The 71,745-nt window shown below is 47.0% G+C and overlaps 1 protein-coding gene across 2 annotated transcripts; it reads left to right on the forward strand.

Annotated features, from left to right (window-relative positions):
* The first annotated feature begins 7,513 nt into the window (after window positions 1–7,513).
* On the forward strand, window positions 7,514–39,500 carry THBS2 (thrombospondin 2). 2 transcript variants are annotated; one of them, XM_014797436.2, is made up of 22 exons: window positions 7,514–7,735; window positions 10,614–10,688; window positions 12,216–12,772; window positions 14,230–14,314; window positions 17,049–17,245; window positions 19,080–19,220; window positions 19,995–20,091; window positions 22,395–22,565; window positions 22,829–23,005; window positions 23,818–23,991; window positions 24,549–24,676; window positions 24,756–24,908; window positions 25,551–25,769; window positions 28,396–28,503; window positions 29,289–29,448; window positions 30,893–31,011; window positions 31,648–31,882; window positions 33,537–33,764; window positions 34,251–34,522; window positions 35,007–35,104; window positions 36,428–36,567; window positions 37,407–39,500. In XM_014797436.2, the coding sequence occupies exons 2-22, from the start codon at window positions 10,637–10,639 to the stop codon at window positions 37,412–37,414; spliced, it is 3,519 nt and encodes a 1,172-aa protein (XP_014652922.1). In that variant the 5' UTR covers window positions 7,514–7,735; window positions 10,614–10,636; the 3' UTR covers window positions 37,415–39,500. The 2 variants fall into 2 exon arrangements, with proteins under 2 accessions (XP_014652922.1, XP_014652923.1); XM_014797437.2 differs by having other exon boundaries at window positions 22,398–22,565.
* Window positions 39,501–71,745: the final 32,245 nt, after the last annotated feature.

Below are 71,745 nucleotides of genomic sequence, written 5' to 3' on the forward strand. Positions count from 1 at the left end.
CTGACGGGGAAGTGTCTCAGGAGGAGGGAATAGCAGGTTCAAGGTCCCAGAATATAGTGTTTGAAGCACAGAAAGGTGATGGGGCTGGGTGGGGGGAGAGAAAGCCCAGAGGAGATGGCACGTAGTCAGGGGCCGACCATGGAGACTTTGGGAGGGAGTTTATTCTCAGGATGATGGACTCCACCGGGGGCAGTCAGCAGGGCACTCCCACAGTGTCATTCATGCAGGGTCCCTCTGGTCACTCGGGGAACGGCTGCAGGGCGAGAGGGTGGGAAGACAGTGCCCTTGCAGCAGGAGGAAGCTAACATTTATGATATGTGCCATCAGCCGGCTTTTCCAGAGCACCTGTAAGAAGGTGTCTGCATCTCCCTGTGTTGCTGTCACCTCAAGGAGGGGAGCTGCATTCCAGTGACTCTCCCACTGCAGCACGCAGAGGGAGAAGGTGGCCACAGCCAGGGTCATAGCGGTGGGACAGACAGACAGAACGACGGCTGAGCCTCAAAGTGGACTTGCCTCACAGCCTTGCAGATGGGTTGGATCAGGATTTCCAGGAGAGATCAGACTTGAATGACCCAGGGGCCTTGGCTTCAGAAGCTGGATCCTCAGTGACACTTGCTCATCTGTGAAAGGCCGGAGGGGGGACAGTTTTCTGTACGTGGGTGTGGGGAAGGCAAGGGTTTCAGGGCTTCTTTTGTTTTGTTTGTTTGTTTTTTGTTTTGTTTTTTTTTTGGTGAAGAAGAGTAGCCCTGAGCTAACATCCGTGCTAATCCTGCTCCTTTTGCTGAGGAAGACCGGCTCTGAGCTAACATCTATTGCCAATCCTCCTCCATTTGTTTTTCCTCCAAAGCCCCCGTAGATAGTTATATGTCATAGTTGCACATCCAGGGCTTCTTTTGTGGACACGGGGTTTCCATCCGATGGTGCATGTGAACGGAAGGTGGATAGATGAGTCTAGAGCTGACAGGGGGTGGCTGGCTAGGGTGAGGTTTAAGCCTGGACAGGATGAGGTCACGCAGGCAGAATGAGCCCGGAGGCGGGGAGGCTAGGAGCTGACATCAGGTGGGGGAGTGCCACACGCAGCAGAGGGAAGGAGTCCAGCGTCCTGGAGGGGCCACCTGACCATGAGCAGTGGCTTCCCCCTCGTCCCCTGGGCAGCCTGCTGCCGGCTCACAGTCTCCGCGACTCCAATTGTCATTGAGTAAATCAGAGAGCCAGCAATCCCTGATGAGGGGCTTTGTCTTTTTATAGCATCTCAGAGGGTTTAAAAAGAAGCAAATGCAGAGCACATGGAGGTCTGGTGCTCCTACATTTCCCAACCCGGAATGGCCCATCTGGAGGACGGAGCGCTGCGCCGGGAGACCCGCGACCCTGCTCTGCTCCCTCAGTGCCTCGGACCAGGGTTTCTATAGGTCACGCCTGCCTGCTCTGCTCTCGGGCCTAAGGTGTAAAGCCCTGTCACCTGCTTCCTAAGCACCTCTGAGATGTGCTGGGGACGCTTGAGAGGTTGATAGTGTCTTGAGACCTTCAGAGCAGGGCTTCCAACCACAGCACACAGACCCCCTGGGCCTGACTCCGAAGCAGGTTCTGACTCCACAGGTTGTATTATTATGCCCATTTTATTGGAGAGAAACCCACACCCCAGAGAAGGATTGTCAGCATCACACAGCCGGGCTGGGGCTGGAACCTGGGCCTTCTGCTCTCCCACCACATTATATCTCCTCTGGGAATGGGGTCCCCCAACATCTGCCTGCCTCACGCTGGCCAGCGGGGGCCTGGCTGTCTGCCCTCCAGGGGCCAGCTCTAGCATTGTTGAGTGAGTGCTCAGTTCACACCAAGGATGGAAATAACCCGTGACCTCATCCTGCCAGGCCTTCAACCTCATGAGCTTTTTTTCAGGAATTTTCTGCTGCTGCTACCAGCCCTGGGCACACTCACACAGGAATCCGCACGCTGCTGTTTCTCCTCTGTTGTTGGTTATGGCCGAGCGAGTTCCCGTAACCCTCCTGCCCAGAGGAGGGGCGAGAAGGCCCTGCTGACTCACAGCCAAGGAGGGACTAAGAGGAAACAGATGAGGCAGCTGTGACACCACGCACCCCAGCAGCTCCTCCGCTCGCTGCTGCTCCCGGCTCCGGCTCGGCTGTCACAGAGACCTGGCTGGTGTGTCAGCCTGTCAGCCTGTTGCTCTCTGCTGCTCCTCCCCTGGCCCCCGGAGGCACAGAACAGTGAAGGCCAGATGGTCCCCATGCCCGGCCCTCCCCTCTAGACCTCCCAGTTCCCACCAGGACGGGGACCCTTCCCGGGGGCTGGCCTGGAGCTCCCCAATGGCGCCAGCGCCGGACTGACCCCTCTCTTCCTTCCATTCCCCCACACTCCACCTTTTCAGAGTTTTCTCATGGAGAGGAACACAGAGGTCATTTTGTTTACTCATCCATGAATCCCTGTGTTCGTTCTCCCACTTGGTGATGTTTACTGAGTATCTACTGCTCCTGACACTCGACAGCCGTGAGTGCCCCGTCCCTGGTTTTCCGTGTTCATGTCTCGTCCTGCCCACCTGCCGTGTGCATCCGCTGCGTGCCTCTGAGTGGTGGTCATCAGTTGATGTCCGAGTGCTTCTTGTGACTGGAAGCTGCCCTGCAGGCAGCTGCCAGGAGTGAGCAGGAACCTTAACCCTGTTTCCTCTGTAAGTTCTAAATTTGCCCCAGAAGCCACAGACTCCTGTTCCTAACTGTTCTTCAAGCGTTTGAAGTCAGTGGCCACGGCTAAGCCCTTTCATGTCTGCTCCGGTCCCCTCTCCATCCTGCCCGACCTTCCTCCTCCGGCACCAGGGCCACATCTGTCCGGTCCTGGAACCAGCACGGAGCCAGGGGCACTTCGGCGGGTGTACAGCCACATCCCACATACCTGGGGTGGGATCTGCACCCCTCACCTCTCCTTCTGCATGGGATACTCTAAAAGAGTTGAATTTTGAGCCCAAGGAAAGAGTTTTCATTTTATCTTGTTGTAAAGAGCTGCCTGGACCCCCTGTTTGTCCTCCCCATCGCAAGACCTCGTGGCCCCCGATCTTCAGATTCAGAGGAGTCTCCAAGCTGACCCTGCCCCCAGTCAGGGTGTTAATCAGCCCCGTCAGAAGCGCAGAAGCCCCACTCCTCAGCAATCTTGAGGCTGGCCAACTCTGGCCTGGGTCCCGACTCCAGCTCACTCCCTACCTGGACTCGGAGCTGTTCCAGGCTCTGTCTCAAGCTCCCTTTCTCTCTACTTCTCCTCTCCTCTTCTCGTTGCCACTCTCGATGAGAATCTGCTCCATTCCCACGACCTGAGGACCATCCATATTCAGACGGTTCCCAAGTCAGACACTCACGGTTCAGATGGTGAAAATTCTAGCTCTGCCCATATAGCAGCTTCTGGTCACAAGAAACCCTTGAGCATCAGCCAAGGGACCACTTGTCAGAGGTCTGGCAGGGGATCCCCCACCCTCCCTCCTTGGTGTGGCTCCTGCCTGCCCTCTGCCTGGCCCCTCACTCATTCCCTTGGCCCTCAGCCCTGGTCGGTTTGGGTTTTTCACCTCCTCCATCTGGGCTCTGCCCGTGCTCTCCTTCCACCCAGGATGCACTGCGATCCTGGCTCCTGACTCACTTGCAGGGCGGATGAGGGCTTGTCCACTGCACCAGGTGGGGGCCGGGCTCTGGGCTCCTCCTGTGGTGCCAGGTGCCCTCCACTTCTCTGTGAGCCCCTGAGGTGGAACCAACTCTGCCTGCATTGTGCATGTCCTCAGGTCCTAGCCAGCCCCCTCTCTTAGTGAGCTCAGTCCACAGTTCTGAACCGAATCCAGCTACTTTCTAGGCAAGGTCACTTCCTTGGGGCCTCTCCTCTTGATACTTTTCTGTGCTCCCAGCTCTGAGGACCTGCCTGGGCTCCTCGTCTAGGTACTCAGCCCCCACCTGCTCCTCATGGCTCCTTCCATGCCATCTGCTTCTCCAGGCCTCTCGCTGTGGTCCCCGACACTGAGCCTGCCTTGCTTCACTTCCCCTGCTTCTCCTGCTTCGTACAGCTCAATTTCCCACCAAGTTTGGGTGTTTGATTTCCAGGGTCTAGAAACTTTGGCCTGGCCCAGGACGGTGTCTGCAGAGAGCAAGGCTTCTTATTCTGTCAAGATTCCAAACTGATGATTAGATTAGACCCATTTCTTAGCCTGTCAAGTTCTTGGCTCCAGTGCTGGATGTATTAACTGTCCCTCCCAGCTTCACCGCAGTCGGAGTCAGCTTGCCGTCCCTCTGGGTGTGGGTCGGTCACTGATGAAAAGGCTCACAGGCTAGGGCCGCATAGAGAGCTGTTCTCAGCTCACTTTCCTTGCTGTGTCCTCGACATCAGACATCAGCCTGCTCGCCTCCTCAGAGCTCGTCTCTGATCACACAGGTCAGAGGCGTTATCTGTTACAGGAATGTCCGCTGGACGGGGACCCAGGGGACTGCACTGAGCACTTCAAAAATAATGACTGCAATAACGGAAGTTTCTGGAACCTGGCGACATATCCCCATTAGTTTTGCAGGGCCGCTATAATGAACCGCAAAGTGAAGGATGGATTAATAAAACAGAAATGCACTGTCTCACAGTCTGGAGGCCAGAAGTCTGAGACCCAGGTGTGGGCAGGGCCGTGCTCCCTCCAAAGGTTCTGGGGGAGGATCTTCCTGCCTCTTCCAGCTCCTGGTGTTGCAGCAAATCCTTCTGTTCCTTGGCCCGTGGCTGCATCACTCCCATCTCTGCCTCTGCTGTCGCATGGTGTCCTCATCTTAAAGGACACCAGTCATTGGATTGAAGACCACCCTCCTCTAGGATGACCTTGTCTTAGCTTGACCACATCTACAAAGACCCTGTTTTCCAAATAAGGTCACGCTCACAGGTTCAGGTGGACATGACTTTGAAGGGATGTGGTTCAACCTCCAGCATCTCGGCCTCACGTGGCTCTGCTCTGTCCTTCTCCCCATCCTCCTTTAGACATACACTTTCCCCATCCCCACAAACTGATAATTTACTGAAGTCTCTATGGACTTCCCAAGAATTCCCCAGACTGTCCTGCTGTGCCCTTGACTTTGCTCTGTGGTTTATCATCACACGTCCCCTTTGTCTTGAGGAAGCTGGCCAGGACCCTCCCTCCCACGCCTCCTCCCTCAGTCCCTCTGTATGGCGGGCCCGTGGAGTTCCTCACACCTGAGCATCTCTCTGACTTCCATCACCTATGAACACATTCTCCACCCTGCCAGCAGCCTCTGCTCTGGCTGCACCCACTCATTTTCTCTTGCACATCAGCAATCCCCATGCTGGTTTCTGTCCTGGGACATCTCCTCCACCTACGATGCTCTCCCCAGTGGTGTGATCCAGTCAGCTCATATTCTGTCTCCTCAAGAAGCCCTCCCTGATTCTCCCCTTTGGAAGAAATCTCTTCTCATGAACTTGTGGCCACATGCTCCTCAGAACATATGTCATTACTTAATGATTCTCTTCTCCTAAACAACTAAGAAGGTGGAATCACTGTCTTCTTCATCCCATGTATTCCTGAAATGTGTTGTAAAGCTTTGATAGTAAATATGTGATAAATGGATGAACAGAGGAAGAAATGCTTTCAAATCACCTTTCCTGACACGTGGAGGGAAAAGTCCACACCTCCACTTTCTGACCACAGGAACAACCAAGCAGTAAGCAAAGTAAGATGAACTGGAAATTGACAATTATCCACTAAAATGTCTTGAAGGGAAGCTGGGTTATACATTCTCTTTTGGAATTTGAGATAACATCAATTTACTTATATAGAGCCCAGATTATTTTATGCAACTTTTTTAAATTCAAATGATGACTTTTACACCAATTAGCTGACCAAAAGCAAAGTATCTTACCTTAAAAAAGACATATGCATTTTTTGAGTCGAGTTTCTTTTCTCTCTGTACATCAGAAATTGATACTGTCTACGAGGTGATAAATGAAGAGCTGCCATAAAGAAAGGCCTTCAAAAGTGTAAACAGTGAGGGGCCGGCCCAGTGACATAGTGGTTAAGTTCACATGCTCGGCTTCAGGGGCCTGGGGTTTGCGGGTTCGGATTCCTGGTGTGGACCTATACACTGCTTATGGAGCCATGCTGTGACAGTGTCCCACATACAAAATAGAGGAAGATTGGCACAGATGTTAGCTCAGGGCCAATCTTCCTCAGCAAACAAAAAGTGTAAACAGTGGATCCAAGATCATCGCTCTTCCCGCTTATAATCCCCTCCCCCACCCCATCCTTGCAGACCCCTGCAGAAGGCCTTGGAACTGGGCAGCAGCATGGTTTGCTCTGTATGGGGCCTGATGTCCTTCTGCCCCTCAGTGGCCTCAAGCTGACGGGGACCAGGTGTAGAATGCCAGTCCCTCAGTGATGTTCCCCTGCCAGGTTCCAAGGTGGCTTAGAGCTAACTCCACGCAACTCTCTTACCATTCTTTAGTGAACACCCACCTGTCTACTGCTGTGCACGTCAAAGCTCAAGTGTCCCGGGTGCCGTCTGCCCAGAACCAGCCTGTGCAGCTGACCCCACACCTCCTCTTCTGTCCACTGTCCACCCTGGCCTCGGGCAATGTCTCACCTCCTCCTCCCTCAGTGCACGTCCACCTTGCCTCTCTATCCACCTCCTCCCCAAATCCATTTCCTCCTCTGTCCACTTCCTCCCTTCGTCCACCCCTCATCCACCTCCTCCTCCCTCTGTCTACCTCCTCCTTCTGTCCACCTCTCCCTCCTTCTGGCCACAGTCCACCCTGGCCTTGAGTGATGTGTGAGCTCTGGGGAGTGGCAGGGAGTCTGACTGTTGCCACTATTTTTACTTCTCGAGTCTTTATTCTGCACAACCCACACATCAGGCTGCCCCACTAATTGAGCCTATGGAGCTGATTATGGGTTGTTCATGCCATTGGGAAAAGATGTGCCAAAGGGACTTGGCCTCGTACTGGATGTCCACAGGGAGAGGCCATCCTGTGAGGCCCAGACTGAGCAAATGAGGTAGGATTTGGATGAAAATAAAATCTCTCCATCCTATTTCTCCACATCCAACTGCATGAAATAAACGTATTGGCTTCCTTTACATTAAATATCACATTTTTTTGCACATGGTAAGTTAATTCATCCATATAATAACTCCATCAACATATAGACTAATTATTTCCACCTCCTTATTCTTTTGTGTCTTATTGGTTGTTACTTATTTGGTTTAGAAAGATCACTCTCACTTCGGATAATGTGAAACATATTTAAAGCATATAACTCACATTCTTTCTCTTAAGCAAAAAGAGGAGTTCCAGCCAATCTTGCTGGTTTTATTTATAGCGTTTTCTTTCCTGAGACAGGACAGGAAAAGCGAGTCCCTGCCTCCCTCTTTTCTGACTCCTCCTCTGTGGGTCCCCGGCTGAGAGGCAGAAGGAGCGGGGCGGGGTCAGCACAAGGGGCTGGACGTGGACCCCTGTGCCGGGTGCTCAGAGCAAATGCGCGATCAGAGGAGGCATTGTGTCATTGCTTCGAGGGAATGAATTAAACGTGCTTCCTCCTGTGTCTGATTGACAGCACCGCACGGCCCAGCAGTATAAAGGAGCAGCCTCTGCCTGGAGGCCAGTGCTCCACTGCAGAGCGGGGCAGCGTCTCCCCCGCACCAGAGACCTCGTCCTCCCGGGACTCCATTCCCAGCTTGAAATCAGCCATCGCTACAGCTTTTCCACATACCAGGCAAGAACTTTTTTAAAAATTTACTATCATTTCATTGTACTTTAATTTTCAGAAAAGGCTGCTTAGATTGCTAAGAGCGGAGAAGGAAAAAGTGCAAAATAGATTTATAATTTAAGGTGGGGGGTATGTGCTGAACACCAAAACAGCAGCAGGTCTTCACACTGCATTTGTCCTACTTGACTGCAGAAGCGAGGCAAGGAAACCCGTTCTCAGCGTGTTAATTGCGGTCTTGTACTGGGACCTCCCTAGCATTCACACCACTCAGGGTCCTGGTTATTTTCATGAATGTACCTGCCTGGGAACTGGGGCAAAGGCTTGTGTTCTAAGCTGCAGAATAAGAAGTTTCCACATTAAAGTTTGCTATTGAGCAGGGTCTATGAGAAAGGAATTGGAAAAAAATGTTCTCGAGAATGTGAAAAAATAATCAGAGAGATTATAGAGACTCCAATTCCAAACATGATTTAGAGCTAAAAGAGTTTTGAACATTATTAATGAATAATATATAATAAATCTATGAAAAATGTTGTGACTACCATAGAATACAGCTGTCCTTAAAGGTTTGGGGATAATTTGCATATGAAAAGAGAGCCGGTAATTAGCATGACTTCTGCTAACGGGAAGTTGGGTTTGTAGCCGCAGGATGGGAGGCTGTGGGCGGTTTGAGGTGCTCAGAACTTAATCATGTCACTCTTGATGAGGTAAGGAGATATCTCTCAGTGAAGTCATTTTCTGCTTTGATTGCTGAAATAAAAAGAGTTTGCAAGTTCTAATGACATTCTGTTGGAGAAAGGCTTTGGAAATTTTTCCTGTGGGAAAAATATATGACCGTAAAATACACCATAAACGTGTGAAAGTAGAGCACATGTTAATGGGAGCGTGTGTGTCTGTGTATCTGTAGTATTTACTATATGAAGTGACATGTAATAAGTATTTCAGTCTAATAACATTGTATCTTTAGTGTATATTGTATGATGAGATATGTAATAAGTATTGCAGTCTAATAATATTGGATGACATAAGGCTGTACCACCATAACAGCGATTCTTGATCCTGCTGTTTCCTTTTTTGTTGTCACGATCCTGTGAGATAAGATGGGACCCTCACGTTCACGTGACAAGTGGCAGAGCACTGATACTCTGTGACATTCTACTGTTTTAGGAATCAGAGGAGTTGATTTTGTTAGCAACAGCATTCAATTTATTCTGTTTAAGTTGATACTTAGGAAGTTGAGCAACCAGAACTTGAACATTAATATTTTGGGCAGAGTGCACCTTTGCCAGAGCCAGCCGTCACCCGCAGTCTGTGGGGGACAGATGGGCCACATCTGGGGGCTAGTGAAAAGACACAGGGAAAGCACTCCAGATGTGCTGGCCCACCATTTAATCTAAGGCCACTTACAGAGTGCTTACTAGTGCCAGGTACTGTTCTAAACATGTCACAAGAGTTTACTCATGGAATGTAGTCCTCTTAAGAACCCTATTAACAGCATCCTTACTATCACTGCTGCACAGGAGAGTCATGGAGCAAACATTCCTGATGCACAGCCGTGTGCAGTGTGTTTAATAAATACCGTGTGCTCGCTAAGTAAGCCCTTAAGAATCTTCACCTGCTTAATTTATTTCTCATAATAACCCTATGAGGTACATATTTTAAATGACTATTTTTTATCCTACAGATGAAGAAATTGAGACACAGAGAGGTTAGATAAACTGCCCTAGGTTGCACAGCTGGTGACAGAGTGCAGCTTTGGGTCCGGCCGGTCTGGGGCTTGTCTGCTGTGCCCGGCTGCCTCTGCAATGAGTGCTGCTTGAAAACAACTGAGCTCCTGGGCCTGTTTGTGGGTAGATTGTTGGAGCAGGAGTCTGGACTTTGGAGGAAACCTGAGGGTCCTGCAAGGCACTGCCTTCCTCTGGGGAAAGTGTCTGCCCCCCAGGAAGATGACGATTCCCAGTTACCAAATATTTCTGCAGAGAGACTTCTTGGATTTCTTTCATACCAAGAAGCTAGCGATCGCTGATAGCCTAAATAGGGGAGGGATTAGGGTCTCGGTTTTGTTTTTGATTCAGAGCAGAATGTGGCGTGGTGCTGGCAGGGGCCTTGGTGCCCCACACACTCTTCTGGAGGACGAGGAAGCTGAGACCCGAGGGGACTCACCGAGGTCGAGCAGGGGTTAAAAGTGGAGTGGGCACGCAGCCAGGTCTCCTGACTTCTGGTCCAGCGTCTGCTGAGCTGTGCCAATTGAAAATCCCCGAGAATGGAAAAATAGGCCTGCGGGAAAATAGAAAAGCAGAGTAAAAATGATTACTAAGTGAAATGCTTTGATTTTGTAGTCATGATACACCAAATTAAATTTATTTCTAAGCCTCATATATAGTTAATATTTATTCTGTTTAAGTTATGCACAGCTATTTTTTCTTGGCTATTTACGTAAAAGGCCTCCACGGATTATTTTTACTATGCTGGTATGTTTCTAAATTCACACTTCCTGGGTTAAGTTCTGGCTACACCTCTCCTTAGTAACATCGCTCTGGGCGAGCAGTCAACTTTTCCGATCCTCTATTTACCCATCTGTAAAATGGAGGTGATAATAATAGTATTTACTTCCTAGGTCATTATGAAAATTAAATAATATGAATATTTACAATGTGATTAGCACAGTGCTTGTCAACAAATAGTAGTCCAATAAATATTAGCCATAGTTAGAAGAATCCCATTGGAAAAGCAAATTTCATATCTAGCTTTTACTTCCTATAAATCCATTTGTTTCTGATTTTTAAATACAAACTGTTTTTAAATGGTCATGTGAGTAAAATTTCCAATCTACACTGAAAGTTGCAGCTGTGTATTCATAACTAACAAGGGTCTGATTTACCCACAGGGGATCGACGGCAGAAAGGCAGGATGCTCTGGACGCTGGTCCTGCTGGCCCTGTGGGCCTCTGCCAGCACTCATGGTGAGTGTGGGCAACGCCTCCAGTTATCTGAGCTTCTACGATGTGGGTAAAGGATGAGGGGCAGACAAAATAAAGCTTGTGGTTGGCATGTCTAACCTGTTAGAACCTTCTTAACCTCATTTTAAATAAATAGTTATTTACTCTTGAGTCCATAGAATATGAAATGATTTATTTATGGAAAATCCAGGTATTAGAGAAAAGTGCCTTTCCACCTAGAGATCCACCATTTTGCTGGGCACATTCCAGCCCTTTTTCTGTGTGCTATGTTTATAGCACTGGAAGTATTTGGTGTTTTATAACTTCTTTTCTTCCTACTTTTTTCCTACTTAAAAATATATCATAAATATTTTCCCACATGTTTATTTTCTTACAGCATGATTTTTAATAACTGTATAATATTCCATCAGAAGACAAACACTAATTTTTTCAGATCAATTCCCATTTACATTTTTACTTTATTTCTGCTGGTATACACGATCCCCCAAGGAACATTGTTGTGAATAAATATTTACTAGTATTAGTAATTACATCCTTAGGATAAGTTCTAAAAGTAAAATTGCTCAGTCAAATGTTTTAATTATTTTAAGGATTTTTGATATATTGCCAAACAGCTCTATTGTGAGTGGTACAATTCATACTTCCATTGCCAACATTGTGTATTATAATGTTTTAATTTGTCACTATTAGATGAAAAGTTATACTTAGTTTAAACTTTCTGTTCAGTGAATTGTTTTGAATTATTTAAACTGTTGTAATTTGGTGAGGTCTGATAACTTTTCTTTCCAGTAGTTTAGATGGTGACTCAAAACCATTCATGTATAAACTTGAGACCCACCATTGTCTCAGATCCTTGTCTGCAGTGAGCATTACAAGTGGGAGAATGTATTTCTATACAATACAGAGATACCAAAGTCATTTGTTTAAATCAGTTGATCTCAATAAAAAAGCAACAAATAATTCAGCTGCTTCCTGAAAATGCATTAACAGCAAGGCTAAAGATCTGTTTCTTTTGTAGGATTTTTTTTTCTGGGCAATCGAATGGTAGAGAGAGGGTTGCACTTAAGCCTCAGGTCTGGATGGAAGAACAGGAGAAAGCAGGGAGACTCAGAGTCCTGGTCTGGGACAAGATGTGGAGTGTGTGCCAGAGCGTAATTCTGGGCACGCTTCCTTCCTTGAGAACGTCTTGCTGTGAAAAGTGTCAGCTGGGCTGAATAAAGTGCTCGGTGACGTGGTTGGTCTACCTTCTGGCGCACGCTCCCTGACCCGTCAAGGATGGAAGCTAGCCTACGGATCAGCAGCTATTTCGGGGACTACACTTTGAGTAGCAGCATGGGAAGAGAGGGTAGTGGTTTTACATAAAATACAGCATTAGCCCCCTGTGAAAGAGGAAGGAAATAATGGAATATTGGGCGGCCACACTGATTTGCTTGCACATAAAATCAGTTTGCCTCCCAGAGTATAAGATTGTCTCCCCTGGTTTGTGTGCCCTGCTTGCTGGTAACCTTCGTGCTCTGTTGCCTTGGGCAGCTGGTGACCAGGACGAGGACTCTGACTTCGACCTTTTCAGCGTCAGCAACATAAACCGGAAGACCATTGGGGCCAAGCAGTTCCGGGGACCTGACCCCAGTGTGCCAGCTTATCGTTTTGTGCGGTTTGACTACATCCCACCAGTGAACGCAGATTATCTCAGCAAGATAGCCAAGATCATGCGGCAAAACGAGGGGTTCTTCCTCACGGCCACCCTAAAGCAGGACCGCAAGTCCAGGGGCACCCTCCTGGCTCTGGAGGGCCCTGGCATCTCTCAGAGGCAATTTGAGATTGTCTCCAATGGCCCTGCAGACACCCTGGACCTCACCTACTGGATAGACGGTGCCCAGCACGTCATCTCCCTGGAGGATGTGGGCCTGGCTGACTCTCAGTGGAAGAACATCACCGTGCAGGTTACAGGTGAGACCTACAGCTTGTACGTAGGCTGCGACCTGATCGATAGCTTCACTCTGGACGAGCCCTTCTATGAGCAGCTGAAGACGGAGAAGAGCAGGATGTACGTCGCCAAAGGCTCTGTTCGAGAGAGTCACTTCAGGGTACGTACAGCAGCATCCTGGCTGAGTGCAAGAGGCTTTGCTGAGAAGTGACCTACCCGGGCATCTCTTAATGCAGTGCCTGCGTTGGAGTAGGTCAGGTCGGCCTTGGAAAAGAGCACCACACAGGCACATACAGATATGCACACACGTGAACACACACACCACACGTGCACATTCATACCTGTGTGGGCGCACACACAATGCACTCACACATATGCACACAACACCCACACACAAATGCCACGCGTGCACATGCATACATGCATGTGCACATACACCCGCAGGTAAATGCCACCCACATGTGTGCACACATTTACACAATGCATGCAGATGCACAGTCATGCTCACATGCTTGCACACACAATCACACTCACACATATGCATGCACAAACACTACACACATGTGTGCACACACTCAAATACACAACACCACACATGCACATGCACATGGGATGCACACAACACACACACCTTTCTAAACCAGGAATAAGCAGAGTAAGTTGTGGCAGGTGAGTTTCTTACCTGCACAAATGGTCATTGATTTCCAGACTGAAGATTGATTTACCGATCAAAGAATCAACCACATTTAAATGTTTCTGGTAACCCCAGACTCACTTTAGTTTGCCAAACCCATGCCCAAATTCCAGTTTTAGTACTGAAATGGTAGGAGAACAAATTAGCAACTATGTTTTCTAAGGAAAGGGTATTGATTTATGAGGGAATAGTTCCATATTCATCTCAGTTAAAATATTTTTTGGAAGAGGATTTTTCTAAAACTGCAGCATTTAGAACCTACAGTGGCAGGTTAGTACATAGCTATCTTCCATATGTGTGTGTATTCTTTGGAAATAAATGTATGTTTAAACTCAGTTATTTGAGTACACGGCCTAGAGATCCTTTACTAGTTACTGAATTAATCTCTTGGGGTCACCAGGAAGCTTCTGTGGCCCTATGTGGTTGACCTGGCCCCCAGTGTAAGGAGTCATTCACAACGCATGGTGTGGAAGGCAGTCTTATCTTACAGATTTATTGCCTACATCTGGGATTGGACCAGTAGACATTTCTGAGACTTTTAGGCAAATGCAAGCAAGAATACTGGTAATCATCAGAGTCCCCTGCAAAGAGAGAATAGCCTAGAATATCCATTTGAGCATGTGCAGAAGACAAAATTTACCATCTGTGTCTTGGGCCCACTGTCATTCTTCTCTATGGAACACTTTCTTCTTCTTACCTTAACTCCCGTTGTCTATGTGATGCCTAAGAACGAAGTTTCAAAAGTAACATAGTCAGGATTTCCCACTATAAAGAGATTTCAAACCTGCTGAGTAAAAAAGCATCGAAGAAAATATTCTCACTATTTTAAGATTACATCTTGTATTTTTAATATGTCATTTAGCTTGGCATTAAATGTTTGATGTTCATCCATTGCTCTATTTCTCTCTTGTGTATATTTACAGGGTTTGCTGCAGAATGTCCATTTAGTTTTTGAAAATTCCGTGGAAGATATTCTAAGCAAGAAAGGTTGTCAGCAAAATCAGGGAGGTAGGTGTGTTTTGAAAGATGTATTTCATATTTTATTTCCTATCTCGAATGAATTTCTGCTATGATGTGAGTGTGTGTGTGTGTGTGAATGTGGGCTAGTGGGGATTTAAGTCAAAATATTTGAGTAAAATTTTATGATTGCCTTTGAGTGAGATGGCTGGTCAACATAAACATGTTGACATCTGAAAACGATAAATTGCTTGAAGGATTAATTTTTTTTTAATTTTATTTTATTGCAGTCACATTGGTTTGTAACATTGTATAAATTTCAGGTGTACATCATTATACTTCTATTTCTGGATAGATTATGTCATGTTCACCACTCAAGTACTAATTACAATCCATCACCACACACATATGCCTAATCATGATTTTAAATATATGCAGATTTCCAGTCTATTAATGTGTGCAGGTGATCTTAATAAGTTAACACTACAGATGTTTGTCAAACTTGGTTTATGGAAATCTTCTTCTACTATTCATAGCGGTTGACACAGCCCTATTATGAGCGTCTACACTGTTTGAATAATTAACAGACAATCCTACATTGTCTGTTAATTGCATTTTGAATTTGTGTCCAACCATAATGTGCCAACGTTTCCTTGAGTATTTAATTTATGAAGGTCATTATGCCCGGCTTTTTAAATGCAATCTGTCATTAAATCATCGAAACACCTTTGGGATGAGCACGTTCACCTTCCTTATTTCACAAATGAAGCTGAGGCATGAGGAGGTCCCATTAACTGTCAGGTGTAACGACCTGTGAGCGAGCGGGGAAGCTGGCTGCCCACCTGGTCTGAGGGTCTCCAAAAAAAGGCTCTCATCTGTCACATGAATCCGTTTTGTGGTTTGCTTTCATTCAGACCACTTCTTCACGTCAGCCGTAAATTACGACTCATACAATTGTCCTTTTATGGATCCGCGTGTTAAGAATACGTAGGGTTTGGTGTCTGTAATGCAATCCAGCACTCGAGCCCAGAGCCAGGAGCTGCGGTCTGACTGCTCGGATGCGCTGGGACCCTGACTTGTGGCGTCCCGGGCACCGGCAACTGCTCTGCCTCAACTTCCACTCTGCCTGGAGCTATTGACAGCCCGAATCTTGCACACTAAGGCCGTCCACCTTTCAATCTGTAGGTCTTTCGACTGTTGGTCAGTGGAAGTACAAGGTAGGAACAGGCATTAAGACAGTGATTTCTAGCCAGCCTGTGGCGCGAGGAGAGATGTTTTGTGCCTCCTGTCACCGTACTCTCAATTCCAAACCCCCTGTTTGCTGTAGCTACTGTAGCTCAGGGTGGCATCTCGTCCCGCATCTCCAGCTCTGGCTGAAATGCCAGCTGTAGGTCCCTTTGAATTGTCGTGGTCTTTGGTGGTCGCTCCACCGGGCGGGCCCATAGCTATGACAGAGAAAAGGAAGGGGAGACACTTTACCCTCAACAGAAGGAGACTGGAAGTTCCTTAAGTCCAGTCCCAGTCCTGCCCTAACTCGAATCCCACGGTGCCCCACTGTGCCTTTCATCAGAAGCAGGACCAATGCCGTGAATGAGGGCACTTGTCCCCAGTGAGTGCTTAACTCAGGTGGCCGTGGACCTCTGGGCACCTTCTGTTGTCGCAGACTTATTCTCAATCTGATATCTACCTAGAGTGAGTAATATGTTTATTAATCACTTTGTATGGCTACATCTGGCTACAGGCCTAGAGTGTGTGAGGGAAGCTCCAAAGAGCAATGTGAATTACAACACGGATTTATGACTAAGTAATAAACACTCAATAACAGAATGCCTGACAGAATTATAACATTTACAGGTCATAACTCAATAATGGAATGTCTGAGAGAAACAAGGCATTTTAACCATGTGACAGTCCCCACACAGGAAGCTGGGCTGGGCTGTGGGTGAATGAGACGCGTCCTGCCCGGAGCCCTGGGCACCGCCAGTCAGAGCCGCCCAGCTCCGTCCAGGGGTGGCGCCTGTTTCTGGACTTCCCAGATCAGCTTGGTAGTGTGTCATAGCCATGAATGTCCCATGGACGAGGACTGCAGAGGGCTTGTATGGTTCCTGGGGCAGGGAGAGGAGAATTCCCAGGTCAGGATTCCGTGAGAGGCTGCCGTTTCCCAGAGGAGCTCCCGCGAGACCGGCAGAGAAATGATGCCAAGTATAGGGAAAAGGAAGGTGAAGCCTCTAAGTAATTGCTGATTTAGCGTGACGACAACTGAATTCACCTTAATGTAGAACAAGTAGCCTAAAGGAAGGGGTTTGGGATAGAAAAATGGGATAAATGGAGAGGTGAGAGGAGTCGTCCAGATTTACGGACAATACAGGGTTGAAAAACAGATTTAGGGCAGGGGATAAAAATAAGGAATTGTCAGAAAAAGGAAACTGTTACATCTAATCAGTTTGAATAAACTGCAAGATGCAAAACTCCAGCATGTGCACTGAGGAACATGTAGGTCTCTAATGCTTTTGCATTTTCTATTCCTAAGCTACCCTTCTGTTCTGGCAGTTTGTAAGTACTAAGTTAGTACGGCATGCATATGAAGTGGTGCAGAGTCCTTTTTGAAAAGCGTGGCGGTAATTGGGAACAGCCGCCATGGCCTCTTCTTGTTGTTCTTGCGCGCGATCTGGTATCCAGCCACTGCAGGAACAAACAAGACAGCCTTACCCTGGTGCGACTGACGATGCCGGCCGCGCTCTGTCGGCACCAGCCCTGCTCACTGTTCTCTGTGTCCCCGCCTTAGCTGAAGCCAACGCCATCAGCGAAAACACAGACACGCTGCGCCTGAGCCCCCAGGTCACCACCGAATATGTGGGCCAGAGCATGGAAAAGAGGCCCGAGGTATGCGAGCGCTCCTGCGAGGAGCTGGGCAGCATGATCAACGAGCTGTCGGGGCTGCACGTGGTCGTGAACCAGCTCCACGAGAACCTGCGGAAAGTGGTGGGTGCCTGCCTGGACGCCGGGTCCACAGCACTGGCTAAGTACAGTGTAGTTAGAGGGCGGTTGGGTGGACGTGAGGATTCCAAATGAAAATATGGTCACGGGCTGCACGTTCTCCAAAAGGAATTCTTAGTTTGGGGGAAATCATCTCCCCTGTGAGTGAAACACACAGGACAGAGGGAGACACTCATTTAAAGGATGGAGAGTGGTGAACAGCTGCAGAGTTTCAAGAAGTGTGTCCCTAGAGAGGTGATGTAATCACAGCTGTATTTGTTTTCATCTTCACATCATGTCAAGGGAGAGGAAGAGGTGTCCCGGGGCCATAGAATGTGTGACTTAAAGCTTAGAAAAGGCTGCCGACCGTGACCAGGTTCTCTCGGCCACGTTATCCTGTGATGTCCCCGTGCTGAGCACACGCCCAGTCAGAAGTGGCCGTTGCTTGTGCCCCAGGGATGTAAAGGAAGCGATGCCGCAGAGGCAGGGGGACAGGACAGTAGAGGGAAGGAGGTCTGTAGTCGGGGGGCTCCTCCTGTCCTCAAGGTGCTGCAGAGAGATGCTTGGGGTGGGGAGCTCCTGGCACCTGTCACTGAGCCCCCACCCTCGCTCCACAGCAACGGGGCCCTGAGCCTTGTTCTGATTCTGGTCCAGGATGGGGTGGGGAGGTAGAAGGAGTGGGTGCAGCAAAGGCAGCTCCTGGCAAAGGCCAGGGCACTGGCTCAGGAAGCACCCAAGATGGAGGGCCCCTTCTGGAATCTTCCACCACGTAATGGCATTGGGGCAGAAATGGGGAGCAGGTGTTACAATAGACCCCCACCCAGTGCTCGCTGACTTCCCATAGAATCCCCACCATGTGCAGGGGAGAAATTACGAATACTAAGACGTGTTAGCAGCATGTTCTGCTCTGCGGGCAATCTTAACAAACGATGGGAGTTTCTTCCTGAGAGTTGCATTAGGCGGCATTGCCTTTAGGTCTGCCATGCGTCAGGACACTGTGCTTCAGCCTGGCTGAAATGCTGATGGCAGCTCACAGGGTCATCCTGGTCATCCTGGAGGGAGCCAGAAAGGAGAGGATGGGGCATGAGAGGATGAGCCTGCGCCTGGCAGCTTCTCACTCTCAGAGTGAGAGTTTTGGGCAAGTTTACTTAACTTGGAATCAGGGATTAAGGAAATTTTTGAACTCCCAGAAATTGCACAAAAAAAATCAGGAAGGGTGTGCTTCTGTGTGTTTTGTGCAAGAGAGAATTCACATCTTTCATCTGATTCTCAAAAGGCCTATTACCCCCAAATTAGAAGTCTCCACTTAGGCAAAATGTGCCCACATCATCATATCTGTTTTCCCTGCCATCGTATTATCAGAGCATGTCTGTCATATTTGGAAGAATGGGCAAATTCAAGAACTGAACACTAGTTTTCAGCTGTGGTTGGCAGAGAGGGGCCTCCTTCTCCTGTCCAGCACCAGCAGGCTGCTTCATCCGTGGAGGTGGGACGACCTCAGTGATGGAACTCGCTGAAGACGTGAAGGGAAGTGAGCGTTTAGAATATGTGTCAACTCGGTGCTTACAGGTGAGGGGGCAGCAGTAGAAAAGCAATGTAAACCACACAGACGGGGGCTGTTTGGCTGAGACCTCTGTAATGAGAGTCTACTTAGGTTTGAATATCGTCTCCCTTTACGGGGCTGTGCCGTCTCGGCAGAGTTGCACCACACACCTGGCGGTTTCCACTCTTGGATGTGTGATCTCTCTAATTAGGGAGGAGCGATCATTCTCATCCACAAGCATGATGACTGCATACGGTGTTTTCTTGTCTATACTTATATCTTCCCCTCATTTTCCAGTCGAATGATAACCAGTTTCTCTGGGAGCTCATCGGGGGCCCTCCTAAGATGAGGAACATGTCGGCTTGCTGGCAGGATGGCCGGTTCTTTGCAGAAAATGAAACCTGGGTAGTGGACAGCTGCACCAAGTGCACCTGCAAGGTGAGACCCAGGACCACTATTCTCCTCTCGGGGGGCAGGAGGGCAACGTGCAGGCGGCAGTTACACCTCAGCCGCCACTTAACTCTCAGCCTGTCACGATGGCCTGGAGACCAGCTGTGTTCCCTGGCTGACTGTAAGGCATGTAAGGAAGGTGGGAAAGCTGAGAAGAACAGCCATGGAAGTGGAGCGGAGGGAACATAAGGCTTGAACAAACTGCATTGTTTTGCACATAAAGAAACCAAAACCCAAAGAGGTGAAGTGACTTGGCCATTGTCTCCAGGTGGTCAGAGATGCTGGGACGGAGCTGGCCAGATATCCCTCTAGTCCGTGCTTAATTCCATTCTGTTCTGCGAGGGCCTTGAGGCTCCACAGAAACATCTGGGGAAATGCAGTCTCCACCAATGGAGGAAAGACAGGTCACTTCCTTCCCTCTCCTTGTTTCACGTCACTCAGTGTCCACTGGTGATGGCCTTGGACGTCAGACGATACACGCTGTCCTTGCCCATCCTTTCTCCCTTCCTGCCCGCAGTGCAAGGGGGTCTCTGTTGTGTTCTTCTTGCTCAGTGATTGTAGGAAGAGGAAAGCGGACGTGAAGAGCCGGCTCTGGGCACTAACAGAGAGAGATGACTACATTTTCGAGGCTCTGTTTGCAATGTGTAGGATCCATGGGGTAGAAAACATTACAGCCATTCTATGGACCTTTTTCAATCCAGCTCTTGTACCAGTGTTTATTTTTTAAATGAGTGTTACAGGAATATGTTTTTTTTCTTGCAGAAATTTAAAACCGTTTGCCACCAAATCACCTGCCCCCCGGCGACCTGCGCCAACCCATCCTTCGTGGAAGGTGAATGCTGTCCATCCTGCTTCCACTGTAAGTGCGGCCAGGAGGGGACATGCCTCTGCTTTCAGGGAGGCTGTTGATTTAACTGCTTGTTTGTTTGTGTCTGTTGCTTCAGCAGAGAAGGGTGAGCTAAGGCTTAGACTAGAGTCCAAACAGTGAGAAGGCAGCCGAGGACGCTTCACTCTGAGGCTGTTCACTCTCCTTACTCACAGTGACCAGAAAGGGTCTGAGAGTCCTCGGAATTCAGGGACCCGTGGGCCTCTGTCTTGGCCTGTCACCTCTCCACGAGGAAGCCGAGCCCCAGTGACCACACCTGCAAAGAGAACCCTGACTTTCAGCCCTAAGTAAATACCCACGAGCGAGTCAGACACCACAACTCGGCGCTCTGGGGTGTTAGGACAATGCGTAGTGCTTGTAAATACACCAGGTGGAGAAAGGATGCCAGAGACCATGACCCAAGGGATAAATCCTAAATCATAAAAACGCATTCCAAGGACCAGACTCCCAGGGGGAGGGAAGGGAGGACGCGTCCGTCCTTAGGTCTCCACGCCCTGTGGAAACTCCACGCGTCTGAAAGCCTTCCTCGGGGTCTCCCCAATGGATCCCACGCCCGCCGCTGCCTCCGTCTTCCAAGGTCAGCTCCCCTGAGGTGGTGTCAGTGCACCTGGTCTGTCAGTAGCTCCCTGTTGCCACGTCATTTGATTGATGCCCCAGGTCCACACCCGAGACCCTGCTGCGCTAAACCCTGCGATGCTCGTCTCATGCAAAACCGGCCATGGTTCCTCAGACACGTTCAGCAGTCTCCTATCTCTGAGCCTTCGCTCAAGCTTTCCGTCTTTCCTTCTGCACTTGTCCAAAACCACAGCCATCCATCCACACCAGTTGCACAGCCACCAGCTCTGCTGTGAGCCCCGGTCCCCACCTCCCTTTGCTGGACTGTGTGGTGCCTGTACTTCTTTCACGGCACATGTCTCACTCACCTTCCCTTTCCTTCTGCGTCTGGCAGTGTTCATTGAACTGTTCGTTCCTAGGAGATTTGCTCTAAAATGCCCGGTTCGTGTTTCGCTATTTTCCATCCTACATTCCTGGTGTGGGGGCCTCAAGGTTGAGGACACACTGCCTCCCTGGGCCATTGGGAGCCTTCTCATAGCCTCTCCCCCCTCCAGGCCCCGTCTGCTTCCCATATGCCCTCATTTCCAGGGTGAGCCCTGCCTCCAGATTCACCTTGGCTGGGGGGCTGGCTTGGCGGGGCACAGGACTGGATAAAGACCTTCCTTCTGCTGGTGGCCCAGAACTTGTGTGTCATCCTCTGGATGTGGATGCAGAATGGATTTGGAGACAGGCTCAGGCTCTGCCAGTCCATGATTTTGAGCAAATCATGTAACTCTTCTGGGTTTCAGGTTCATTATCTTTAAAATGTAGAAGGGTTATGCCCACTACACAGGGTTGGTTTATGATTAAAATGAACAATACAATATGTGTGAATGTGCCTGACATGTATTACATGCTAAATAGACGTTCACCAAATCAGATGGTACTGGAGAGCATAAAAATATAACTATGAAAACCTAAGATCCACATTAGATTAGACGGAGATATTTGTGTTATTGAGAGAATAATAGCACAGAAAAAGGCCTCCTGACCATTCTTCTCTTTTTTCCTGCTTTCTGGGACATTTAATCATTGCACATTCATAGAGTTCTTTACCACCTGAATATGACGGTAGGATAAATAGTATCTTTTACTATTTACCAGAAAGATCTCTGTTATAAGTTACTGTCTTTTCTCTTATTTAAGGATTGTAATTTCCTGTGAAGAATGTCTTTGCAGGAAATTACCTTTTTAATTTTCCCCAATTTAAATTATTTGGAACTAAATTTAGTGACCTGTAATTTCAACCAAAAAATGAAAAGTTTTGTTACCATATATAACCATATATAATCAGCAAATGGAAGTAAATTAAATCTTAATAACTCCAATAAAACTTTGTGTGGATGAGATTCAACACCCTCTTTTGTAAGCCATTTAAGAAACCCATAGACACCTGCCTGGACACACATGGTTAAGGTCCCTCAGATGGTAGACACTCTCCTGGTGCATCCACCAAACTGCCCTTCCGCCCTTCTGGGGAGGCCTCCATGATCTCCGGCCCAGGGATGGACATTGGGTGACTCGGGGTGTTTGCCCCGGGGCAGCGCCCCTCCCTCCGTAGGAAGTCGCACAACCACTCTCCCCGGCACGTGGTTCTGCCACGTGGCCCAGTGTGTATGCCTGTCCGTCCTGCAGCCAGTCACTGGGCAGAGGCTTGACCGGCCCTTGTGCTTCCCACCCAGCAGCAGACGGCGAGGAGGGCTGGTCCCCGTGGGCGGAGTGGACTGAGTGCTCCACCACCTGTGGGTCTGGCACCCAGCAGAGGGGGCGGTCGTGTGATGTCACCAGCAACACCTGCCTGGGGCCCTCCATCCAGACTCGGGCGTGCAGCCTGGGCAAGTGCGACAACCGCAGTGAGTGTCAGGGGACCCCAGCCGCCGGGGGGGTGGAGTCAGCATGGCCCAGATCTTTGGGTTTTGGGGTTTGTGAGGATGGGCTGCCCACTGCCACTTCTGGGAGGCGCTGGGCCTTGTTGGAGGACCCCTGCCAGCTGAGGTCTGTCCCGGCTGTGTCTCCTCCTCTCCAGCCGGTTGATAAACTCCTGGGACGAGCAACCCCCTGGCCGTTTGCTAAATGGCCTCAACCGCTGATGTCTTTGTGCTTCTCCATGTGCTAGTCCGGCAGGATGGTGGCTGGAGCCACTGGTCACCTTGGTCCTCCTGCTCTGTGACCTGTGGGGTCGGCAACATCACGCGCATCCGTCTCTGCAACTCGCCAGTCCCCCAGATGGGGGGCAAGAACTGCAAAGGGGGTGGCCGAGAGACGAAGGGCTGCCAGGGCCCCCCGTGCCCAAGTAAGTGGGGAGAAGGTCGGGGCCGGGAGTGGGCACATGCAGACCTCTGGGACCAGGGCTCCAGGGCCAGGCCCGCCAGCCCAGCTTCAATCCCACAGAGGCCCAGTGCAGGGCCTGAGCAACACAAGGGGCAAGCTGGCCCTTGGGATTAATGCTGATTGCCTGTGCTCGGCTCTGACCTTGTCTGAGCTAGCTCAATTAAATTACAATTCAACTACAATTAAGGGAAAAAGAAGCCAGAACCGTGGGAACTGTTACTGAGTGCACTTGGACTGGGGAAGACGGATGGCACAGAATGATGTGTCTCGGGAGACGGCCTTGCCTGCAGTCTGGGGCGAGCCAGTCTGAGTTTACAGGAAACACGTGGGTCTAGAACAAGGCCCTTCTTTGGGAAGCCCGGTTCATGCAGTGTGTTGAAACTCAGAGAAAAGGAGAGTGCAGGGCGATTCCTTTCACTACAAAGTTGCCCACTGGTACCCATGATGAACGACGACCGTTTCACGTGAACTTCAACGTCACACGACTTTTCAGATGCGAGCACCTCTGGGGTGATCGAGGTGCACCTGCACCCAGCAGCCCCGGTGGCAGCTTCTGGACACAGAGCTTGTGTGATTTCTCTTCTCAGAGGTAAAAACAAAACCAACTGGAATTTCAGATCTACATCACCCCCTGATCTGAGGGTCATGAAAGGACTTTCTTACCAATATTTCCTGCCGCGTGTGGAGCCGCCGCATCACCAGGCTCGTCCCCCTCGAGCCTGCAGCTCAGGTGGCATTCCCCCCTCTTGACCCTTCTGTGCTCTCTCACTTCAGTCGACGGTCGGTGGAGCCCCTGGTCTCCATGGTCAGCCTGCACGGTCACCTGTGCCGGAGGGATCCGGGAGCGGACACGCGTCTGTAACAGCCCCGAACCCCAGCACGGAGGGAAGGCCTGCGTGGGGGACGTCAAGGAGCAGCAGATGTGCAATAAGAGGAGCTGCCCCGTGGGTGGGTGTGCGCACGCGGCCTGCCTGGGCCGCCCCCCCCGCCCACGCGCTTCTGTCCCTGGGGTCTGCGTGCTTCAGCCAGAGGGGTCTTTGAGGAAATCACTGGGTTTCTATTCTGATTAAAAGTATAAACGTTTTTGGCAAATCTCTAGAAACAGAAAGAAAGATTAATTCTATGCACATAAAGATCACTGCTGTTAACATCTGTGTTATGTTCCTCCAGCATTTTTAGATAAAAACAGAAAATACGCAATGCAGCACGGAACCTTGTACATGATAATGGTCCTAGTGTACACGTGCTCCTGGAACCCACCCTGTTTTTACCATTTAAGGATATATTCCTGGAGGTGATAACTTTGGGTGGCTGTCTCGTGTTATGCACCAGCATATTCCTAATTAGCTCCATTACACTACACCTAGACTACAGAGAGGTTGACAGGGCAGCCCTGCGTCTCTCGGGCACAGTGTCTCTGTCCCTCTGTGAGTGACTCTGGTGCTGAGTTAATCACGGCGCTGCCGGGACCCGGCGCTAACCCTGCTCTGCTTCCTCCCACTCAGATGGCTGTTTGTCCAACCCCTGCTTCCCGGGAGCCGAGTGCAGCAGCTTCCCCGACGGGTCCTGGTCCTGTGGCTCCTGCCCAGTGGGCTTCCTGGGCAACGGCACCCACTGCGAGGACCTGGACGAGGTGGGTGCTCCCGCCCCGGGGAGAGGGGCACCCCTTGGAGATGAGGGAGCGGTGGGCTCACGTCTGCTTGTCCCCACAGTGTGCTGTGGTCACAGATGTCTGCTTCTCCATGAGCAAGGTGCACCGCTGCGTCAACACCAACCCTGGCTTCCACTGCCTGCCATGCCCCCCTCGCTACAAAGGCAGCCAGCCCTTCGGCGTCGGGCTGGAGGCGGCCAGGACCGAAAAGCAAGTGAGCAACGCCGGCTTTGTGTTATTGTTAAAGGCTTTAAAAAGTCAGGCAAGAGTCCCAAAAAACGGAGGGTGGGATAGGGAAGAAAAAGGGTGGCGTTGTCGGAAAGATACAGATGGTACTTACTCTCAGGGCAGCCGGGGGCCGCCTGAGCCTCTGCCTGCTGTCGACCGACCAGCATGGGATGCAGAGCTGGGTTTTCATGCACCGGCGTTTAGAATGCAGGGCTCAGAGAGGAGTTTTCATGCAATCGGGGATTTACAATGTAAAATCCAGAGCTGGGTTTTCATGCACTGGGGTTTAGACTGCAGAGCTCAGAGAGGAGTTTTCATGCAAAGAATCCATGAGGGCCCGGGTGACCACTTTTCGTGTATCGTACCACCACATGGTCATCTGTGGGCTCAGACATGACCTTAGCGTGGCTCAGTGGAACTCTTGAAGAGTGCCTCAAGGCCCCTTCTGGAAAGAATAAAGTTCCGAGTTTCTGGACTCTTTCGAAGCAGCTGCCGTCTCTGCAGCGTCCCCTGGGAAGGGACCTGCACCCCTGCACTTGGCCCTGAGTGTGCCCTCAGACCCCTTGCATCAGGGTTGGGGTCTTGGGGTTGGGGTCTTGGCGTGTGTTCTAAGCCCTTTGTCCCACAGATGTGTGAGCCAGAAAACCCGTGCAAGGACAAGACACACAGCTGCCACAGGCATGCGGAGTGCGTCTACCTGGGCCACTTCAGCGACCCCATGTACAAATGCGAGTGCCAGACGGGCTACGCGGGCGACGGGCTCATCTGTGGGGAGGACTCGGACCTGGACGGCTGGCCCAACAAGAATCTGGTCTGTGCCACCAACGCCACCTACCACTGCATCAAGGTGAGGCTGGGCGCTTCAGCCTCCCTCCTGCTCCAGGAATTCCAGTTTGGGGGGTTGTGGCCCATTAGGAGGTAATTTATTGGTTTAAACAATCGGAGACGCCAAATCTCCCAGTCGCCTCCTACACTCCCTGTGGGTTTCTTTTCTTGAGACAATGACATACTAGAGAGAGTGTGCATTTTGTGGGGCTGAGGGGAGCCTGGGTGTCACGTCACCAGGGCCATCAGCCAGTGTCTCCAAGGCATCTGCCTAATGGGTTTCCATCATCGGGTTGAGCCCTTTCTGCACTAATTTCGTTCCGGTACATTCCAGGGATCACTATGAAAAAGGAGCCATATGGTCACATTGCTCGTTGTTGAGAGCTGGGAGCGGACACTGTGTCTAATACACGTTTGTTGACTGAATACAAAGCGAGGCTTGAAGTCAGGGCGGAGTAGGGGGTCCCCCTTGTGTGGTGACGTAAGCAGACCCCACACTGTTCCAAGGCTGTGGAGAGCCCGAGGAGTCTGTAGACAGTCACACAGTCAGATCTAGTAAATGTTTTTCTTGGCGAAGACCCCACTGTGCTGCAGTAGAGGAAGAGATCAGGCCACCTGGAAAAATGGAACTTCCTGAGGATCTAACAGGTGCATTGCTTTCCTGAGGCTGCTGTAGCAAATGACCACAAACCGGGTGGCTGAAAACAGTAGAAATTTATCATCTCACAGTCTGCAGCCAGGAGTCTGAAATCACAGTGTCGCCACGGTCACTCTGGAGCTTCCAGGGAGGATCCTTCCTGCCTCTTCCAGCTTCTGGTGGCTCCAGGTGTCCCTTGGCTTGTGGCCACATCACTCCAATCTCTGCTTCTGTCTTCATCTCACTTTCTCCTCTGTGTCTGTCCCAAAACTCCCTCTGCGTCGCTCTTAGAAGGACACGTTTGGTTGTACGTAGGGCCCACATGCAGACTCCAGGATAAATGCAACCTTTGTAGACCCTTAACTCAGTCACATCTTTTACCATATAAGGTTATATTCACCCTTTCACCATGTAAGGTCATATTCACTTTTACCATATAAAATTATATTCTCCCTTTCGTCATACAAGGTAATATTCACAGGTTCCAGCAATTAGGGCATGCCGTATATTTTGGGAACCATCGTTCAGTCTACTATACAAGGTGTCCCAAAACGTTTCAGAGCAGTTTTATGCCTCAATAGCTTCAGAAATGTAAACGCTACAGATTTGCAAAGAACATCATTTGAAAGTATAAATATATTCATCTTTTCAATATTTATTTGTTCTTGTGAATTTTGAGTAACAAAGTTTTAATTGAAATTTTCTTTCCGTCTCTCTTGATTAAAGATGGCAGATGTTGACTGGAACAAAAAATGAGTCTGCTTTGAACTAACCGAGGCCATGTTCTCCCCGACCACAGCCCACCCTACCCCACCATCCCTGACATGGGGAGCTCGGGTGTCAAGCCTGGGAGTCCCTAGGGGCAGTGGGTGCTTATTGGATATGATTATTGATAAAGATTTCCATTAGGAATCAACAGTACCCAAGGCACCAGGGCAGACACAATGGAAGGTGTCCATGAAGCTAAGACTGTGCTGCTGTAAGGACATCCTACATGTTTTTTCATCTTTGTGGAATTTCAGACAGGAATTTAATAACTTTAAAAATGGCACATCACAATTCCCAAATATAACTATAATTTACGAGGACAAATAGATGCTGGTGTCAGACTGTTAAGAAACGCATGCCTCCTCTGAGAGGCTCCTGTATTTATCTGCTGCACAGGTGCTGAATCTTGCTCTGCGGGGGGCCCCCTGACCTGTGTCTCCCCACAAGAAGAGTGAGCTCTCTCTCTCTTCACTGGCTGGTGTCGAAACTCGGCTCTGGACGTGGCCTCGAGAATTGAGCTTCTGTGCAGACCAGGGTCCATGTTGAACCATTCAGGGGCCCCCCTGGGGCTTCTGTGATGTGTGCATTAATGTTACTGGAACACACACTTTCTGCCCTTTTCTGGGGTTTCCATTTCCCTCAAGTTAGTGTCTGCATGGCTCAGGTTTCAGTTATAATATAGTTGGACTGAAACAAAATGATTTTTTTCTAATTATGTGAGTTGTCCACTTACTGTGAAGAGCTGAATGAGGGGAGATAATTTGGGATCCTGGGCCTTGGTTTCTGAACAGCTCACTGCACCTTCAGAGACCCTGGGCACCTATAGGCTAATGAGGGTTAAAGATGCATGAGCTCAGCTTTTTGATGGATGCGTTGGAGTTTGTGAGGAGCACAGGGAGCGCTGGAGGCTCTGTCCTCCTCCACATTCTCATGGAGCAGTGGTCCCTCACTCTCATCTGCTTCTGCAGTTTTTGGCAGCTGTGCAGGGATCCTGGGCTTAGGACACAGCTCCTTTCATCTCGACTCACGAGTGGTGATGACATAATTTCCAGGGCAGCACTTGAAAAGAAATGCGTGTGCCTCTGGCCTCGCTGGATGGTCTCTAATCTCCTGCTCTTGAATGAGGACAGATGCCTGGCTGGGCATCATCAGATGTATCCTCACGGTTTTACTTGGCCTGCCTTCCTGAGAGCGGGGGCTCTTCAGAATGTGGTTGTAACTAGTGTACTCCCTCTTGATGCAGGACAACTGTCCCCTTCTGCCTAATTCTGGGCAAGAAGATTTTGACAAGGACGGCATTGGCGATGCCTGCGATGATGATGATGACAATGATGGCGTCGACGATGAGAAGGTCAGATGGGGCTGTGTTGTTTCTCCATTTCAGGAGTAGAGGGATCAGAGGAGAGGAGTGTTTATACTAAATAGTTCTGTGGATGCCATCGTCTTGACTGGTATTCCTGCATAAGTCATTCCCAAAAGTTACTAAGAGAGAATATTGGTTGTCTACAAACAAATCAACCAATCAGAGCATGGAGCCATCTGGGGTGTTCTGCTAGAAATGTTTTTAACAGTTTAATTTACTTTTAATTGCAAACAGAAGGAGTTATCTCCCCTCTTTCTGGTGGGGTGCCAGTGATGAGCCAGGCTGTCACTGCAATAAGTGATAGACTTACCTAATTATGGCAATACTTGGATATTACCATTTTCTGAGAAAATTGTTGCAAAACATAAATGATTTAACATTTATATGTAGTACATAATGGGCACTAGCAGGGGTAGATTACCTAAATTTTTATTTGCAGCTTTACTATGTCTGACTTTCATTGATTCATTGACTTCATTCATTCATTCATTTGACATTTAAGTACATATTCTCACCATGAAGTATATGGTATATCATTTTTGCTATATAAAATCTTAAAATTTTTAACAGGAGACAGATGCGTAAATAATTATAAGATGATTTGATATCAAGAACGTGTTGGCTCAGGCTCCCTGGCTCCGTTTTCTTCATCTCTACATGGATTATTTGGGTCTGCTCTGAGAACATGACTTATAGGAGCTAAGCCATTTGATAAGCAATCCAACAAACATTCCTGTGCTATTTCTTAAACTCTTCCTTTGTTCTTTTTCTAGGACAACTGCCAGCTTCTCTTCAATCCCCGTCAATCTGACTATGACAAAGACGAGGTTGGGGATCGCTGTGACAACTGCCCTTATGTGCACAACCCCGCCCAGATCGACACCGACAACAACGGCGAGGGAGACGCCTGTTCCGTGGACATTGATGGAGATGGTGAGTTCTGCTTATGCACTTCACGGTGAGAAGTGTTTGCAAACTCATGGTTCATTCTGTATTTATTGGACTGGCTCAACTTCATCCATATCCTAATACAAGATTAATTCATTAAGCTGTTCTCATAGGAGCCTCTCTTTTTCCCCATGGGTCAGCGGAAGGGGCTGCCAGCCTCAGGACCACCCTTTGGAAAACCAAAACTTTGGCATCTTCCTTTTTCTGACCCCAGGCTCCTAGTCCTGTGTGCTTGTGCCCTTCACAGTGTCTTCTGTAATGCACACCCCTGCTCAGAGCTCCAGGAGCCCAGTCCTCTCCCCTCGCCAAACTGTGCTTCTGGGAGGGGTCTGATGATGGGGTCTGCCCCTCCTGTGTTCCCTCTCCTGGGACATTTCCCTCCTCACCCTGATATCTTGCCATCATTGAATCATTCACTGCAAAGCTCCGCCAGGGGTTCCAGGTACCCACAGACGTTGGTGACCTCCTACACCACCAGGTCCCAGTGCCCTGGGGAAGGAGCCCTGTACCCTGCAGCACAGCCTCGCCCCTGGGTGTCTGCACGCCTGCAGCAGATCAGGGGACTCACACCCACGCTCCTTCTGCTCCATTCCACAGGCCGGCACCAGCCTCAGCCCTCAGTCAGCTCCCAGCCCCACCGGCTTGCCCTCCCCGCCCTTCCCTGCATTTGGACTCCTAGCGTATTTTCTCAGAGTAATTTGGTAAAACGCTGACTTGGCCCTCCACCTGTGCCAGGACAGCCTCCGGGCCGTGCTGCTCTCTAGTGCTCTCTGGCAACTGGGACTTCAGGGTGACTCCCTCCTCCTGCCAGGGCAAGATAGACGCCTGGGCCTTGACCCTGCGTTTTTCCTTTTGACCCACAGATTTGAGGCTTTGCTGCCGTTGTGCCTCGTTACTGACAGTATCATTGCAGTCCCCTGCTAATTCGTATTTTTCCGTAACTTTAATATTTATGGAATTCATTATCTATTTTCAGATTTCTTGAGATAAGGTATTACACCTAAAAACCCATCAATCCCTGCCAATATTTTCCTACTAATGTAGGAAATGGATGAGAAGGCAACATAACCCAGGGAGCTGATCAGTTCCTAGGATCTCAATGCGTATTTCCCGAATGGATGATCAATGTAGCGAGCTCAGAGATTTACATCCTGACAACACACTTAGCAATGCCTCACTGTGTGGCATTATCCAGAAACCTCCAAGAGTTGGTTCTATTTTAAACTAAGGAAATTCGAATTTTAATGGGAAATCTGACATATGTTCTTGCATGATTCTAATAATCTTTACATTTTACCATATCCTTAGATCATTTTTTTTATTAAATAAAGCTTTGGCTATAAATTATTTAATGCGATAGGAAAAGCAACATGCCCTTTCTAAACTCATCAGGCTTCTGTTTTCTTTTTATTCCTGTGGATACCTGCAGATGTGTTCAATGAGCGAGACAACTGTCCCTACGTCTACAACACTGACCAGAGAGACACTGATGGTGATGGCGTGGGTGACCACTGTGACAACTGCCCCCTGGTGCACAACCCCGACCAGGTAATTGATTAGGTGATTGCTCAAGTGTGTCTGTGAGCAGAAGGAGGGGTCGAGGACCTGATCAATCAGAGATACATATGCCTTTGTGGTTTTCCATCAGCTCTGCCAAGACATGACAACATAGACTCTTCAATAATTTTAATTGAAAACATTTACGGAACTTGAATCTAAGCACAATTCTCGTATCTCGGTGGCCAGAGGCCAAATGAATAGATGGCTTAGTCTCACTGTCTGAAGGGAGAGTGTGCCTCCATTTACTTATCTCTGTACTTCCCTGATGCAAACATGGGAATTGGCTTCTCTTCCAGATTTGTCTTTGGAAGACACAGTGAGAACATAAATATATGTACAGTTCATGGGATATGTTGTAGCAGATGATGTCAAAGATGGACGCGATTCTGGGGCTATTAACTCTTCCCAGTCTCCCTAAGTAAAGTGAACCCCTGTAGAGAGGTAGCAAAGGATGGAGAGATTCCCAGATTTTGGTCCTGGATCTGATGTAGATAGCGGTGTGACCTCTCCACGGGCTCAGCTGCTCACGTGGTGGATGCTGTGGTCCAGCCTAAACATCCCCGGGTGACTTTCAGTCTGGCATCTGTGTCACTGGATGCATGTTCCCCGTGCTCTGTCTCCCAGACTGATGTGGACAATGACCTCGTGGGAGACCAGTGTGACAACAATGAAGACATTGATGAGGACGGCCACCAGAACAACCAGGACAACTGCCCCTACATCTCGAACGCCAACCAGGCCGACCACGACCACGATGGCCAGGGAGATGCCTGTGACTCAGATGATGACAACGACGGGATTCCCGATGACAGGGACAACTGCCGGCTCGTATTCAACCCTGAGCAGGAGGACTCAGATGGTAGGTGCCACCCAGGTCGTGCGTGAGCGACCCTGCAAGGCCACGAGGTCATCTGAAACTCCTGGTGGGAAAACCCACGCGCCTCGTGGTCTGAAGGTGCTGGGCCCATTAGATAGTGGTTTCCTCTGCCTGACTTGGTCTGCATGCTCTCGGCTTCTGGCCGTGTGATTATCCAACAGATGAAACAAGTAAATGTGTGTTTGTGCATGTCGGTATGGGCAAAAGTCTCAGTGTCCACGTAATTTTCAACTTTTGACCATCTCTGTGAAGAAATGCTAGTTACAAGCAGGATGAAGCAGTGCTTCGGTATGATATGACAGTGAGGGGACGGGGAGAGTTTATTTTTTAAGAGCAAAGCAAACAAAAATGACGACTGTGAAATATCAGGAAAAAGACCTATTTTTGCCTGGCAGTGCATACGAATACGTGGTCTCTAGCAGGGTAGGATCTTGAGGAAGTAAAACCGCCCGGATGGGCTGTGGTCTTACCCATGGGAGTCTCAAGTCACAGACGAGGAGCACAGCTGTGCTCAGCAGCCTCTGATAAAGGCTGTGAGAAGGCAGCTTCTCGGGCAGGACCCTGGCCGACTCCAGGTGCTGCGTGGAGGACATACATCCTTCGTAAACCAAGATAAAGGATATTTGGGCATTGAGCCAGCATGACTAAGAAGCACGTGAAGAGACCCATTGGTCTGCAGGGCAGCTCCCAGGATCCCCCTTGAGGGCAGCATGAAGGGATTTCAGCAGAGAACCCAAAGCTCATTCTTGACATGAGAAAGGACATGTTCAGTTCCCACAGTCACTCTGCTTGGGGAGGGGGCTGACCCCCCAGGGGAGAGACTCTGGGCCTTTTTCCCAGGAAGGAAGCTGTGATGGAGGAGAGCTTCCTATGAGTATGTGCCTGCCACACCATAGGTGGAGCATGTATGATTGAACAGAACTGAAAGATAGTTTGAAGAATGCAACAGGAAACACAGTTGACCTTGATACCCTTTTCTCCCTCTAAAGCAATAAGCACTTAGATGGGCTAGGTTAGTAAACTGAGATCTGCCTGTGGGACTGTCATCATTCCCATGGACCCCAGAGCGGGGAGGACTGCCGCGTTCATCCCTCTACATACACCAGGGCCCATGGCCCACCCAACCCCACCACCCCTCCCACCACCTCACTGGAAAATTTGACAAGATGCTTCCATACGAGGGAAGCCCACATCTCTCAAGGGAAAATCGTTCTCAGAGTAAGAGTTCTGCTCCAAATGCCAAGCAGATTCCAGGAAGGGATGATTAAGAGAGGCGATAACAGAAGTTCTGAAAATGATCAGAACAATAAAAAGCTGAAAGTTCAGCTTGATGTGACTTGACAGCCATTTAGGTTTCGTACCCACAGTTTTGAGTTCAGAACAAAGTGAGAAATGACTCACGTGAGAATATGATTATGGCATGCTCTGCTGCAGTATTTATCACATATTTTTTGAAAAGAACATCAAGACTCCTCATAGAATTCACTCTAAGTGTCTTAGAGATTATGGGCATGAATCCATGAGACACTATATAAGAGCTGAAGCTTGAATTTTGCTAGGTTTTCTCAGACACAGAAAGGCATGTGGCAGATGATTGACTTTCTTTTCTGGTTTTTCTGCTTGTCCTTGGTGACAGGTGATGGGCGGGGCGATGCTTGCAAAGACGACTTTGACAATGACAGCGTCCCGGATATTGATGATGTGTGTCCTGAAAACAACGCCATCAGTGAGACTGACTTCAGGAACTTCCAGATGGTCCACTTGGACCCCAAGGGCACCACTCAGATCGATCCCAATTGGGTCATTCGCCATCAAGGCAAGGAGCTGGTGCAGACAGCTAACTCCGACCCTGGCATCGCAGTCGGTGAGCCTTCAAAACTACGTCATCATTCGTAGTTTCTGGGTGCAAGGTGTCCTCGGAGATTGTGGGCTGCTCTTTAGAACAAAATGGAGGGATTAGTGGGTCTTTATGGTAGCCACCATCCTTCCATCATTTGTAAAACTCTCTGCCTAAATATTCTTGGCAGAACAACTTGGGGAAGCAGGAATTTTCCTCTCCGGAGTCTCTGAAATTTCAAGTTCAGTAGTCTACTGCATTTCATGGACTTGATCTATAAAATATTACGTAACACAGTAAATCTCTGCCGTAACTCTATAAGTGGGACCTAAAAGAATAAAATCCCATAGACTTCATTAATCTCGCAGTAACAGAACCTGAGTGGGATAGAAGAGGAGAGCCAATCCCAAACTCCTTCTATCTGCATTCGGTGGTCCCGGGGCTAATCCAGGCATTTCCTCAAGGGCTGAGTCCAACTCAGTCTCACTACTGAGTGTTCCCTCTGGCACCCAGGTTTTGACGAGTTTGGGTCTGTGGACTTCAGCGGCACGTTTTACGTCAACACGGACCGGGACGACGACTACGCTGGCTTTGTCTTCGGCTACCAGTCCAGCAGCCGCTTCTACGTGGTGATGTGGAAGCAGGTCACTCAGACCTACTGGGAAGACCAGCCTACCCGGGCCTACGGCTACTCAGGCGTGTCCCTCAAGGTGGTCAACTCCACCACGGGGACAGGCGAGCACCTGAGGAATGCCTTGTGGCACACGGGGAACACGGAAGGACAGGTGAGAAAGAGAGGCTCCCAACCCTACCTTCGTTTTTTGTCCATTTTAACTCGTCACAATAATTTAAATAATCTTTTATTGAGTTCCTACCTTATTAAAGGCGCCATGCCTGGTATTTTTATAAACGCGATTGGTAATCCTCTTGCAAATTAAACATGTTTCTCCCCTCATCTAGCGATAGGAGAACTGGGTTCAAAGGTTTAAGTATTTTGCCCAAGGTCCCACGGTGAGGAAGTGGAGGACGCAGAATTTGAATCCGGGACTCTGGCTGGAGTGCCCGTGCTCCTAGCACTGAGCTACGTGGTTGCCAGTCAGTGGATTTTGATCCACATGAGAGATTTACACCAGGAAGTATATCAGAGGGAGGTGGGGCAGCATTAGGGATTAATTTACAGAGTGACATTTTTGTTTCCATTTGGTGTTGTACAACTGTGGTTAAGACTCAGGGTGCCAGTTGTACTCAAGAGTAATATTTTTCCCTCAGGTTCGTACTTTATGGCATGACCCCAAAAATATTGGCTGGAAAGACTACACCGCCTACAGGTGGCATCTGACCCACAGACCTAAGACTGGTTATATAAGGTGAGGGTTGCTCGGCGCCAGCCACGTTTCTCCCAAGTGATTTCCCGTTTCGCTGAATGGCAAGTTTGAATGTTGACAGACAAGCCAAAGTGAATTCTAACTTGTATGTTGTTCCTGGATTTATCCACTTTAAACACCTTCTTTTTTCTACCCTGCATCCTCTACTACACATCACTTACTTTTAAAAAAACAAAAACAAAACTTTTGAAGAGGAGAAAAATCACATTTGTCTTGTTAAAATAACTTAGAGGATGATGAGCATCTCTCTTCCTGATGAATACTCTAGGCATGGGAGGGAAAGTGCAATTAAAATGTCTGCATCTTTGCAAAGTTAGGCGGTGCTTCATCTGGAGAACAGATTCATATTTATTCCTGGTATTGTGAATGGTTGAATTTAAACCACATCTTCCAATAAAACTTTCACAAATATCTGTCCAACAGAATTTTGTTATCTCGGCATCACAGCATTTGTAATTGAGAGATATATATATATATTTTGCTGAGGAAGATTTGCTCTGAGTTAACATCTATTGCCAGTCTTCCTTTTTTTTTCTTTTTTACCTGGGGAAGTTGTCCCTGAGCTAACATTCGTGTCAGTGTTCCTCTACTTTGCATGTGGGTCACTGCCACAGCATGGCTGGTGAGTGGTGTAGGTCTGTGCCCAGGACCTGAACCTGCAAACCTAGGCCCTGAAGTTGAGCACACTGAACTTAACCACTACGCTACAGGGTCAGCCCCCTGTAATCGATTTTGATTAAAACAAATCATGGATGATTTAAGTTTTTTTGCAAAGTTAAACTTAGCTAATAATAGCACGATCTGGTTGGATTCTTCACAGATGTCAGGAGTGTATGTGTCCCTGGTAATGATGAGCAGATCTGAGTAGGGGATGTGCGGCTGGCTGCACTGGAGTGATTTTCATGGAGAGCCTCTGGAGGTTCACTCATGTGCTCCCCCTCCTGGTGGGGAAGCGTCAGTGCATCCAGCCCTGCTCTAGGCATGTAGAATAGAGCCCTGCGCTTGCTCTCACATGGCTCACGGGTAGTAGGAAGGAAGCAAGTGAGCAGCGGTTTTAACTCAGTATGAAGGCCATGCGATCCACAACACAAAGGGGAGAACCCGGTGCCCAGGCAGGGGGAAGAGCCGCCTGACCCCCCGGAGACTGGGACATGCCCCTCACTCTACAGGACTGCTCTTTGGCTCTCAAGGGCAAGGCTCTTGTGAACCCCTGCATTGTGACGAGAAAGATGACCCCTCGCCCCCTGTGAATGTGCTTCACAGAGTTCACATTCTCTTTCTTTCTCCTTTTTCCCCTGTTTTCAGAGTCCTAGTGCATGAAGGAAAACAGGTCATGGCGGACTCAGGACCCATCTATGACCAAACCTATGCTGGCGGGCGGCTGGGTCTGTTTGTCTTCTCTCAAGAAATGGTCTATTTCTCGGACCTGAAATACGAATGCAGAGGTGGGTGTGGGAGCACCGTCCAGGGGGCAGCTTGCGGCACAGAGAGTGGGGAGGACATGCATCTGACTTTGGTTTTACGGGAGTTGCACCTGAGCGTGATGAGCGGGTGGCCCGTTCCCTGCAGATGTTTTGTTTGGTCACTTGGGTTGTTTTTTGTTTGTTTATTTGTTTGTTTTAAATTGAATATGAATGCCTTTAGTAAGACAAACACTTTCCAGTTCTTCACAGGCTCCATTCATCCCCACTGTCCTCTCTCCTATAGCTTTCTGCATTTTCTACACCTTCTGGGCCCCTAAAGCCATTTTAGGTTTCTACCCTAGCTAAAAATGAAAGAAAGAAAGAGAGAGAGAAAGGAAGGAAGGAAGGAAGGTGGGAAGTAAGGGTTGGTTCTCTTTAGTCATCTCTCTAGGAGTAAATTTAAATCAAAATATTACAGACCTGGAGGGAACTTAGCTCCCTTGTAAGGGAAAATGAAAATATCCCCCTTCTACAGATGAGGTAAGATGGTTCTCAAAAATCACTCATTGAAAATCACACATAAAGTAAAGAGATGAAGGGAATGCAAGAATGTTGCTTTATTTTCTTGCTTCTAGTGATGATTTCTTTTCTCTGTGTCAGGTTGCCTTTCGAGATCGCTCATGCTTCCTTCCTTCCTGCCATCCATCCTTCCATGCGTGCATGCATCCATCCATTCTTCCAACCATTCGTACATCCATCTATTTTGTGGATGCCTTTTTTAAAATTAAGATAATGATACTTTAGGGTGTAGGTAAAACAAAATAAAGCAAAACTAAACTCATGGTCCAATCTTCCTAATTCTGTGTCCCGTTTTCTTGTAGATGTCTAAACAATTTGCTGCGATTCCAGCAACGTACTGTAGATGCTGTTACCTAGACACCTCAGTCCATCCTGGTACTTCCAGCTTCTCTCTCTTTAGCAGCACCTCCTATCCCTGACTTTAACCTTGAGTGGTTCTTCACCTCCTATCATCAATCCCAAGCCCAAGTGCCTTCAGAGGATAAACATCAACGGAACCTGAAGATGAACATTCAACCCTCTACGCTACGGGAAAAACAGTTTGATGATCTGCAAGACTTTATGTGGAGTGGAAATTGAACATGACGTGACATTGTTTTTTCTTGTTTGTTTAAAAAGAATGACGTTTACATATAAAATGTAATTACTTATTGTATTTATGTGTATATGGAGTGGAAGGGAATGTTGTGCGTAAGCCATTTTCATAAATTAAGCAGGAAAAATATTGCTACACTACTTTCAGTGCTTAAAGTTGTTCCAGTTTTTGGGTTAGAGCTGTTCTACAGTATCACACAAATTGGGTCAATTATAAAGAAGGGCCGACTCAAGTCTGAAGTAAGGCCACAGTAAAGAAGAGGTCTGGAGATAGTCACATGATGCAGGATGTCAATTAACTAATTGGAACATTAAAAATAATTACAAGAATAAATGAATACCCCTTCTCCCATTCTCTTGTCCTGCAATGAAAGCCCTCATACCCGGCAGAGACATCGTTTTATCCAAGAAAGAATATTCCTGCAAAGTGGCTCTAGCGTGAGTCCAGATGTGGGGCTGGCAAAGTCTCCTCTGTGTGAAAGGTTAACGGAGCAATTTGCTGTCATTGGAGTTTGCCTCTTGTGCCGTTGTGGACTTGAGGGAACTCCTGGCCAGTCGTCACTTAACTATGCATTCTGATTGCCAGAATTTTCGCCTGAGCGTCTTTCCCAGTCTGAGCTCCTGGAGAACAGACAAGCAGACAGATACATCAGCCAATGCACTTTGCCATCAAATTCCTATTCTAGGCTTTGAAACTATGGAAAAGTTGCTTGTATCTAATTTGGTAACACATTGCATTAAGGTTCCATTTATAAATGTTTTGTTAATATTTATTAAATGGATATAGACTGCAGTTCCATTCACCAATAACTTATTTTAAATATGCCGAGTAACACATATGTAGCATAATTTCTAGAAATAAACATATAACAAATATATAATAATATAAAGATACAGTTGCAGCAAAATATCTTCCCGTCAAAATACAAGGCTTTATAATATTATGTTGTCATGATAAAGCATGCTATAAAATGTAATAGAATAAATAAATAATAATGAAGAGTTTATAATGGAACCTTAATATATACTGTTGCCAGTGACTTTAATTCAATATTTTTTACTGTTATCTATCTGCTGTATATAGAATTTTAAAAACTTTTAATGCTAGGGAAAAATCAGCTTTAAGTATTGCCAGACACACCCATTAACCAGTCATAGTGATATACACAAGTTTGATTTATTTTTGCTTAAGTTGCATGCTTTTTGTGCAGGAAATATTAGTCTCACTCCACATAAGGGGTTTAATAAGAGAAGTTTCTCTTGTCTGTCTGACTCGGGGCCAATCTCCCTCCTCTTTCTATTAATAGCGATCTCATTTCTATGTTAAATAGAGGGGGTCCATCACTTTTGTCTTAACTTACACATTTCATTTTGATAAAGTTATGTTTCTTACTTCTTTTGAGGTTGATTTTCTTTTTGTTTTGCTGCACTTTTTACTTTTTTTGTGGAACTGTATTCCCAAGACAGCAAAGGTTGAGAGCCTTCATTAAATGTTGCGATCGTGAAGAGCTTGTAGGTCTTCTGTGTTGGTGGTGTTTGGCCAAACGATACAGTGGTGTGGGATGATGATGTGAATATTTAGAATGTACCATATTTTTTTGTAAATTATTTATGTTTTTTTAAAAAGCAAACTTCTCGTACAGATGGATGGAAGTTCATTTGTTTTGCCAAAGACTGTAAATATTTATTTATTTGTTCACATGGTCAAAATTTCACCACTGAAACCCTGCATTTAGATAGAGCCTAATTTTTATACTTTCAAGATTAATAACAGGAAATAAATTGTAAAAAGGTTTTCTATACATGAATCTCTCTCCCTTTTTTAAAAAGAATTAGCAAGGTTTCTCTTGGGGGGAAGGGAGAAAAACCCCAACAGGGTAGAGTTGACATTTTGCTTTCTGTAACAGGAACAAGCCCGCTGGGTTACAAGTTTTCCTCTTTACCAGCTACAGGTGAGGATGTAGGTCGGGTCCTCCTGGAGAAAGCAGCTCTATTAAGGCAGGTCTCACTCGATCCTAAGCTGCCCAGAGTTACCCATGACACAATCATAGCAATCCACTCTGCTGCTGCTTCTCATTGTCAAACAAGAGAGCAGAACTGTGCCGTGAATTTAGGCAAGCATCATCAAAATGATGCAGAAAAAATGTAACGACCCAAGGGACCCCGCTCATTAATACAAGCTGTAGTTCTCTTGACCCATTCTCATCCCAAACCAGAGACAAAGGAGCAGAGGACTAGTGAGTGTGCATTTCATTTATTCTTTTATTTTTTTTATTTTTTATTTTTTGTGTGTGAGGAAGATCAGCCCTGAGCTAACATACGTGCTAATCCTCCTCTTTTTGCTGAGGAAGACTGGCTCTGAGCTAACATCTATTGCCAGTCCTCCTCCTTTTTTTTTTTTTCCTCCAAAGCCCCGGTAGATAGTTGTATGTCATAGTTGCACATCCTTCTAGTTGCTGTATGTGGGACGTGGCCTCAGCATGGGAGGAGAAGCTGTGCGTCGGTGCGCGCCCGGATCCGAACCCGGGCCGCCAGTAGCGGAGCTGAGTGCACATTTCAAATCACAGCGTCGCAGGAGGAGGAGGACAGAGCACAACACAGTAGCTTCGGGGTTTCTCCAGCCCTTCCTAAAAGTTTTGTGGGATTCTGAGTATTATAGTGGAGTCGAATATAGGGAAAAAATATGAGGGAGAGGAATGCAGCAGGAGACAGGGAGAGGGAGAGAAGGAGATTGAGAAAAAAAAACAAGCATATTTGGCTGAAATCAGCTGGAGTGAGTCAGGCAGTGAAGTAATAAGATATAGGAAAGGCCGTCTGAGGTGACAGGATGGGAACAGAAGGCCTTGGCTCAGATTTGGGCTGTAGAATGGTGGATTTTGTGACATGAACGTGGAGGAAAAGACTAGCTCTCCATATGTGGATCAAGAAGCCTTTGAGAAGTTTAGAAACAACAAGGAAAGTGATTTTTTTTGTGTGTGTGAGGAAGATCAGCCCTGAGCTAACATCCATGCTAATCCTCCTCTTTTTGTTGAGGAAGACTGGCTCTAAGCTAACATCTATTGCCAATCCTCCTCCTTTTTTTCCCCAAAGCCCCAGCAGATAGTTGCACAACCATCTAATTGCTGTATGTGGGACGCGGCCTCGGCTTGGCCGGAGAAGCGGTGCGTCAGTGTGCGCCCAGGGTTCCGAACCCGGGCCGCCAGTATCTGAGCACTCACACTTAACCGCTAAGCCACGGGGCCAGCCCCAAGGAAAGTGATTTTGACTGAACTGCAGGTAACTAGTGGAGGAAGCTTCATGTCCATTTTACTCACAAAACAAAAAATATATAATATGTTTAATAACGATGCTAAGAAGTCAGGCATCAAAACAAGATCATTTCTCCTACATTCAGACTCTTTTTGTAACCTACTGAAAAACGTAAGTTTTCTGACAGACTGCTCTGTGCCCTTTCCAGGCGCTCAGAGTCTCAGAACCATTGTCTTTCAGGATTAACTGTGGTATCTTGTGACCCAACACAGGAATGAGACGTCCCTGGACTTCGAGGCTTTATGTGAGGGAAACTGCTCTGTGGTTCTCGCTCTGTCTTCTGATAAAGGTTCTAACACGCATTGTAAACCATACACCTTTTGTCAGTGGTTTGTTCTAGAAGAAGCTGGAGATTGTACTAATGCAGGGGGTGAATTCAGCCAGAGGATGCATGAGAACTAGACTATGAAAGAATCAGGGATCAATAAGCCAACTCATCCTCACGCGGTGCACGCACCTGTGTCAGGTGGCATGAGTCAGTTGATGAAATAATAGAACATCCTCATTCACAGGTGTGCAGAATGGAGGTCTGAAACAGTCAGGAGGGAGAAGGGTTCCAGAATGGAGTCACGTCCCCTCCTCACTGCTGGCTGCCTGCATCTCCCACTGGAGGTTAAATGGGGGTCTCTCTCTCACTGTGTCTGTCAGTTTCAACATCTCAGGCAGGTTTTGCTCAGTTAGACTGTTTCACAAAGTGGTGTTTTTGGCCATGGGAGCAGAGTGGTGTGTGGGCTGGGAGGAAAATCTAGGTGCTGCCACCTAACACCTCCGTGGCCTGGTCAAGTGACCTACCAGCACATTAGGAACAGGAATACCCGCAGCAGAAGGTTCTGCTAGAGACTGAAAGATCCTTGTACAGATCTGACTGAACCACTGCCCTGGAATCCCAGTGGAGGAGGAGGGAACAAGCTGGGGACTTCTCGGGGACAGTCCCAAGCCTGGCGAAGCCTGGGCTTCTGCTCCCCGGGGAGCGACCCCGCGGAGGGCGCCAGGTGCAGAGAAGCGAGCAGCTTACCGCCAGCGCAGCGCAGCGCCGTCAGCTCGGGGAAGCCCGGGGGCCCTCCTGCCAAGAAGGCCGGCCTGACAGCCAACCGCCAGCCCCACAGCCGCCGGCCGACCCTCGCTGTCCTTGCGCGACGTGGGGCGGCCCTGCCCTCCGAGGAGCCCTCCCCCCGGGGGCCCGCCTGAGGGTGGGGGCCCTGAGTCTTGGGCGGTCACGAGGTCCTGGCGGCTGAAGCGGGGGACCTCGTTATTTCTGGGCTTGCCTCGGAGAAGCGGCTTTCAGTTCAGGTCTCTTAGCCGTAACGACGCCTGAAAACTGTTACCCCTTTTCAGACGTCGCTCTTTCCATAGAATGGCTTTTTCATCCCCAAACACGCCAAATGCATTCTAAGAAGTGGTGTTTTGACGTCAGAGCTTCCAGCACAGACGCTCGCCACACACCTTGACACACAGCGTGCGTCAGAGGGCACCCCTGGAACAGCACATTTAAATCGAGTGCCTGCATGCGGGCCGACGCAGGACTGTGGGGTGGGAGCCGCGCTCGGACGGCGGCGCCTCCTCACCCCCTGGTCACCATCCCTCGCACGTGGGGGGCCAGCCTTCATTTTGCTGGAAGGGGTTTTTTCTGTGCTATAATTTTACGGTAGAGGGACAGTCTGACTGCAAGGTAGCTGTGAGCATCCAAGGGTTGATTTTGAAGAAAATAGTGTAGAGAGAGGGAAAAAATGTTAGTGCAATGAAACTGGCTTGCGCTTCGTTTTATGTGCCATTTATTTACTTTCAAATTGTTGTTTATGATTTATGTAAATGTGGTTTGTTGTCCAGTGGATTTATTTTTCTATCTGTGAAAATTGTTTAGTTAACCTGGGTTGGGACAGACTGCATATGATTTTTCCCATTTAAAAAAAATGGAAATATTTTTCTTTTTAATACAGTTTCAGAAACAAATTACATTGTTAAACAAGACACATATATTAGATATATTCATATATATTTACTATGGGATATTTAATGATATATATTTAAGATTACACACACACACACACACACACACAATGTGTGCCTCATGAAGATACAACCTCTCCATAAGGAGTAATTTCTCTAGAAATTAGTATCTTGCAGATAAGAATCATCGCAATTCAGGTAAAGATTTTTAGCTACTCTAGAAGGATGAGGAAGATTAGCATCAGGAGGAGTCTATCAGATTTTTGAGTTTCTTGCTGTGTTTGGGGAGGATTAACCTTCCCCATGCCTTGGTGAACCCACCACCAGTTCCAGAATAAGACTGACAACCCCAGACTTATTTAGACTTATTTAGACTCAGGTCCTAAATAAATGTACAAGAAGACACACCCAAATGGTCCAGCCTGGCAATTCTTTAGAGCACGTTCAAATGGCTGATTATCTTTTTCTGCTATTGCATGTTGCTTGACAAAGAATATAATATCTGACTATTCTAAGATCCATTGCTAGAGTGCCAAAATATCTCATTCAAAGGGCTTTATAGGTAATTTCTTTTTTTAATTTCCAAGCCCTTTCTTTTCTAATGCCCTATCTTTCTAGGCAATTCCAAGAAAACAATTCCATTTGTAATAACATCCAAAACAGCAAAATACCTAGAAACAAATTCAACCAAAGAGGTGCAGGACTTATAAAATAAAAAATGCAAAACATTGTTGAAATACATGAATAAAAACCTAAATAAATGGACAGACATCTCATGTTTATAAATTGGAAGATTTAATATAGTTAGGATAATGATACTACTCGACGCAATCTACAGGTTCAGTGTGATTCTTATCAAAATTCCAACAGGCTTTGTGGCAGAAATGGAAAAGATGATCCTCAAATTCATATGGGATTACAACTGCTCTGAATAGCCAAACAATATTGAAAAATAAGAACACAGTTGGAGGACGCACACTTGCTGATTTCAAAACTCACTACAAAGCTACAGTATTCAAAACAGTGTGGTGCTGGCATAAGGACAGACCTACAGACCAATGGACTAGGACAGAGGGTCCAGAAATAAACCCACACTCTTATGGCTGATCGATTTTCCACAAGGGTCCCAAGACCGTTCCATGAGGAAGGAACAATTTCTTCAACAAATGATGAAGGATAACTGGATTTCCACATGCAAAAGAATACTGTTGACCCCTGCCTCACACTATACACAAAAATTAACATAAAATGAATCAGCAACCTAAATGTAAGAGCTGAAACTACAAAACTCTCAGATAAAAACACAGGTAAACCTTCATGACATTGGATCTGGCAATGGATTCTTAAATATGACACAAAAAGTACGAGCAACAAAATAAATGTAGTACATAAATTGGACAAAATGAAAAACATTTGTGTATCAAAGGACATTATCAAACCCATGGTCATGGTGCACACTCAGGAAATGGGGCAGTCAGGCTAATAACTTAAACGGACCTTAGGATGTGTTGTTTAGTAGCGAAGGCTTAAGGTGAACATGTAGAACATGACGAGCAGACCCATAAAGTCGTCTCTGGGCCTCCTTCTGTTCTTCCCTGGTTTTGCTCTGTCTCTGGTCTCTGCTCCTCCCAGGCCTCCCTGTGTCTCATTCCTGCTAATCCCTGGTGGCGACCCTGAATGGGAGCAAAGAAAAAAGCCTTCGGAGTTGAAAAATGCAGTCACGGCATCTACGTTCTAATTTTAGCTCTGCTGCTACCAACCATGGAAGTAATCTATATTCTCTGAGTCTCACTTTCGTCGTCTGTAGCATGAGACAGTAACATCTGCCTCCCCAAGTTTCCCTGAGATGAAGTGAGACAATTTGTGTGATGCACAGAGTTTCTCAGTGTGTGTGGTCTTCCCCCCACTCTGCTACATGTGTGGAAACAAGTCTAGGGTGTGAGGGATGGTGTGGTGGAGCCTGAGGTTAAGATGTCCCCCAGGCCCGCCTCTGCCTCTGAAGGATTGCTGGGGAGGGAGGTAGAGGAAAGGCCTAGATTCAGGATCCTCACCTTTGATGCGGTCTTTGGTAAGTCTTCTGGGATCTGGCCCATCACATCTCTGCAGGACGGCCTTGCCTTTGCCAGCAGCCCGGTCCACTTCCTTGTGCCTGTGCTGTGTGAGTAGTTGTGTCATTAGTCTTTCTCCAGAAGAGACTCTAGACCCGAGATGTCAGGACTCCCTGAACCTGCACGTAATGGATGAGGCATGAGGGCACCACTCAGGTGTCTACTGCTTTCCCTGTTTCTCAAAGGGCTCCCTGATCTGGAAAAACTATTGCATTAAGATGTTTCTGGAGATGCCATAGGCTTTAACAAGCGTGTGCATGTGTGTGCCCCTATGCGAGTGTGCGGTGAGGGAAGGCTGGGATAGACATTGTATATACATTGCATTTTCAGTCATGCTCGTGTTCAATATTTGTTTCCATCCTACATATGAGGAAACTGAGGCTCAGCATACAGAGTAGCTTCTCTGAGGTCACGCAGCTCATACACGTGGAGTAGCACGGGAATTCCTGACCCTGCTGTGGGTGCTGTGGGTGCTGTGGGTGCTGTGGGTGCTGTGCTGTGCGTTTCACCCGACAGAACAGACCAGGGCTGTCCTGGAAACAGCAGGCTGAGAGCAAGGCTCACGGCCATCTGAAATGTCCGTACACGGAATTCCATCTTTCAGTCAGCCTGGATTTTGGAAAGCTCTTGCTTTCTGCCAAAATAACCATGGCTTTTCTTACTGCAGGATGAAGAAGTGTGAACAGTTGGGAGGAGTGTGCCACGTTAAGGCAGGCAGCACAGGGTTCGGTACTCCTCGTGTGGCTCAGCCGCTTACTCGCTGTGTGTCTTTGGGAAAGTCACTTTGTTCTGAGCTTCAGTTTCCTCATCTATTATACGGCAGAAATAACATATTCCTTATATGTATAGGAATTAAATGAATAGCAATAATAATAAATGAAGCTACAAATTTGAGCTGTTTTGGAGTAGTTAAAAGATGAGCCATAAGATGGCAGTTGAAGGAGCAGGAAGGTCCAGAGAAGTGAGTTAAGACATACACTGTAGGCAGAACGAAGGGGCTGTTTGAAAGAAAGTGGTGGAAGATTCTGGAGAAAGAATAATTGGAAGAGAAAAGTGTGGGAAGAGGGAGAAAGGGCTGGGATTGAGAGCTCGAGTTGGAGTTGACTGGAAATTTGGAAAAATACTGCTCCTCACAGGATTTTTGAGAGGGGGAGGGAGTACAAAAGGAAAAGGAGACCGAGGCTTATCAGTGGAGAGAAAGCCAAGAGGGAACCGCAGCTGGTCCACACTCTCCTCGTAAACTGATGGGAAAGCGTCAGCGAGGCGGGGAGTCTGGAGTTTGGGTCTGAAGCGGCAAATACCGAGGGGGTGCAAATGCTTCGTCAGGAGACAGGAGGGGAGGTGTGGTGGCAGCACTGCAGGGGCTGTGGGTTCTGCCCTTGGTGCCCGTGGCCCGAGGTCTACTCCTCCTTGTCAGCGCTGTGAGCCTGCTCAGTGACGTCTCTACTCGGGGGACACTGAGAAGCAGAGAGATAAAGGGCCTTGACCAAAACCTCAAGGCGGGCCCTTTTGGGTCCAGAGCTCCCATGCGTGGCCAGCAGGCAAAGCCATTTTACATTCTCAGAACACTGGGGTTTGGAGAACTGATTACACTCCTCGGCTGTGAGATCTGAAGGGAAGACTGTCTCGATTAAGAATGCTGTGCTCCACCACGTGCATGCTCAGGGGGAGAGGAGAAAGCCGAGGATATACTTCTGCTGTGGAGTGGAAGGAAACACTTGGTTGTGACTCTTGCCCAGAAGAGCATCACAGGAACGTTTGCCTGGCCATGAATTGTGTCTTCAGAAGGAAAGCGTCACATCCACAGAGACGGCTGAAGATTCACGGCAGGAGGCGCTTGCTCACAGGCTTCCAGCATCTGAGTTGACCTGGGCACAAACGAACCACCTGCCAGAGGAAAAGCACATTAGTCTGTCCCAAAGGAAAGCAATTCAATGGCAGAGACCACACTGTTATTTTTGTCTTAAGCATCACGTTGTCATGGTCTTATGAGAAAACTATAAACTCAAATTAAAAACAACTTTGGATGAAATTCCTAAAAGAATTGAAAACAAGCAAGCAGTTTGAAGATGGCTCTCGAGGTCCTCCGTGTTCTTGTGACACGTAACTTCACATCACGTGCATTGGGGAGTTGTTCCTTGGTGCCACTTGTTAACAAACGGACTTCACAAAGAGCCGTCTACCCCGTTAACTTCTTTATAAGAAGAACTTCCATAAAAATTTTAGCAGGGGTGAAAGGAGGCCAAGGAGGCCTGCAGAGGATAAGGGGGTGTATTTCAGGACTCAGCGGTGCTTGGAGCACTTTCCCACGCCATGAGTATCACAGACCCCATCCGCCCCTGCTCTGCCAGACCCTGGGAGGTGTGAGACTTGCAGACTGGCTGTGGGAAGCCTCAGAGCATGAACGTAAGGTGGGACCCTAGGGAAGGAAGGCAGGATAAGCCAGCCTGGGACAAGTGAGGTCAGCCATCACAGATGGTGACCTCCCCCAGCAGTAATCTCTGATTGAGATGCTGAAGAGTCTAAGAACACTTGAATCTTTTAAAAAAATGTCCTGGGTTAGACCCAGGAAAAAAGAAATGCCAAAGCAATGAGACTAGCAGAGGACCCCACAGATCTGGAGATGGGAATGTCACTGGCATCCTAGGAGAGAGAATTTCCAGTGGAGTGCCAAGAGCAGAAGCCCATGGCTAGGAGCTGAGGGACAAGGGTAGAGGAGAAGTGGGGTGGTTGGGGTGCACCAGCTGTCCTCAATAAGTCCAGTCATGAAGGGAAGAAGGAAAATAGGATGATTTCTTGGGAAGCAAAAGTATCAGACCAGTGATCTGTGAAGATGGGGCAATGTGACGGAATTGGACAGAGAAGGGTGTGAAGAAGTAGCAGATGGGAAGAGGAGGAGAGACACTCCTCTGACTCAGAACGCGTGATCAAGAGTCAGTCGTGGGGTTATGTTTTGGGAAAAATGAGGGTGTTCTTTTGAGCCTGGAGATGAGAAGACAGCCAGAGGCCATGGGCAGAGAAAACCTGTTGCAACTAGGGAAAACGATGCAAGGGCTTTCCCAGACACCGGAATCACCAGCCAACACAGACACAGTCCATCCTGAAGCATCCTCCAGCTGGGACGGGCATCATGATGCAGAGTCTTCATGATCTCGTCTTGGAATTAGGTAAGAGGGCTGGAGGGCTGGTAAATCTACCCTTAAAATAAAATTAGAGGCAGAAGGAGGCTCTAGTTGTGTTTTCAAAAGGAATAAGAAGTTGGGTGCCAGAGAGCATCAGGCGGCAGGTTTGAGACCTCGTAACTTCTCTGCCTCCTGTTCTCGCTGGCCCTCCACTTTCCTGTTACTCCCTGTGTTTAGCAGTAAAATGACTAAAAGGATATTGCTACCCAAATGCTTTCCAGATGGAGTAAAATTACATGTAAAACATGATTCTATTACAAAAAGAAAAAACTAGAGATTTTTATACTTTATTTCCTCACTTAATTCTAATAACAAGTGAGCTGGTCCCTGTAGGTGGAATTACCCTTTTCTGCAAATGAAGACTCTAAAAGGATGCGATAAGTGAGCTACGTAGGATTGTAGAGCAAACACGTGAGGGAACCAGGATCCCTAATTTTCATCGGGCTATTATTTTATAATTTTTTTCTTGAAAAAATCTTCCGTGCATGAACAAAAGTTAACTCTTGTAAAAGACAGGCCCTGTTTTGTAATAAGAAGCAGAGGTTTTGGACACAAATTCTAGGTCTGTCTTTTGCTAGCTGTGTGACTCTGGCTAAATCACTCAGCCACCCAAAATTCACTTTTTTTCCTCTGTAAAACGGAGAAGACTGTCTGCAGGTTGGCAGAGACACTCAGCGTTGCATGGGACCCATGGTGGGTGCTCAGCACACTGCTTCTCTCTCCTTTCCTTGCTGAGTCTCTCTTCATGTACTCAAACTCCACATCCACTGACTGTTATTGGGGCCATATCAGGGTTTCAGAGACCCCATCTGCATTTTCTACCACCAGGATTTGTAAGCTTTAAGCTTTTCTCTATTTTCCTTCCTGAGATCCACTGCAGGGACTGCCACCACTTTTTTGAGCTTATTTTGTGTCTGGATTTCCCTGTAGTTTAATGAACTGCAAGTTTTGCATATTTTAATAACACTAAGTTATGCAATATTAATCTTTTCAAAGTGTTTGTATGTTTTCTTAGTTTTCAAATGGAAGTCGTCTTCAACATTTTAAATACAGAATTCTTATTCAAGAAAAGCTCAAAACCCATAAATAGCCATTACATTGCTTGCCAAAACATGACTTAAAAAATATTTCTATGAAAAAAAATCAGCACATCATTTGTGGTTCTCTTTATGGCCAGTGAGAATATATCTAGCTTTCACTTGATTATGAAATGGAAAGTTTCAACATTTACCTTAAATGAGTATCATGAACTTCGTCAGACACCAAGATTCCAAGTTGCCCAGAAGAGTGAATTTACGATGACCCAAGACAGGGAGAACCCGGATTCCTGGGGCTGATCGCCTCCGGCTGCACGCGTAGCTCCCCACAGCGTACCAGACACTGGCCTTTCCCGAGTCTAGTGACGTGGGAGCGAGAGCTGCCCCATCGGGGACAGGCTGGGAGATGTTCAGAACTGTGGTCAGGGCCAGCACACTCAGGGGCCTGATGAGACGGGGCAGGACAAGAATTGCCGAACTCCCCAAAAACGTGTGTCTGCACTCCAGGGCTGGGGAAACTGAAGATGAGCTGACCCAAGATTTGACCTCCCTTGTCCCGAGGAAGCCTGACTCTGTGCATGTGAGCATGAGGAACATGAAATTACGGAGGTAAAGGGATCCAACAGAGGACGAGCCACCACGTGTGGTCTCAGAAAATCTCCTGATCTCAAATAATAACTGAAAGTTATTAATTCACTCACTCGCCTGTTCGACAATGTTGCACTAAATCCTACTATGCTTCAGACCCTCTCCCAGTACTGGGGACACAGCAGTGATGACGCAGACAAAGGCTCTGCCCTCATGGACCTTACACTCCCAGGACCAGGGAGAGAAGAGGACGCAGCAGAGCAGAGACAGCTTCAGGATTCATGACTGTGGACTTGCTGCAGAGATGCCTGTATAAATGTATCCCAACATCTGACAAATGCCCACGTTTGTTAACTACAAGGAAAAGCCAGGAGATGATGCTTTGGAAGGGCTTTGATATGCACGAGCTGTCCTGCAAACTTGTCATTAACAGCAGACGTGTTGATGCATGTGTGTTTGTCTGTGACCACCAGAGCCTTGTCTGATGTGCTGGATACTAATGCGCAGAAAGAAAAAGGAGTCAACTGGTTCCACTGAGAAATAACTACACTTCGCAGTTTACCAGGAATTTCACATCAAGTTACTTGATTCCCAAAACAAGCCCTGCACTGGCCTCTCTTCAGCCTGGACAATTTGGCGTTACTAGCACGGGCTCCCGCAGGTCCACCCTACCCAGACCCAGGGCCTGACGTCAGTGATGTGTCTCACGGCCTGTGCCTAAAGGGCCCTCCAGAGCCTGGGAAGGTACCGTCTCCCTCGAGCCCCACCCTGGTGCCCCGTCTGGTAACCAGCAGGGTTTTCCTGAGGCCAACAGTCGGTTACTACTTCCCTTCCAGCTTCTCGTTGAGAGCTGAGCCCTACCCCGAATGTCAGTCCATTGTCTGAAGACCGACTCTGCCTCTGACTTGGGTGGTCTCTTACCCAAGGTCATGGACTGTGCTCCTAGACTTGTGATTGATAAAGCACTAATGATTCCAGATGTCACTGGTAGGAAAAATCACATATGTAATTTGCCCACTCACATCACTTACTATTCTATAGATAGATTGGAGTAAAAAGACTGTCACTAAAATGGATTATATTAGTACAGGGCCCACTGAGATGGGCGTATAGTTTTCAGTTTAGTTTTCTACAAGCAAAACTTGTGGTATAATTTCAAGCCTATTTTGCTTCAACAAATGCAAGGAAATATTTACTACACTGCCTTGAAAGTATCTGTTTGTGATTCCTTTCCTTCACTAGATGGAAATTCATCAGGAGCAAGGACCACATCTCACATATTTATGCATGTACAGATGTCAGGAGTGAAAACTGCTCCAGGCACCTTAAGAAAACAGGTTTGGTTGTAAAGATCCACGTACCATTGGGTTCTAGGCCATGCTGGACAGCAGAGGTCCTGGGAGGGAAACCCAGGGGGGGTCAGGTCTTCTGGGGCCCCACCTGCCGAGAACAGAATGCGATGAGTCACTTAACTTAAAATTCTTAAGACAGAGACCATCCTTCCTACAAGAGGCTTTAACAGACTGTCACCATGCCTCATGTGCCAACGTTTTCTGTAAAGCAAGAGGAAAGACTAACTTCTCTTGGTTTTTGATTCACATTATTAAAGACATGATGGAAATTGTTGAGTTGAAATGCAAACTCTGCATATAATGAATTTTTTTTTTTGAATATGAAGTCCAAAACTTCCCTGAGAGATAAGCAGATGGAGGAGGAGGGACCAAGAGAGCATGGGAACTCATCCTCTCATGCGTCTGCTGCCCTGTCCTGGTCCACTGCTTTGGCTAAAGGGCAGGGCAGTAGGGGACACAGGCCTGTCCTTTATGGCTTGTGGTCAGAACGCTTTTCTAAGAAGCTGCAATGGACTGGAGGAAGTCATGGGCCTCTCTCGGGTCACTCTCAGTGCCTGGAAGATATGCTCAACATGCTGACTGACTTGGCCTCTTGAACTGAACAAGAAATCTAGATTTTCTCCAGCAACTGCACAGAAGAAATCTAGTTACAAAGAGTAAAGTATTTTGACAGTCAACTATGCTCAGTGCCGTGTCATCAATAACATCGTGATGCAGACACGTTGGATAAAGGAAGGCATCAAGGGTTAGCAACAAATTTATCAAATTCTGTAAGTTTTCTATCCAACCGCAAAGACGTTTGAGGTTAATGCAGGACTTGAGAGGGTGTGAAGAGGCTGTCACCATACTCGTGTCCTGCATTTGGAAGGCATCAAGGCTGGGTTGAACACAGAGAAGCCCTAGTCATGGAAGACCAGGCACTGTCTAATTAGTGCAGAGTAGTGCAGATACGCTGACATTAGCTCTAGCTTCTGGAACACCAGCAAACCCAACTCCACTGCAGCGGGTCATGTAACATACACTCTGCTGAGTAAGACAGCTGCAAAACCAGAGCAATAAAATAGACAGAGCTCTGCAAAAGGAGTCAACAAGCACAGAGCGGTATCTTACCCTCAGCTACCGCCACGGGTCCTCTCGGCTAGCACGCCGATAATCACTTGCAGGCGGTTCAGGTTCAAGCAGTTCTGGGACTGGCATGCTTTTGCTCCACACATCAGAGCCCGGCTGTTAATCTTTCATCATTAATGTCTTTTTGTCCTCAATGATAAAAACAGAGTGTCTGCCTTTCTGTACAAACTACACTAAAGCACCAATATGAGATTTTCTTGGAGAGGTAAATGTATAAAACCCCATAAATTTCTGTTCCTGAAGATCTAGAATGGAAAAAAGGTCATTGTTCCAGAACATTGCAGAATTTTTATGTCTCCTTAATTGTGGTGATGTGTGGCTAGTGTAACACTTCCAAGGGTCAGAAACCATCGGGAAACCTTGAACTTTCTCCAGTCTGTTGTGAGTCGGTATCTCCCAGTAAGAGCACCTGTGCTAAGTGCTCAGTAAAGATGGACTTCTTCCTTCTTTGCCTTTTGTTAATTTAACATCTAATTGCTAAGTGTGAATAAATGACTTATACCTGGTCATCCAAGCCTCTTGTTTAAATCCCAAGGTTTATTGTGAAATGTGTCATCACCAAACTCCATGTGACGGCACTTTTTATACGGAAAAGTCTCAAAGGGCATCTTCCTTGGCACCAAGCCTTGCTAATCTAGTGGGTAACACTGTTGTAGCCTTTGAGAAATCTTCTCATCGCCCACTATTTGCAGCCTGAGGGACCCAATGCCCATCATCCTGAGATGGAAAACCAGCCCCTTTTCCCTCATGTCACCTCGTGCCCATCACCATGCCAGTCAGTTCTGCCTCTTGGTAAAGCCGGGTCCATTCCTTCCCCTGTGCCTGGGGCCCACCCTGCTGTCCTGACTTCCCTACTTTCCAGCTGGCTTCCCTCCATCCTCCATCTAATAGCTGGAGTGATGTTTTGGAACTAGAACTCTGAGTTGGTTTCTTACTGGCTTAAAACCCTTTGATGACTTTCTATTGATCTTCAGTTCAAGTTCCAAACCATCGTTTGTGTGACTCAGAGACGACCGAGAGCCCCCAACATCCCCCCAACTTTGTTTTCCCATTTGCCTCCCTCTCCCCTGCTCCCTGCAGCCTGACCTCCCCGGCCTTCTCTCATCTTGAACAGGTTCAGAGACTTCCGCCTTGATCCCTCCTCCCCTGAGCATCCCTCTCCTCCTGGGTGGCTCTTGCCCTTTAGTCTTGTGAGGATGTCAGGGAATCATGGCAGAGGCTGGTGAGGTGCTCACCTGACAGTTGGATCCTCTTCCTGGACACTGTTAGGGGAACAGCTCGCCCTGCGGTTAGCCCACCAGACCCACATGGAGGCTTCATGCCCCCCAGGCAAGGTTAGCTCCTGCTACATGCTCTGGTGGTCATCTGTATCTTATTTTCCTTCATGACCTGTAGTTAATATTTCAGTTCAACAGTGATTTAAGAAATTACTTGTTTTTTCTTCTGCTATGTAGCTAATGTCTAATGAACCATCTGGAACAAAATGAATGGGTGATAAATATCTGTTGTTGTCACGGAACAAAAGCTGTTTAGGGCCCCGTTGATGCCAGGCACTGTTGGGCCGTGACGTGGGTGAACTGAAGACCTGTCTCCAGAGGTATAACCTTCTACCTGGAGAGTGCTGAGTGTTCTCTTTACATCCAATGGTGCTGGGGGCCTGGTGTCTTTGCTTCCATTGCTGTTATGGACTAAATGTTTGTACTTCCCAAATTCCTATGTTGAAATTCTACCGCCCAGTGTGATGATAGTGGGAGGTGGGGCCTGTGGGAGGGGATTAGGTTGTGAGGGTGGAGCCCCCATGAATGAGATTAGTGCCATTATGAAAGAGACCCCAGAGAGCTCCCTCGTCCCTTCTACCATGTGAGGACACAGTGAGAAGACAGGAGCCTGCAATCCAGGCTGTCATCAGAAGCTGACCATGCTGGCACCCTGATATCAGAACTTCCAGTCTTTATTGAGAAATAAATGTCTGTTGCTCATAGTCTGTGGTATTTTGTTATAGCAAATGGACTAAGACAAATGCCTTTATTTATCTTCAAAAGGTGGCACAATAAATTATAAATAGATGAAAGATAGATAGATAGACATAGATAGATATAGATAGAGAGATGATGGAGTTTGTTTGTCTATCTTTGGCAGAGGCTATAAATTCTATCCTGGGCAGTTGATATCTGCAAGTTCTCACCATCTCAGGCTTCTCCACAATTCGTCCTTGTCTGACTTAGCTCAGAGTTTGTGTCATCTGATGCTCCCACCTTGTCATGTTCTATGCATGCTGATCCAGGTAAGGAATTGCCTTGTCCCATAATCTCTACACCCCATCCAACCCAGCCCCACCCCACTGGAGAACAATCAATCATCAGACACACGCACAGAAACAAACAAACACGAAATCAGCAAGGACACTTTCCTGAAAGTAGCAGGCCACACTGGAGATGTGGGATGAGGGACATACATGGTGATAAAGAGCAAACTCAAGTTCAGCATCAGAGGTTCCTGTTCCTGAGCCCTCTGACCATCCATCAGACGTCCCAGCCTGTCTTTCCTCTCCTCTCTCGCTTGTTCTTCTTCCTGTTCCTTCTACTTCAATTCTGAACAGCTTGGCTGTCTCTTTGCTTCCTCATCCCTGGCCAGTTCTTGCCTTGTGGGTCACCTTCATCCTTGAGCTGCTATACAGGTGTCTTCCTAAACACAGTTTTCTCCTAAGACTTTTGGGTAACAATTATTAAATATCTTTTCTGATTATATTGCAATATACAAAGAAATGTCAAAAGAACATGGTGCAGGAAATTACTGCACCCAGGGTGAAGGGAAGATGCTCATTTAATCCATCATTGTTTGTTGAGTACCACATAATTTTAGTTTTATGCCAGACGTTACTGGTGTATAAGAAGAAAAAGCTGAATCTCTGCTCTAATAAGCTTGATGTCTAGCTGGACAGACTGAGATAAACACAGGAAGCAGCACATACCAATCAGGATAGGATGTCAGTGTGCGCTCCAGACTCCACGTGGTGTCAGAGCTCAGAGGGGAGGAGGGCAAGGGCTGGGGGCTCTGAGGGACACAGCACAGGTGGAAGATCACAGTACTTGGGACCTTTCCTGGTGCTTGTCAAAGAGTATCTGAATCAAACTGGCTTCCATGCCCACTGCAGGTGGGCAGATGTAGCTGATCTTGTCACTGGAAGGAGGAGGATTACCAGCTCCCCAGTGTCATTACTTGTCCCTCCGTCTTGCAGCCATCACTGTGGGCTGACTTCCTGTATTACTGTAACATGGCCACAGCACCCAGAGGTCTCACATTTATGTGACCATATCCAGAATCAGAGTGTGGTATCCTAAATCCAGAGAAAATCTAATCGGCAGCGGCTAGGCCACTGGGAGTCCAGGCAAGAGACAGAACCATCACTAGTTGTTGGAAAAGAGAGAATGTAACATCAAGAATGAGCAGCTATGTGTCAAGTTCTAAGTAGATCACCAAAAGGGGAGAACTTGAAGGTATCATTGTGGTCACAAGAGTGGGAGGAAGTGCCGAAGAAGCAGGAGGAGGTTGGAGTTGCTACAACCTCCTTGAAAAGGAAGGACAGATCCATTAACACTGGCACCTCTGGACGGAGTGGGAGGGGTGGGGGCTTTGTTTAACTGGTGTCCCAGAGGGAGATGTGATGGAACTGGATCTGCAAAAGGAGCTGCTGCTCTTGGGGTGTTGGGGTGAGATCCACTCATGGGAGAGAAGCCCACCAGAGAACCAGGGAGAAACACGATCCCTCTCCCTCGAGCCTGGGTCTCCCTCTAGAGCCCCTCAGGCCAGGCCCAACAGGGCTCCAGCTGGCGAAGCAGAATGTGTTTCCTACAGTCCCGGTACCAAAATCACGACATCTAAATCAGCCAAGAGTTGGCCTAGTTGAAATGGGAATCAAGCGCTGGGGCCACTCGCCAGTTATGAAGCTCTGCAATGGAAGCCGTTCTGAAATTGCCACTCCACGTAGTGATGGACGCTGAGATTCTGGTTGGGAGTGGCCATGTCTCTGTCCTGCTGAAGTGACAACCCTCCATACTCTCTTCATCTCAAATTGTCCCCTCCCTACTTTCCTACACATTGAAGCAGTCTCTGGCATCTGCAATGGAGAGAACAGGAGCCACACTGGAATGACCCGGCCCACCTGGGCCCACAGGACCAGCGGTAGAGTCCTGTTTGTCCTGTCTGCCATGGGTCTCCACCAGGTGGTCACCTCCTGTCCCCCTGAGTGCATCCTTGACTGCACTTTGAGCAGCTCTCACTCCCTCCAGGAACCCCTCACCACCATCCACAGGGCAGGTGGTCAGATGCGAGCCAATTAGCAAGAGTTTGGGAAAAGAGAAAACAATAGCAAGGAGAGTGGTGAGTTTCTCTGATTGATCTGGCAGGACAAAATGACTAAGGAGTGCTTGAGAGGTGTCCAGAGTAACAGACGGGAGAACCACTGTGGATAGCATCAGGGAACTATTTGTTCTGATAACAGAACGGAGAATTAGTGAGAACAACGTGCAGCAGAAGAAAATTAGAAAGGGGTTGACCCTTACAAACACTTGTTGACCATTGTTAATGGAATATTTACCCTGATATTTGACAAAGGGAACAAAGGGAAATTAAAAGTGGTCAGGCGATTGGCTGAGTGATCTGTGAGGGTTGGATTTTCCATCTCTCATTTCCCTGAAGAAAGTTGGAAAGACTCTACTTGCAAGGCTCCAGTTCTTGGCAGGAGCTTGGTATCCTGATCCTCCGTTAGAAGCTGTTTCTGTTGAATGATATCCCAGAACTATTAATTCTGAGAGCTTGAAAACTACTTAAGGAATGTCTTCAGAATAATATTAAGGGCTTATATCCACAGGAAGAATCTGGGCCACATTTACACGTGATTCCACCCTGTTACCAAGGAGTATTTGCGTTTTAGGTGGTATTTGCTGAGAAGAAATTGTCACCGACTAGGTGCCTCGAGAAACTCAAAGGTGGGTTTGGAAGCAATTAACTGTTTTTCCAGGTTGTTTCTTTTCGTTTTGTGTGTTAAGGAGATGTAACCAGCAGCCATCTTGAAACTGTCCAAGCCTCACCACAAGAGCTATGCCCATGACCTTTGCCTTATCTTTAATGCAAAGATCTCTCCAGGAGGAGCTTACGCCTCATTATGTGGAAGCATGTTGTCCAACTGAGCCTGTGCAAGCGAATACCTGCCTCTCTCTTTTGAATATTCATTCCCCAACCAAATAAAAGTTCCTGCTTTCTTTTATTCAAGGATGCCATGACTTTGGAAATGATTCCTCATGGCCTCCTATTTGCTGCAAATACACTTTACTTTGTGAGACAACTTCCACTGGTGTAGAGTCTTATTTAATTCACCAGGAGGCAAGCCCACTTGGTTCGGTATCAAAATCACATTTTTTTTTTTTTTGTGAGGAAGATCAGCCCTGAGCTAACATCCATGCTAATCCTCCTCTTTTTGCTGAGGAAGACCGGCTCTGAGCTAAATCTATTGCCAAACCTCCTCCTTTTTTTTTTCCCCCCAAAGCCCCAGTAGATAGTTGTATGTCACAGTTGCACATCCTTCTAGTTGCTGTATGTGGGACGCGGCCTCAGCATGAGCGGAGAAGCGGTGCGTCGCTGCACGCCCGGGATCCGAACTCAGGCTGCCTGTAGCGGAGTGCGTGCACTTAACTGCTAAGCCATGGGGCAGGCCCCAAAATCACGTTTTATAGCTTGCAAGAGGAAGGACAGAGAACAGAATCAATGGGATATTTCAACTTTTCTGTGATTCTGTATGAAATTTTCCCTCAAAATTTTGCTGTGAATCTGTAAACTTTCCTGGGAAAATACAATTAATACATAAGATATATGCATAAATTAATCCATAAGTAGATATTCATGAAGCCTAGAGAGAAGCTTATTGCCCCAGGCACGTGCTTCAGAAACATGGTGTGAAACAAAAAGAAAGGCATCAAGGTGGAAGGAAAGACAGGCTCCATTTTCAACAAATGATCTTTATTTAATTAAGGAAGACCTTCCAGAACCTAAATTGATTTGCCTAGAGTTAGTAGGGAGGCTAAGGTAAAAGATAATGAATACAGGAGATCATAAATTCTAGGCTTTGTTCATTGCAAGGTGACTATACCATGATTTAAAAGGTTTAGCATTAGGAGAAATTAAAAATTGGTTTAAATGAAAGAAAATGTCATCAACAGCGTTTCCCAAGATGGGTTCTTTCAAGTCAATTATATGATTGTTTTGTAGGAAGTTACTGATTACCCATCTGCGTTACATTTAGTATTTGTGAATTTTATTCTGATGGGATATCAGATAAGATCAACACTGTCCTTTCTAGACGTCTTCACTAGGAGCCATGGAAGGGGTCCCCTCGAGCCTCATCCACACACCACGGTGACAGCTGTAGCGTCACACTGCAGGTCCTCATGGAAAGGTGAAAAAGGTTAGCTCTCATTGAAATGTCCACGCCCAGACAGCATGCTCTCTTCTCTCTGGTTTGGGCAGAGTTCCTGGAATGAAGCAGCTCCGACATGTGAGTGCCACGGACAGGAATGTTGTGTCCTGAATGTCATACCAGGAATCAGTATCAGCAATATTGAGTACAAGAATCCTAGTAATTAGGAATAATTTTAACTACTTTCACATGTAGTCTTTTATCTCCTCAAAACTTTGTGATGCAATTTTGTTAATTTTATCAGGTAAGAAAGTTTATGTTATGATCCCACAGTGGATGCTCAGAGATTGTTAAGGACTCCCCAGAGCCACTCCCCCGTGAGAAGCTAATGAAGGACACACGGGTCTTCTGCCTTCAGATCTGAGTTCTTCTTCACCGTCTTTTCCACCCTGTATCTCACTGAAGCCACTCAGCATGAGATGTCAGCTACAGACTTGCAAACTCTGAGATTAATCTAATAAGAATGCCATTGGGGGGCTGGCCCCGTGGCTTAGCGGTTGTTAAGTGTGCTCGCTCTACTACTGGCGGCCCAGGTTCGGATCCTGGGTGCGCACCGACCCACCACCTTGCCAGCCATGCTGAGGCGGTGTCCCACATACAGCAACTATAAGAATGTGCAACTATGACATGCAACTATCTGCTGGGGCTTTGGTGAAAAAAAGGAGGAGGATTGGCAATAGATGTTAGCTCAGGGCTAGTCTTCCTCAACAAAAAGAAGAGGATTGGCATGGATGTTAGCTCAGGGCCGATCTTCCTCGGGGGAAAAAAAAAAAAGAATGCCACTGGCCATCATTTTCATTGACCACACGCAAAAAGAAAAGTTCTTCTATCGGTAGTCACTTATGGAATTACTTTAGAATGACCCAGACCCTGTTCATGTTTTAGATGAGAGATCAGTCAGCATCAGACAATTTATATCTGGTGGAAAAACCCCTAACGAAACCTCCCAAATCCCCAAAGGCCAGGTGGAGAGGACCTGGAATGCACGCTATGCTCCTCTAATTTCTCCAGATTTGCTGTGGTTAGTGATGTGGGAGATCAAAATTGGCCACCCTGAAATGTATCTCTTTACCTTGATTATTTTCTCTGATGGACATTTGACCTCCCCCAAACTGCCTAAATAATTTAATATAGAAGACATGTTTCAGGAAGGAGCCAATATCAAATGATGGCTGTAATATAATGTAAAATAGATGTTACAATAGGAAAGGCACCAACAGGCCCATCTTATCAAAAATTCCATCTCTCCCAGGCCACATTCTCTAGGTGGCCCTGCAAAGAGTTGCCAGACAAACATTTACATTTATACGAGAAATCTCCATTTGTAAAGATATCTCTGTCTCTGTGTTGGAAAGGGGGGCAGGGGGATAGCCTTATCTATGGAAACTCTTTTCAGTGTGGAAGGAGAGGTCTTAAATCTACATATCCTTGATTACTGTTATTTCTGTCTCCTTTCTGTCTCCCTCCCCACCCCCAACATCCTCCTTTGTCTTTAGCTGAAGATGGTATTTAAGATGAAAATCTCTGCCATTGTGTTGAGAAACTCAGTTTCCCTGGTTTCTCCCATGTATACATGCTATTAAATTTGGTATTATTTTCTCCTGTTAGCCTGTCTTTTAATTACTTGGCCAGCCATAAGAACCTTGAGGGAAAGGGCGGAGGGGGATTCTCCCTCTTCCCCAACAGTGACAACCTTTCCTAGTTTGCAAGCACAAGTTAAAAATCACCACCAATCCCTTTCAAATAAAATTCAAAATACTGTTACACTGTTTCCACAGAGAAAAAAGACTCTCTTAATGAGATTGACAACAAACAATGGATTTTAAGGTATTTTTGTCCCCAACAGAAAAAAGGCATTGGTTTTTTCCACTGTTGAGCAAGGGACTCCAGGGGCATTTCAAGGGCCTGAACTGTTAGGACCCCAGTTTTGTTTGTTTGTTAACACCCTAGACTGACTGACACTGGGGCAAGGACAGCACTCTTACCTCAGGGCTCACCCAGCTCCCCTCCTTGGTGGTGAGGGTGACAAAAGCTCAGCCCCCAACCCCTGGATTTATCGGAGCCTGCAGGGGGCATGGTCTATGCTCCATGGCTTCGAGAGGAACAAGTGATATGTCCTCCTTCCCTGCCCTAGCTGGGTTTCAGTGCAGTCAAGTGAAAATATGTACCCGCATAAAATAGAGTGTTATTGTGACAGGAGATGGAACACACGGGAACCATGTCCTGGTTTATGTAGCACCGACCAGCCCCTCTCAGTGGTCCTACGTGGCATGTTGGGGCATCTAGGTCTTTAGACATGATAGTGTTAGGTTGTGCATCCTCGTCTCATTACTGCCAGAGGTGACGAAGCAATTGACTGTTTCCTCCAAAAGTAAAGAGACTTTATACCTTGTCTTCCCATTTGTGAGGCATAAACCCAATGTCTTTATTTTCTGTCAGTTACAGAAAGATCAGTGTCTCAAGACTCTAACTAAACTTTTACTGCCAAAGTAGAGAAGGGTCACATGGATTTATACTTGTTTAGGAGCCAAAAATCGACCATAATCACTGATTCCCAAATTATGTTGGTGCTGTTCATTTGGTGTTGGCCCGAGTTAGGAGGATTTTACACACTTACAGGGTGGAAACACTTATGGCAGGTATGCTGTGCACACTGTACTCCGCCACAACAAGCAAAGAGCCCGACATGCAGTAGGTGATTAATAAATGTTTGGTAAATGAATGAGTTCATGAATGGGTGTGGCCTTTACTGTTAGAGGCATTATGGCATTAGCAGTAATGGTACCAATGATTCAAGACAAGGCCTTCTACAGTCACACTTGCAAGTACATTGGAATTACCATAAATCACCATCATACTATCCAGAAAGCCCCTCTCTCTCTCTGCGGAGATAACTAGTTTGTGCTCTTTATCAAGAACAATCTATGAATTGCTAAGGAAGAACAAATATAAGTAAAAGAGAATCTCCATCTGTAGATGGAATTGCTTAGAAATTTCCTAGAACATGCTGAAAAACTTCCCTTTCTCATTCGGCGTAAACATTTCTCTTGCGGGGTTGTAAATTCTACTTTCTGACTTCCCACCCACCAGGCTGCCTGTCCCGCTGAACTTACATACTGTAACTGCAGAGCCAGGGTTCTGTGAGATGAATGTGCAACAAAAAATATGCTGAATATCATATCTCCACACAACGCATTCTTTCTAGAATAAGCAAGCATTTACTGCCTTTGGCTGGGTTGGAAATTATATTCTGTGAGATAAATCTTTTGGCTAAAATATGATTTTTAAAGGTTCTCAAATGTTCATTTCTGCATTAATTGAATTAAAATGGAGCCGGAGTCTCTGAAAACTCACATGATCTTAACTCATGAGGCTGCTCTTAATTATGTCATCCTGTTTATGTTCATCTTCCTCCTTGGCAGGGAGGAGAAAGATCCAATAAATAAGCAAACAGTCATTCAGTTTCAGGCCTGGAATGAAGTCTCCAGCTCTGTAGGAATTGAGCCAGCCATGAACGGGGTCATAGTCTCTGGATGTTCATCAGCACCTACCGATGAGAATTCTGTTTCTGCCCGCTGGCCAACAAGGACTCCAAAGGCTTTGCATGGAGATTCTAGGAGGTGCACTCTTTATCAAACATGTATTGATTTATTGGTCATAGTGTTTTCTTTTTCTCTCTATGAAGACCATGCCCAGTAACTATTTGTTGTATGGAATATAATGCAATAGTTATTAAAATGTGCAAAAATATTAGAAGCAGAAAAGATGAAATTAAAAAATGCACCATTGTGGTATCCACTAATAAGGATATCTGCTCATAGTTTTCATTCATTTATTCATCCACTTGTGGTTCATTCGCTCACTCATTTGTATAACAGCTATTGCACATGTACATGTGTTTTCAAATTTGTGTAATACTTGATTCCAATTCTCTTACTCTCCTATTTGATTTAAGAGCTTTTCCAAATTCTCACCACCCACTCAATTCTCCTGTCCGTGCAATCACAGGGAATGTACAGGACAGGAGAAAGGGGCAATTGGGGAGAGGATTTGAGGTCATTACAGAGTGGAGGGGGTGGAGGTAGAGCAAAAGGCCCACCCTCTGAGCATGGAGCTGGTGCAGGGGTGGGGACTGGCAGGAGTAGGGCTGCGGTGGGTGGAGGCAGCTTACATCTGATTGCCCCGCCGATCCAGATTAGGTAGTGGACGCTGTCATCTGCTCAGAGTGAGAGGCAGGAAACTGAAAACGCCCGGCTGCAGTTGTTTTTGTGCTTGAGGAAAAGCATGGTTAGTATGAAATGGTAGATTCATGCTGTTTCTTCTTTAAAACTGCCTCATTTCTCTGCTGGTGTTGAGAGCTGCTCCATGAAAACCTGGGGCCCACCCGGTTCTTGTCTCTTTAAAAGGACGTGGATGCCTGAAACGTTCTTTCTTTTCCTTGAAATTCAATAACTTCATCAGAATATGCTTTGATATTGATTAAATCACATTGTTTTGTTTTCTGGAACACAGAGCGATCTGTTTCTCTGTAGGTGTAATTCTTTATTTCAGAAAAATTTTCTCATTTCATATCACTGAGTGTTTACTTCCCTTCCACTTTTGCATCTGTCTTCTTTTCTCTGGAACCTCAGCTGGGATGACGTGCAGGGAGAGTTTGGGCAGCCAAGACCCCAAGGAACATCCACTGCAACTGAGCAGGGAGGAAGGTGATGGGGAAGGCAGAGCATATGGAGTTTGGGGCTGGGGTGGAGGTAGGAAGAAACCAGACTCTGCGGCATTTTTATTGTTGGAAAGAGTAGCAGGGACTAGCACAACAGAAGCCTGAATAATTTAGACAGTAGTTTTGAACTGATGGAGAAAGAAAGAGAATTGTTAGGTCAGCATCATTAAATACCATTCAAAACACGTCTCCCAGCACACCTGAAACAATAAACCGTGCACCGTGGATCTGAGTGTGACCACGGAGAAAGTCCAGTACTGGAGACAAAACGACACATAGCTAACGTTGATGGAGTACTTCCTGGCATTTGTGCCATGCTAAGTGCTCTGCAACAATTATATTATTCAAACTGCCCAGTGCTACTGTTACCCCGATTTTATGGATGACTGAACTGAGTCACAAAGTAGGTGATTAGCTTCCTGAAGCAACTGGCAGAGCGGGGACTTGACCTCAGGTCTTGTCAATCCGGGACTGGTGGTCCTAACCACTCTGCTATGCCAATTCCGAAGACTGAAAAAAATATAGATATTACCACAAAAAGAAAATAAATGAGCTATTTTTATTATTCATTCTTAATAAAACCCAAAGTTTTGAGGTAAGTAAAACAGAGAATTAGAGACAGAAATCTAGAGGTCCTACATTGCTTTCTGCTCTGGGCTCTTGCGTGAGACAGAGGCCACTTAGCAGCTGTGTGGCCTCAGCAAGCATCTTAAAAGATCAAAGTAATAAAAGTAACACTGACACCCAGGTCTACTGGGCACTCACTTCGTGCCTGGCACCATTCTAAGGGCTTACAAGCATTGGCTGCTTTTAACCTCTCGGTGATTCTCTGGGGTTCATATTATTGTTCTCTTGCTTTTCTCCCCCACATCCTAAAAACTGTCAACTTTGTTGGTTAGTTGAGAGGACTAAGTGGGATAATCCATGTTAAACACTCAGTTTAGAGCCGAGCCACGTGAGCAATCTTTATTTAGTTTACTATAATGCCCTTGGCCGGAACCAAAAGAGGACTCGTTTTTTAAAGTTATTTACAGAACTTATATATAATTCATGTTCATTCTGTCTCCATCAACGGTGATGAGAAAGCTTATCAGGAAACACACTTAGCTTTGGGAGAAGGACAGAATGGGACTAATCCAGAGGTGAGGGAGAATCCAGGGCTCTTGGTGAAGATGCTTGTGGCAGGGAGAAGGGAGGGACCAACAGCTGAGGTCCTCCAGGGAGAGAGGTGGGGAGAGATAGACGGCAGCCAAGACCACCTGGAGAAGTGGAGGGGCGTGCGGGAAGAACTTCCTACTTCTCTAGCACATTTCGGGAAATAAGTACTGGATACCATTTTCATATTTCTCAGCATCAAGTGATACTAAAGTATTCAAAAGAAAGGAACACACGGGTTCTGAATGGTTCTTTCTATGAGACATCATGCAATTCTATCAAAAAAGGACTCTTCACTGGCCCCCTGAAATGAGAGGGTCACAGACTCAGGCTTGGAGCTGGCCTCTGAATACTGCCCGTCCACACCCCTACTATTTTCAGTAACTCCTGAAATAAAGGGTGCCTCTGTCTCTTTAGGGAAGACACCAGGTGCTTTGGAGTTAGGAGACTTGAGTCTGGATACTGACTCAGCCATTTGCCGTTCCTATGACCCTCAGCACTTTGCTTAATTCTCAGAGCCTCAGTTTCCGCACTGACGATACAGGGGTGACATTATCGGCCTCAGTGGTGAGGGGTAGCAGATGATATAATGCATACAGCAGCCTCAGCTGGCTCCAAAGTGCCAGGCAACAATTAAATTTTCTTATAGTAAAAACTATGTTTCAAGGAGATATATAAAAATAATTCAGTAGTTGGGCTTAACCAAATAATATTTATTTCTTTATTTATCCAAAGAGGGAAATGTTTTTTAAATATTATGAGAGGTTACAGATGTGGTATTGAAAATAAATGGCAAGATGATGTATTTTCAGGAGATTATAAAATAATTTGAGCTTTTAAACGTAAAGTATAGGCATGAGTCTAAAAGTATAATTTGGCCAGACAAAATTGCTGGGGATTTGCTTATTCTTAACTCATTCTGCAACATAAAACCGACTTCTCTTTCCACTTTGGTATGGCTGGGCTGATGGCCTCGGCTGCCACGTTTTCTTGCCCTGTGTTGACTTTAGGACAGAAGAGCAGGCCCTCGGCGCTCTCTGGAGAGGCGTCCCCGGAACACAGCCTTCAGGAACCCCAACGGACATCTCAAAATGCTCACAATCTGGTATCTGGTCGTGTGACCACCACTCACTCCTCACCACTTCATAGGAACCAACACCTGCCCCTTCTTCTGTTGAAACCTGTCTCTACAGTCTTGCTCCTCAAGACCTGGAATAGTGTCTGGGAACATCACTACCATCTGGAAGCTTATCAGAGGGAAGAATCTCAGGCACTTCCCAGACCCACTGAGTCAATCTGCATTCAGGATGTTCGGGCAGCTTGTGCACGTGTTAGAATTTGGAAAGTATCATCCAAGAACATGGATTACCTCTCAGAAGCCAAACATGATCGTCTTCTAAGCCTCCTTCTCCCTGAGTTGTTTGCAGGTGTGGCACCTGAGTGACCTCTGGCTTCCTTAAGCCGTCACCTTTCTCTTGTCTCCCCTGATGCTTCTATAACACCAAGACACTCATGTCTTTCCCTGTTCCGTTTTTCTCCACGGGCTGTTGCATTGCAGATGTTACTCAAGTTCTGGTGTGAAATGCCTACTCTTTACTCCCTGATAATATCTTCCAGTTAATTGCATCCCCAAGGAAACCTTTGATTGTCCACGGACACTTCATTCCCAAGCCACTACCTCTTACTCTGCCTCCATCCCAGATTGCTAGTGAGACAACCTAACCTGGACACTTGGTGGCAACTGAGCTCAGCATTCCCAAGTGGAACATCCTGTCTCTCTCCCACCACCCCAACCAATGTCCTGGTTCCTCAAACCCTCATCCTTCATGCCACCCTATTTCTACTGATGGGGCCTTTCCTTGCTGGGCTGGAGAGGTTTACTTGCTCTGTTTTTCTGCGTGGATCTTTTCTTGGTCCTCCTTCTGGCTGCTTCCACAGGGCCTGGGTATAAGGAAGGGCTCAGCCATTTCACAAGTGCGTGTCCTGATCAGACTTCCGTAATTCTCCAGTCTTCAATTTCATCATCTGTAAAATAAACATTTTACCCTAATTTTGAAACTCAAAATAAGAATGTGTACCTGGAAACCCTTCTTAGGAGCACAGCATTACACTGATCATGGTAGAAGTTTTTCTATCCTTACTGCCCCCACCTTATCCAGGGCCATGTCAATCTGCTCCAGGGTGACCCCAAAGCCTCTTGCAGCTCTCCCCATTGAGGTGTGGTCATTGGTTTTGTTGCACCAGGTCTTCAGAGCTGTTCCTTTCAATGTCACCTGTCTAGTGGGTCTCATCACAGTCTTGTGCTTCAAAGAACACCTTGGACAGTCATTCATCCAGTAGATATCAATTTAGCACCTTCCTGTTCCGGTGCTATTGTAGGCTCTGTGGGCACAACCATGAGCAACACAGCCGAGGTACCCATTCTCGTGGATCTTGAGAGCTGGTTGGAGAGCTAGGTGACAGGGGATGAGCACACGCATGTGCCAGGGACATCAGAGAGGGATACATTCTATGAAGAACATGAAGTTTGGTGATGAAGGGGAGGGTGGTGGCTGGGGGTGGGGCCAGGAGGGGAGGCGTTGGTGAGGCCACTGTCAGGAGATGGCATCTGACGTAAACACAGAACACTGAGAAGGGGCGGCCATGCAGAGAGCAAAGGCAGAGAAAGGCAAGGATGAAGGCCCCAAGGTGGGAGAGAGTGTAGGTCGTTTCAGTAACTAAAAGGGGAAAATGTTGACAGGAGGTGACCTGAGGTAGGCTTAACTCTGGTTGCACATTCAGTCTTCCGAGTAATTTTGACTCCGTGTTTAAAGAGAATCATTTTCCAAACAATGGCCCTGGTTTGGCTATGCTGGGAACTCCCGACATCTGGGACCAATGGCTCCCCTGTCACTGTTCTCTTAACCCCCAGAGGTCGACTCCAGAATGTGTTCAACAGATGCTTTTTGAGGCCTGTCCACGTGGAGCGGAGTAGACTCGGGTGTTCAGGAGAGTGGCACTGGGGGTCTCAAAGCAGGCTGACCTCACAGACAGTGACACGCAGTCAGCCCCATCCACCCCGAGGGGGAGCCAAGGAATGTTGGAGAGCACTGTATTTTTCAACAAAGTTTGGAGAGACAGCTTTTTAATTTCAAAATACAATTGTTGAACATTTTAGTTTTCTCAAGGGAAACGAAAAGCTACCCTTTGGTAAAACATCTTTCATGATTCCCTCCCCACCGCCCTTCCCTGAGGGCTGTGGGAGTCAGAGTGAGGACTGCTCCCTGCTTTCCATCCACGGCGGATGCAGAGCCACAGGCAAGTGTGCCTCTAGCCCAGGGATTCCGGATATTTGGGCACATTTTCGCTGTCTCTGCGAAAGAAGCCTAATGACACACTCAGTAGAGATTGTCAAGCACATTATAGAGATAGGATGGAATGCAGAGTTAAGTATACTTTCCTGGGCCAGCTCCTGGGAACAGGACTCAAATAAGAAATTCCTGGTGAGAACTGCCCCCTCTCCCCTCTCTCCCTTTTCTTTAGCATTCTTTGCTCACTCTTAAACTATTTAAGACTAGATTATAGCAAACTTCTGGTAAATTCAAGACATACTTTGCAAATAGTGCAAACAAAATTGGACTTACTCATCCTTCAGTGGCCATGGTATCAGATTTTTGCCTGCCAAATCATAATGATTTTAAAATAAATTAGACATTTTGCTTCTCCCATTTCCTTTCTCAGACTTTAACCAATCATTAAAAAATTCCTTTGAATAGGCTGCTTTAAAATATTCTTCTGATAAGCAGAAGTGTCCTTTTGCCAAGCGTCACCAGGCAAGTCACCCACCGCCCGGCGCCTTCTGGACGCCACGGGCCACACGTGGCAATTTTGCTGTCTCTGTCTTGGCTTGGGCCATTGCTCTGGACTTTGTTTTTGCTTAAACTTTCAATTTCCTGTTGCCTGTGATAACATATCATTATTTACCACTTATGATTTCTAGTTTGTTCAACATTTCTGTGGAGGTGAAAGTGATTTAATGGGTCGATTTAGGGATCTAAGGGAAGAGCTGCTCCACCTCCAGGTGCTCACAGATGAGGAAATGCTTGTGATGTGGCTGGAAAGTAATAAAATTGAACTCGTATTCTCTAAGACTGGAAATAAAGAGAATAGTAAAGGCCATCACGTCTGCCATGATCTAAAAATAGAGAAATGGTCATTCTGAGAACAAGCTCGATAGGCCAGAGGCACTGCTTCTCAAAGGAGCTGGAAGTCTCCACCATGATTAGATTTTGTAAGCACCAATGGAGGCCGTCTTAATGGAAGAGATATGTGACCCCAATCTCACCCATAATTGTAGCCCATTCCTAGTCTGTTGACAGAATCACAGCTTGAGCATGGGAGGCTGGTTCAAAAGGTGAGTCTGGCCCATGTGGGTCTGTTGGCGTGTTCTCTGAATTTGGAGGCGCAAGCCTTGCCCTGGTCCTGGGTCTCATGGCGAAACTTCCTCTTCAGAATCACCCTGAATGCTGGCCCTTACTCTCTCCTACTTGCTGAAAGCTGAAGGAGACCAATCTGCACAGATCTTCAGATCTGCCTTAATGTCATGTAAGAACATACCCTTAAATACCCTGAAATTATTCCTAGATTTCATTTTTGGGTGTGGAATGCTGCTAATTGACTTACTCATTTTAGAAAGGGACCAACTCCATCTGTACTGGATTCTAAACCTGTGCCCTGTTTAAGGAGCAGCTCGATGAAGCCCAGTGACTCCTGCCATTGGCTCTCCAGGAAGTCTGCACTCTGGCCCTTACTCAATGTAGGATGTTGGGTCAGTTCCTCCACTTCTCTGAGCTTCAGTTCCATCATCAGGGAATGTGGAATGATGACGGAACCTGAGAAAATCTACATGAAGTGGTTCACACAGAGCCTGGCACATGGGAAGCTCTCAATGAATATTCTCCACTGCTGTGCTGTTTATACAATGCCTTTTGTGACCTATGCTACATCGGGTAGCTGGATAGATAGTGATGATAGACAGATAGATAGATAGATAGACAGATAGACAGATAGACAGATAGACAGATAGATAGACAGATAGATAGACAGACAGACAGACAGATAGACAGATAGATAGATAGATAGACAGATAGATAGATAGATAGATAGATAGATAGACAGATAGATAGACAGATAGACAGATAGATAGATAGACAGATAGACAGATAGACAGATAGACAGATAGATAGACAGACAGACAGACAGATAGACAGATAGATAGATAGATAGACAGATAGACAGATAGACAGATAGACAGATAGATAGACAGATAGATAGACAGATAGACAGATAGATAGACAGATAGACAGATAGACAGACAGGTAATTTTTCCCTCCCCTCCTTAGATAGACTGGAATCATAGGGGAACATTACCTTTGTTTTCGTTTCCACACATAGTTTCTGTACTTACTTCTCAGGAAATGGATAATAGGTAAATGTATTTTTATTTTCTTATTGATTACTATCTCAAGCTGGTTATGAAATGCTTTCTACATCATGGAGAGCATTGTTGCATGACTGCGGGTTCACTGTGAGGTGTCGGGCTTGCCCCAAAAAGGACTGTGTTAGTCAGGTTCTCCAGAGAAACAGAACCAAGAGAATATATATAGACATAAATAAGAGGAGATTTATTAGAGGAAATGGTTCATGTGGTTATGGAGGCCAAGAACTCCACAATCTGTTGCCTGCAAGCTGGAGACCCAGGAAAGCCGATGGTGTGATTCAGTCCGAGTCCTAGGGCCCAAGAACCAGGAGGACTGATGTCTAAGGGCAAGAGAAGAGGGACACCTCAGCTCAAGAAGAGGGAGTGAATTCTCCCTTCTTCTGACTTTTTGTTTCAGTTGGGCCCTCAGTAGACTGGATGGTGCCCACTCACATTGGTGGGAATGACCTTCTTTACTCCGTCCACCAATTCAAATGCCAATTTCCTCGGGAACAGCCACACAGACACATCTATAAATAATGTTCAACCAGTTATCTGTGTGTCCCTTAGCCCAGTCAAGTCGACACATAAAATTGCTGTTGCAAGTACCTTCCTTGGAGAGCCACCTGTCTCAGGTGGTCATTAGCACACAGTAACCAGGTCATCTGTGTGGTATAAGCCATTACCCTTCAAGTGGCCTCAAATGTGAATTCCTGGTCCCTCTTTGAGGATGAAGGCGGGGAGCCCATCTTGCATCAGACCAATGTGAACATCAGCACAAACGAGCCAACCTCCAACATGTTGAGACTTCTCAAGATTTTAAGTCAAGGACATAGAAACAAAGTACAAGGAACACACAATTAGGATTTTTTTTCAATAAATAGGTTTATATCCAAAGACACAAGTAAAATGACACACTCTGACTCTTCAACCAACTAAATTGTAAATATACAAGGAAAACTGGTATCATTTTAGACAACGTATTTTCCATGAACTTTGAGTATATCCCACAATGAAAACTCTCCCCCTGGGCCTGCATTGAGTCAATCTCTCTCTTTTAAGTATTGAGCTAAGAAAGCACGAGAACCTAAGAGAACCTAACAGAAGCAACCAACAATAGAAGGGGTTTTGGTAAGAAAAAGTGAGCCAAAAATGAATAAAGTTAAATGTAATACCCACTAATTTTTACTGAGCCACAGGCACTGGCTCTTACTCTAAAGTGATATTGCTTGGAACGTCTTCATCAAGTGACTGTTGTGAGGGTCTTGAAACTGTGTGGAGAAGAGGCTCAGGTGGGTGGGACTGCAGGCTCGCTGAGGGGCTGTGGGCAGTCAGGCTCTGCTGAGGGCCGGGAATGCGGGGGGAGGCATGTGGCTACAGGACGGTGGATGGGGGCCACACAGAATCAGACACACTTGAGTTTGCCTTGGTTCTACTAATTAATGGCTGTGTGACTCAAGGAAATATTATGACCCCTCTGGGCCTCAGTGTCCTCACCTGTGACTGGAAATACAAATGCCTACTTGTAGCTGAACGTAAGAACTTGAATGGGAAACACAGGGTGTGGTGGTCACAGTGGAGGACAGTGTTC

This window comes from Ceratotherium simum, chromosome 38 (assembly GCF_057802395.1).
Source record: "Ceratotherium simum simum isolate JZ-2026a chromosome 38, ASM5780239v1, whole genome shotgun sequence".
Taxonomy (NCBI): domain Eukaryota; kingdom Metazoa; phylum Chordata; class Mammalia; order Perissodactyla; family Rhinocerotidae; genus Ceratotherium; species Ceratotherium simum.

Excerpts from the sequence above, each read along its gene's own strand:
- THBS2 (XM_014797436.2), top strand. The coding sequence starts at position 10,637 with ATGCTCTGGACGCTGGTCCTGCTGGCCCTGTGGGCCTCTGCCAGCACT. Across the intron at positions 12,773-14,229 it reads TTCGAGAGAGTCACTTCAGG|GGTTTGCTGCAGAATGTCCA; the intron begins GTACGTACAGCA and ends GTATATTTACAG. Across the intron at positions 24,909-25,550 it reads CGGCCAGGACCGAAAAGCAA|ATGTGTGAGCCAGAAAACCC; the intron begins GTGAGCAACGCC and ends TTTGTCCCACAG.